The sequence below is a fragment of the Adiantum capillus-veneris genome, chromosome 28 (genome assembly GCF_014529385.1).
Source record: "Adiantum capillus-veneris isolate H3 chromosome 28, ASM1452938v2, whole genome shotgun sequence".
Lineage (NCBI taxonomy): Eukaryota > Viridiplantae > Streptophyta > Polypodiopsida > Polypodiales > Pteridaceae > Adiantum > Adiantum capillus-veneris.
Genome location: NC_140958.1, coordinates 110041898 through 110113986, shown reverse-complemented (window position 1 = coordinate 110113986; position 72089 = coordinate 110041898). Strand labels below are relative to the sequence as shown.

At 44.4% G+C, this 72089-nt stretch overlaps 1 protein-coding gene across 1 annotated transcript; it reads left to right on the top strand.

Moving 5' to 3' along the window:
* Positions 1–18691: 18691 nt before the first annotated feature.
* On the top strand, positions 18692–55389 carry LOC147421088 (uncharacterized; the record flags this gene model as incomplete). The annotated part of the gene is made up of 17 exons (XM_086503855.1): positions 18692–18893; positions 18967–19041; positions 19191–19253; positions 41927–42036; positions 42539–42658; positions 42779–42871; positions 42953–42995; positions 43987–44096; positions 44733–44866; positions 53278–53350; positions 53439–53516; positions 54021–54122; positions 54202–54275; positions 54350–54482; positions 54585–54794; positions 54885–55049; positions 55207–55389. Coding segments are annotated over 17 exons (1947 nt in total), but the record flags the coding sequence as incomplete, so codon positions are not given.
* Positions 55390–72089: the final 16700 nt, after the last annotated feature.

Genomic DNA, 72089 nt, shown 5'->3' with positions numbered 1-72089 from the left:
TAAGCCAAGCTTATCTCTCCTACTGAGAGCCTCTCCCTGACATAGTGGTAATGCACCTCAATGTGCCTTGTGCGAGCATGAAAAATTCGGTTCCTCGCAACTGCCAGTGCGCTCTGATTGTCAGTGTAGATAGTGTTGGCAGTGTCCTGTCCAACACCCAAATCAGCCATAAGGCGTCTGAGCCCTGTACTCAGCCTCACAACTCGAAGTGGCCACAGTAGGTTGCTTCTTGCTCAACCATGATATACATGAACTGCCAAGCATGAAACAAAAACCACTTGTGGACACTCGCGTGTCAAAACAACCAGCCCAATCTGAGTCCGTAAAAGCATGTAAGTCTGGCGGCAATGATCCCCCCTTGGGATAAAACAAGCCAAGATGTAAAGTGCCACTAAGGTAGCGAAAAATCCTCTTGAAAACCTACCAATGCTTAGACCCTGGGCTATGCATAAATCTGCTGACCCATGAGACTGCAAACTGAATATCCGGCCTCGTGTTGCATACATAAATGAGGCATCCAACAGCAGTTTGGTAAAGAGTGACATTAGCAGGATCGCCAGCATCATGTAGACTCAATTTAAAACCTGTTTCCATGAGAGTGGCCATAGGTTTGCAATCCTCAAGTCCAAACTTACATAGCAATGTCTCTATGTAACTTTTCTGACACAAGGCAATACCACCATCACACTGCTTAAATTGTATACCCAAGTAATGATGCAACAGCCCCAAATCTTTCATCTTGAAAGTAGCATTCAAATCAGCCTTAAATTCAGCAATATGTCTCTCATTTGGTCCAGTGATCAGCAAATCATCAACATAAAGAACCACAATGAGAAGTACATCACCCTCACGCTTTACATACAATGTGCTTTCTGTTGGACTGTTACGAAAGCCTTGTTTGACCAAATGAGTGTCAGCTTTCTCATACCAAGCACGAGGAGATTGCTTCAACCCATACAAAGCCTTCTTACATTTGCACACTTTGTCCTCTTGTCCTTTTATGACAAAACCGCGAGGATGCGTTACATAAACTTCCTCAAATATGTCACCATTCAAGAAAGTAGTAACAATGTCTGATTGATGTACATCCCAACCAAAATGAGCTGCCAATGCACATAGAAAACACACAGTAGTCATACGACAAGTGGGAGCAAAAGTCTCTTCATAATCTATGCCTTTTTGTTGTGCATAACCCTTTGCAACAAGTCGAACATTATGGCGATCGATCTCACCATCCAACTTGCGTTTCAACTTGTAACCCCACTTCATACCAACGGCCTTTTTGCCAGGAGGCAAATCACATAAAGTCCATGTGTCATTCTCTATCAGTGCATCATATTCTGATTGCATGGCAGCCATCCAATTTTTTGAATTATGTGCTTCATCAAAAGACAGAGGCTCCTCAACATCATGTAAACTAGACACAACCAAAGCATAACAATCTGAAGCATAAGATGCATGGCAAGAGCCTGAACGAGTATGACTAGACAAAGGTGCATCCAATTTACTGTCACGCAAAGTGTGCACCAGCCATTTTGGCATACCTCTATCCTCCTCATTTTCAGCCCTTTCCTCATCAAGTACATCATGTACATCTGCATCAGTAATAGGCTGATCTGTAACATTTTGAGAAACCCCCATAGGCTGTACATTTGCCTCATTGGAACTTAGATTCGTATTTCCACCACTGAAAAGAGGCAACAAAGTGTCATAAATGTCATGTGAGCTTACATTAGTGTCTCTAGTACATGACAGCAAGGGCTGAACAGAATCTTCCACAAACACTACATCCCGTGAAACTAGAATACGTTTTGTTTGCACATGATACAACCTGTAACCTTTGCTTTTAGCACTATATTCAACAAAAATACATTGAGAGACTTATCATCCAATTTTCTGCGCTGCACTTGTGGCCCCAAAGCATATGCCAAACAACCAAAAACACGCATGTGCTCAATAGAAGGCTTTCTATCATGCCATGCTTCATATGGAGTAATAGACTGCAAAGCTTTCGTAGGACACCTGTTAAGTACATAAGTGGCACACATGATGGCCTCAAGCCAAAAAGAATGCGGTAAAGCTTGACTTTTGACCATACATCGTGCCATTTCTGTCAGTCACCTGTTTTTCCTCTCAGCAACACCATTTTGCTAAGGTGTATAAGGCACTGTACATTGGTGTTTTATCCCACGACTAGCCAGAAATGCATTAAATTCATGAGACATATACTCCCCCCCTCGATCGCAACAGAGGGTGCCCATAGTACATTTCGAGACATTTTCAGCCATGGCCAGAAATTGTTTGAAGCACATAAAAACTTCGGACTTCGCTTTAAGCGGAAATACCCATGCATGCCTGGAGTAATCATCAATGAAAGTCACGAAGTACAGGTAATTGCCTAAGGACGGAGTTTGCATGGGCCCACAAACATCACTATGCACAAGCTACAACCTGCATGTGGCCCGAACTGACGCATCCTTTTGAAACTTAGAACGCTGCATCTTACCCAAAATACAGCCTTCACTAACGTGTTTGACAGGTGCTTCAAGAGGCGGCAAAGAAGCAACCATATCAGATTTCTCCAAACGCAGCAAACTGGCAAAATTCATATGACCAAAACGTGCATGCCAAAGTTTTGCATCTGAAATAGCCCTTGAATTTGCAACAGTATTTGCAAAATTTTGTCCACACTTGTCATACAAAGTGAGCTGATACAACCCACGGTACAAAAGCCCAGATGCAACAATTTCATCACCAAAACTGAGATCATGAACTATACATCTGTCATCCACAAATTTGACTACAAGTCCAAGTCTAGCAAGTGTGGATACAGACAAGAGATTCTTCTTGATCCCAGGTACATAAAGTGCATCAACAAGTGTGAAGGAACTGCCATTAGCAGCAATGAGCACAATCTTTCCAACTCCCTGAACTGGATAAGAGGCATTGTTGGCACAAGTGACTGAATTCCCATGAGGGACAGACTCGAGAGAGGTAAACAATTCACGATGTGAGGTAATGTGCTTTGTAGCACCATTGTCGAAATACCACACATGTGAATCTGCAGCAACAACTGACAAGCATGCATCATGGACAGCAGGATTGTAAGTGCACTTTGCGCTAAACGCCCATTCTGCATCAACATCAGCATTACAGTCTCCTTTCACAAAAGACTCAACAATGGCTGCATTTGTAGTGGAACCAGCATTTGCAGTGGAACCACCCTCTTTCTTCTTAGCCTCTTTGGCCTTCAACTTAGGACACGACTTGATCAAGTGACCATTGGCTTTACAATAATGGCAACGCATCTTCTTTTTGCCCTTATCACCAGAATTGCCAGACGAAGCATTAGGAATATAATTTTTGCCACTCGCAGCAGAACCATAAGAAGTGGTTGCATTACTGTTACCACCCTTTCTTTGAGAAGCAATAAAAGCATGTTCAACTACACGTTGCCTGGTTCTGTTTTTTCTGGAAAGTGACTCTTGCAACAACAATGTGCATAATGCATCAAACTTGACAACTTCAGGATTTCCTTGGGTCATCAGTCTCCAAGTACTAGCAAAAGTCTGGTAGGAATCTGGTAAGGCATCAAGAACAGTTTGCACAAGGAAACTGTCTGAAATGACTTCACCTGCAGAAATAAGTTGCTTATTGATATCCTTGACACTAGCAAGGAAAGTGTCCATATCATCTTCCTCATGCATAATCTTCGACTCCAGCTCTTTACGTAGCAAAGAAATTTTAGCCTCATTGTGGCTTGCATAAAGACCTGCAAGCCTGTTTTGGAGATTTTGCTGAACGGATGTGAGGAACAATGGTGCGCTTCACAGACAACGCAATCAATGCATGAGCCTACGCATCCTTAACATCCCAACGAGCTTGTTCTACCGTAGGCAAAACAACTCTAACAGCTGCAATCCTTGCAGCAAGACCTGCAACATCCTCAACATCGCCTACATCCTCAGAACCAGGACGTACATGCCCTGCACAATGTTCCAGACACCCTTTGACACAAGAACATGTTGCATCATATAAGCCCACATAGGGTAGTTGGCCCCATCCAACCTGTCCTCAGTAGCAAACATCTTGAACACATCTGTGTTGTTGTTGTCAGCCATGGCAAATGCTGCACCTGATGTGAAAACTGCCCGAAAATAGGAGAAACAGAGCAGGAACAACCTGTGCTATATAGCACAAACCATAGAAGACTATAAGGCACCTGTTATGTAGAAAACGGCACTGACAAAAATTCTGCACAAAATGACAAAATTGCCTGTGCAGTACTGCCTGTATTGGAAACGGAGGCCGAAATGAGCCCAAATCAAAAATCTGAGCATTTGTCGACCTGCGAACGCTTAAAATATTTGTCGACTTGCGAACGCTCACTTTCCTCATCGATCCCAAACTATTTGTCGACCTACGAACGCTCACCAAAGCTCACTGAAATCGGAGAAAGTGAGCAGGCGTGTGCTAGAGCAGATGGTGACTAAGCCTGGGAGGACGTGAACTGCTCTGATACCAATTGTTGGAATTAGGGTTGCAGAGAAACGCACACAGCTTGGAGAAGACGAAGGAAGCGCAAGGCACACAATAGAGAGTGTGTCACTTAGTGTGCAATGGCAAGCCGTAGGTCAAACGGACAGAAGAAACGTCAAATACACAAGCCGTAGGTCAAATTCGGTTGCGTTTTTCTACGAAAAAATGCAAACGGACTTCAAAAATGGCTTCTCTGCCTACTGAAACCATCCATAGACGATTAGGTAGTCTTTAAGCAATGTCAAGAACGCGTATGGCAAGCCGTAGGTCAAACGGATAGAAGAAACGCCAAATACACAAGTCGTAGGTCAAATCCGGTTGTGTTTTTCTACGGAAAAACGCAAACAGACTTCGGAAATGGCTTCTATGCCTACTGAAACCATCCATAGTTCATTAAGTAGTCTTAAAGCAATGTCAAGAGTGTGTATGGCAAGCCGTAGGTTAAACGGACAGAAGAAACGTCAAATACACAAGCCGTAGGTCAAATCCGGTTGCGTTTTTCTACGAAAAAACACAAACGGACTTCGGAAATGGCTTCTCTGCCTACTGAAACCATCCGTAGACGATTAGGTAGTCTTTAGGCAATGTCAAGAGCGCGTATGGCAAGCCGTAGGTCAAACGGATAGAAGAAACGCCAAATACACAAGCCGTAGGTCAAATCCGATTGCGTTTTTCTACGGAAAAACGCAAACGGACTTCGGAAATGGCTTCTATGCCTACCGAAACCATCCGTAGTTCATTAAGTAGTCTTAAATCAATGTCAAGAGCATGTATGGCAAGCCGTAGGTCAATGGGTTTGAATTAACGCCAAATACACAAGCCGTAGGTCAAATCCGATTGCGTTTTTCTACGGAAAAACGTAAACGGATTTCGGAAATGACTTCTATGCCTATTGAAACCATCCGTAGTCCATAGTAGTCTTAAAGCAATGTCAAGAGTGCGTATGGCAAGCCAAAGGTCAAACGAATAGAAGAAAAGCCAAATACACAAGCCGTAGGTCAAATCCGGTTGCGTTTTTCTATGGAAAAACGCAAACGGACTTCGAAAATGGCTTCTATGCTTATCGAAACTATCCGTAGTCCATTAGGTAGTCTTAAGGCAATGTCAAGAGCGTGTATGGCAAGCCGTAGGTCAAAAAGACAGAAGAAACTATGGAACTAAAAGAGGCAAAGGGGTTTTGCATGCTACATGCATTGCCATGTACACCTGGGAGTGCACGTATGTGTCTACCCATATAGGATTTGACCGATAAAGACGATATTTTGACCCGGTGGTCCTGATCTCCGTACACCTTTGAACCTAGGTGTACGGAGATTGGGCAAGACTAGAGAATGCGAGGTAGTTTACATTGTGAGGAGTATATATATTAAAACAACATTCATAATCATTGTAGATGGCAACGTCATCAACTAACATGCAGGAAGAGATTGCATGCTCGTGCACGCTCTGCAAGTATCAAATCCTGTGTAAGCGTAGGATATGTAATGAGCATGTGCACAAGTACGGAGAGTTTGCTAAAGAAACCGTACAGAATCTACAATACGACTCCTACGAAACGGGCATTGATTTTTGTGACATATTTGAAGGGCAAGATCTCCTGGAGGAAAGTCAGTCAGATGACGTCCATACTACTGTGATATTAGATGAGATGGACGAAGGTATGGCAGAGGAAGTTGAAAGATATACAAGGGATGACGCAGACGAGCTAGAATTGACACTTGTAGATGAAGATGCAATGGATGAAGACAATCTGCCAGAACGAGTTGGGGCAGAGTTATGTTTGCAATTAGAGATAGACGATGAAACGGTGCAAGATCTTATCGATGATGCCTCACTCGTCGAGGCCAAAGCCTGTAAGTAAAGGAGTACGAGCGGAAGTGCGACGCGAGAGAGAGTGCGAGAAGAAGAGCACGACGATATGGTGAACTCGCTCTACTGTAATGTGTAGAGCATAGTGAGTTCTTATTAGGTTTTACAAAAGAATATGTGTACATACCTGGCGGCCCGCCCACTTACCTGGGCGACCACATTGGGCTTTATACCCCAACAACCTCCCACTTAAAGTCCAATGTGGTACTTTAAGTGTGAGAGAAGCTACTATACAAGCTAATATACAAGAGATGTAGAGAAGTGATGTACTACTCTACACCTAACTGCTTGCGAAAATGCGCAAAGCTCTCTGAGGGAAGTCCTTTTGTAAGTAGATCTGCAGGATTTTCTTTGGTGTGAACTTTGACAAGCTGAAGTTGCTTATCCTCGAGCATTTCCCTGATGAAATGATACTTCACATCCACATGCTTTGTCTTTGAGTGATAAACTGGATTGCGAGCCAATTGTATAGCACTTTGACTATCACAATATAACACAGGCATCTCTTCTTTGATTCCCAAATCTGTTACTAGTCGATTAAGCCAAGTTGATTCTTTGCATGCCTCTGATGCTGCAACATGTTCAGCCTCTGTAGTAGACTGAGTAACACAATCTTGTAATCTAGAACGCCATGATACTGCTCCACCAGCCAATGTAAAGACATACCCTGACGTAGACCTTCGGTTGTCTAAGTCACCTGCATAATCTGAGTCTGTAAAACCCTTTACACTTAGCTCCTGACTCCCATAGCATATACGCATGCTCTTTGTAGCTTTCAGGTATCTCAATATTCCTTTCAAGGCCTCCCAATGTTTCTTGCCTGGGTTTGACATGTATCGACTTACTACTCCCACTGCAAATGCAATGTCTGGGCGAGTAGCAATCATTGCATACATCAAACTACCCACTGCAGACGCATATGGAATCTTATCCATTTCAGCCTGTTCTTCCTCAGACACAGGACAATCTTGTTTGCTAAGTTTCACATATGGTGGCAATGGAACACTCAGTGCCTTTCCCTTCTCCATATTGAAACGTTGCAAAACCTCGTCAATATACTCTGTTTGAGATAACCAAATCAACTTCTTTGATCTGTCTCTCTCAATGAGCATACCAAGTATATGACTTGCCTCACCCATGTCTTTCATGTCAAACGATTTTGCCATCTTTGACTTCAAAGCTGAAATTTCTTCCAAGTGCTTGCCAGCAATCAACATGTCATCCACATACAAAATAAGGATCAGCCAACTACCATCCTTAGCCTTCTTTGTATATAGACAGTGATCGAACTCACTACGTTTGTAGCCTTGAGAAAGCATAAACTTGTGGAATTTATGGTACCATGCTCTCGGTGATTGTTTTAAGCCATAAAGACTCTTTAACAACTGGCATACCCAATCTTCCTTGCCTTTCTCAACAAACCCTTCTGGCTGCTGCATGTAAATTTCCACATCTAAATCACCATGCAAGAACGCTGTCTTGACATCCATTTGGTGCAACACCAAATCTAATATGGCAACCAATGCAAGAAAGCATCTCAATGTAGTCATCTTGACCACCGGAGAGAAGACTTCATCAAAGTCAATGCCTTGTTCTTGCTTAAAGCCCTTGGCAACAAGCCTTGCTTTGTACTTTGGCTGACTATCATGAGCGGTGATCTTATACCTGTAAACCCATTTACAGGGTAGAGCCTTTTTGCCCCGTGGTAATTTAACTAGCTTCCATGTCTGGTTTTTATGGAGAGCTGTCATCTCTGACTGCATGGCCAATTGCCAATTCCCGGAGTCCTTCATTTGCACTGCTTCCTTGTAACATGAAGGCTCATTGCAATCAGTCAACATGACATAGTTCATAGATGGAACAAACCTATCAGGAGGTCGCGTGACACGTCCAGATCTATGCACAATAGGTGGCTCAGGCTCAGCCACAACCTGTGGTTCCACTCTATCCTGTCCTTGCTCCTCTTGAGCCCTGACATTTTGTCTTGCACGTGCAGGTCCATCTTCTTGGAAGACAACTCTTCTAATCTCCTCAACCCTCTCTGGTTTAGAATGATATTTGGATTCATTAAAGTGAACATCATTGTTGCGGACAACCTTTCTGGATTCGGGATCCCAAAGTCTGTACCCCATCTCACCAGAATTACCATAGCCTAGAAAGATGCACTTTCTACTCTTTGGCTCAAGTTTGTTCCTAAATTCCTTTGGAACGTGAGTATATGCCTCACAGCCAAAGACTCTGAGATGCTTGTATGAGGGCATTTTGCCTGACCATACCATCTCTGGCACTGAACCCTTCTGCAAAACCTTGCTAGGAGATCTATTTACAAGATGAACAGATGTTGATACAGCTTCAGCCCAAAACCCATTTGGCAGCTGTGCATTAGACAACATACTTCTGACCTTCTCTTGTATGGTACTATTCATCCTCTCAGCAACACCATTTTGAGGAGGATTGTAAGGAGCAGTAAGTTCACGTTTTATACCTTTTGACTCGCAAAAGTCCTGAAAGGCCTTTGAAACATACTCTCCACCATTGTCAGTGCGTAAGCATTTAAGCTTCTTGCCACTCTGATTCTCCACAAGTGTCACAAACGTTTTGAAAACACTAAACGCTTCATCCTTGTGCTTGAGAAAATAAACCCATACTTTCCTCGAGTAATCATCTATAAATGTCATAAAGTAAGAAGCTCCCCCTAGAGTAGGTTAGGCATAGGTCCACACAAATCACTATGAACAAGTGCCAATTGTGTATCTCTTCTATTGCTTCTATGCTTATGTGGCTGCTGTGTTTGCTTACCATACAGACAATGTTCACAGAATTCAAAATCATTAAATGAAAATCCAGGCAAATAACCAGAACGAGACAAGATTTCCATTCCCTTCTTAGATATATGCCCTAACCGGCTATGCCACAAAGAAACGTTCGGCTGCTCGGTTACATTGATTACATTTTTAGAGACATTTGATACATAAATCATGTAAAGTCCTCCAGACTTTACTCCATGTGCTACTGTCATAGAACCCTTGGATATCTTCCACATGTTCTGTCCAAAAGTGGTGACGTAGCCAGCATCATCAAGTAAACCTGTGCTGATCAAGCTCTTTGTAATTGCGGGAACATGTCTCACATTCTTCAGCGTGAAAGAAGAGCCATTCCGAAACTTCAATTGAACATCTCCAACACCTAAGATCTCACATGTCTGCCCATTGCCTAGCCGAACATGATCTTTAGTGGTCACATAAGAAGTAAACCACTCCTTCTTTGGAGACACATGAAGTGATGCCCCTGAGTCTATAATCCAGTCACTCGGTGCATTTCCATCAGATGCTGTAAGAAGAGCCGAGTCCATTGTATTCTTCAAGAAGTAGATGTCTCCTGACACTAGATTGTCATCCTCTGCAACAGTGTTTGTCACATTTAGTTCTTGAATCTTCACTGAGGACTTGTCCTTCTCACCATGGTCTTCAGCTTTCTCTTTGCCTTTTTCTGCTTTCCATTCTCTGCAGTCTCTTTTCATGTGACCCTTCTTGCCACAATGGTAGCATTCTATGTCACTCTTGCCTTTAGCACTGCGGGACTTGGTACGAGACTGATTCCTCTTTCCACCTTGATAAGCCGACATCTCGTCTGCTACATTGAAGTAAACGCTTTATGCCAAAGTCAGCATAATGGTAGAAAGTGCTAATTCATCCATTTCGCTCCATTCATCTTCGTCCATATCTTCTGGTTTTATCCCCTTGAGCTTTATAGGCTTTATCTGCTTCTTTTGTACCAAGACGTGCCAAATCTGCTTCTTCCACAATGGGAAATTGGTTCCATCTAGCTTCTTGATATTGTAAAGAGCAGTGTCCTGTGATCTAGCCATAGCTACGCTTCACAGTAGTTTACTTTCCTGGGGAAAATTCGGCAGAGTTTCCCCTGTAAACTGACCTCTGAACCAATATCAACTTGTCAAATGAACCTAGAAAGCTTCAGATTCTGCTGAAATTTTGGCAGAGTCGCCTTTGTAAAATGGATCTGGTGTACTAAAAACAGACCAAAAACAGCTCAAGAAACATTGTCTCTCTGACACTGTAAGCTGCGGGTAAACCTGTCATGCACCTGTACTGTTTCTCATTGTCCTGTCACTATCTTGTAAGCATAGACTGTGACAATGCCTCAACGGCAGTAAAGCAAAGATGCAATCCCAACTGTCTAACTCACAGTCAATACATCCTAGCTGCCTATCTAAGGGTGCTTGAGGGATCGCTCCAAGACCTGTATCACCGAAAGTATCTCAACATTCGAGAATCCCCCAGCTCAATAAAACCTCACTCAACCCTCAACAAAGGCTGCAGTAAATGTGACAGTACATAGACTTCCCACAAAGTCATACATCCACAAATTTTCCACTATATGCTGTAACCGTTGCGGCGGTTGTTTGCTGCGTGACTCACAGCCAGCAAACCCTCAACAAACATACATCATCTCTGACAATACATCCCATGTGGAAGTACCTGCAATTTCAGGATGAAATCTGGAATATCAAGCAGCAAACACAAGCTACCTGATGAACTAGTGGATGTCGCCTACAGTATGTGTGTAGATGCACCCGTGTCGTATGTGACACGCCTCCAAGAATCGTGAGCCGTCCTTCGATGTGTAGACAGCCACAAATCAACACTCTGGGAGTGTCGATCTCCTCAGCACCTGCAGTCGTAGGCTGAAAACCCCAAATTTGCAGAGTCGGATCTGCACCCGCCGAGACCACGTAGTCGAAAATGGCCTGCGCAGACCTTTGTCGAAGCCGAACGGTGGTCGAGATGACCTCAGAATGAAATTATGAGAACACCAAGCCCTTTGGGCTTACCCACGAGATTTGGGGCCGTGTCTTCGCCTGTCGAATTTCACTCCAATTTGAGTTGGTGACTCTAGCCTCCTGCACTGCTGCCCCGAGCCTCGATCTGAGCTTTGATACCAGTTGAAGGAGTACGAGCGGAAGTGCGACGCGAGAGAGAGTGCGAGAAGAAGAGCACGACGATATGGTGAACTCGCTCTACTGTAATGTGTAGAGCATAGTGAGTTCTTATTAGGTTTTTACAAAAGAATATGTGTACATACCTGGCGGCCCGCCCACTTACCTGGGCGACCACATTGGGCTTTATACCCCAACAGTACGTATTTGTGTGAAGACGTTGATTTAAAATTAAGCTTAAAGTTAATTTAAACAACTGTGTTCTGACGCTTTATTTTACTTTCTTTGTGCAGGACTTTAGTATGGCAGACCAGTTTCCAGATCCCGCTTCTATGAGTGCAGATGCATTCATGGGCTTCGTTACACGGATGACGCCTGCTCAAATGGCAGAGGCTTCTCAGTACTGGGTAGCCAGAGGCACGGGTACTACGCCTCCTTGCTTCACACCCGAGGGTCCGACACCTATGGGAGGGGGGGACGCCTATCGGTACGACGCCTCCGGGCTTCACACCCGAGTGTCTGACGCCTAGGGGGGGACACCTATGGGGGGGGGGGGGGGGGGGGGGGGGGGGGGACGCCTATGGGTACGACTCCTGCTTCTCCCATCACGGCCGCTTCAACACCTAGGGGTGGGGCAGAGGTGGGTACGTCCTCATCTCCGCAGCACATGCGCACTCGCCGATCTCGGCGATCGTCAGGTGGAGGTGGTGGTTGCTGTGGAGGAGGGTCCAGAGATGCTTCGACCCCTCCTCGCTCACGACCCCCATCCTACCCAGGCACACCTCTCGACACACCTCTTGGCACACCTCGAACACCTTGGGGGGCACACGATCCTAGTGCCTCCAAGCTCTATATTGTACGGCCAGATGGTTCTGTTGACATGGATAAAGTCGGGACTGAGATGAGATAGCAGATTCACCAGCTCGCGGAGCTACAGTTTTCGACCAACATTTTGACGTGTTGGGATCAGCAGGAAAAGGACAAAGTCACTTACATAGTGGAGACCATCCAGAGAGAGTACTAGCCTGCTCCGGGTTCTGACATTGTTGCGAGGAGGTGGATCAAGGGTGTTGCACGAGACACCGTGAAACATCGAGGAGATGCAGCTCAGAAGGCTTTTAGGACCGGCTCGCCGAAGCCTTCGGGCATCCCACACGAGACGTGGCTGCAGATCAGGGAGGATGAGCGGACAGCGGCCACGCGGTTCAGACAGCAGCGTGAGGCGGCGCAGATACGACAGATGACCAGGGGGACATCTCATCTTGGCAACGGAGGCTTCGACACCTTTCGCTATGAGTTTGTGAGTTTCTAATCCAATCTTAACTATGTCGTTTTTTAAAATGCGATGAATCATGTATTCTTATTACTCTGATTTTTGTATAAACGCAGAATCTTGCGATGCATCGAGCCTCGACATGTCAGGAGGAGTCAAATGGATATCGCAGAGGTATCTATGAAGTATTGAATGATCTTGATGCTTCAGGAGAGCCTGTAGACTGGGCGGCCTTACAGTCTCGCTGATCGCTTGAGGTGAGACGTTAATATGGGTGAGTTGATTTAATTAAGTAAGTATATGTGAAGTAATATCAATACTAATTTTGTGAGTTGTCCTATGTGCATGTTGTGACGCCTAGTCATCAGTGGACCGGATTTCATATATATGCTTTGTGAGACACAGACATGCTTATGTGTCTCCTTTTGTATAGACATATATATATGGTTATGATTATTGTTCAGACAGTTATTGTTTTCCTTATGGTTATGGTTATTGTCATTGTCATTGAATAGACATGGTTATTTCTTCTATTCTTGTATAGACATAGTTATGGTTCAGGTTTTGTTTATGGTTATGTTTAACTTTCTGGTTATGCTTATGGTTATTGTTAATTTTGTTTCTGGTTATGATCAAAGTGGTTATATTGATCGGTTATGGTTTTAAGTTATGGTTATGGTTCGTTATGGTCATTGGCCTTAAATCTCATGTGAGATCCTACATGGATAGCATGTAGGAGGCGTATACATGATTTTTTTTTTTGAAAAGTTTATGTAAAAACGAAGGGAACTCTGCCGAAATTTCTACACGAGCACTGTTGATTTTGGTGCTGCTCGCTTTCTTGGGCAGAGGGCAGGAAGTCTGGCTGTGGTGGCTGTGTCCATCTTTTCACTAGACACAGGCCAGGCTACCTCCCCTCTGCCCAAGAAATTTTTTTCTGTTATGGTCGTCGATATATGCGTCTATATATCCGTCCATATCTATGTCGCTATTTGCATCTATAACTGCGTCCATATCTGCGTCGCTATCTGCGTCCATATTTGCGTCGCAAATAAAGCCTTTCCACGTAGATATTGACGCAAATAGTGACAGTTTCATAGGGACGCAGATATTGACGCAGATATCGACGCGGGGCGTCGATATCTGTGTCGATGACACCTTTTTTTGTTGTAGTGTTTGATGCCATGTTAGCACTATTTTATGGTTTATGCATTGATTTTCTTATTTTGCATTGAGATTTTGATCTTTGTACAAACAAAACTTTGCCAACATTTTTGCAAAAAATTCACCACTCACTCTCTTGCATTTGCTCTTGTCAGTGATGACTGGATTTTTGAGAAAGAAGAGTATTATGTCAAAAAGTTTGATGGCACAAAATTCACAATATGGAAGCACTGTATGCTTGATGTCTTGGTCAGTTAGGGCCTTGTAGTGCCATTGAAAGAGTGCAAAGAGGGTGTTTACACTGATGATTAGTGGGAGGCGTGGGCTATACTATGGTTTTTGGCAATGATTCTTGAATGATTCAAAAGCAAATTTTGAATATTTTGAAAGGCCAAAAGTCTAGCTCATTGTACTTTTTGTATGTCTCTTCCAAAGCTTAGCAAGAATGATGCTCCCACATCTGATGGTGAGAAAGAAAAAATAAAAAATGTGCCATAGTCTTCAGTAGTAGGTAGTCTTATGTGGCCCATGGTAGCCACTAGACCAGACATTGCATTTGCAGTGGGAGTGGTTAGTAGATTTATGGAAAATCTCGACAAGAAGCATTGGGAAGCAGTGAATCACATTCTAAAATACCTAAGGGTACAACAAGCAGGTGCTTACACTTTGGGAATAGTGATGCATCTATAGTGGATTACACAGATGCGAACTATTCGGGTTGTGTGGATAGTTGAAGATCCACATCTAGCTATGTATTCCTATTTGCTGGAGTAGCCATGTCATGGAGATGATGTCTCCAAGAATTCACTTCTTCTTCCACCATAGAGGCAGAGTATGTTTTAGTTTCTGGTGCTAGTAAGGAAGTTGTATAGCTAGCTTGTGTAGTGGGAGACCTTGACATTTATCAGACTCCAGTGCTGCATTGTGATATTTGGAGTGCTATTGTATTGGCAAAGAACCCCATGTCATGGAGATCATGTCTCCAAGATTGCACTTCTTCTTCCACCATAGAGGTAGAGTATGCTTTAGTTTCTGGTCCTAGTAAGGAAGTTGTATGGTTATCTTGTGTAGTAAGAGACCTTGGCATTTATCAGACTCCAATATTGCATTGTGATAGTTGGAGTGCTATTGTGTTGGCAAAGAACCCCATGTTTCACTCCAATTCAGTACACACAGAGGTCATGTATCATGTGATATGGGACATATTGGTTAGCAAGTGCAATGAGATAATCAAGCTTCATACGGATGACAACCCTCCAACTGCTCTTATGAAGAGTCTAGCCGTAGAGTGGTTTTCACATTGCTTGATATGATGGGTGTAGGGTGAAGCCACTGTCATGATTCATGGTTGTACATGTTGTACATACATAGACCACTTGGTCCATGTTGGCCTTCAAGTGGGAGATGGTTGGGATTCAGGCCAAATGGCCGGATGCCCGTTACTAACCCATCATTATTAAGCTACTTATTCTTTACTTGAATACAGACTTAGGACCATGAGAGGATTAGTCTTTCTTTGTGCTTCACCCACTCAATGCTCTCCATCCTCACACAACACTGCACTCATGCATCCATGCTCAACTATGGGGCCCCTTATATTCAGAATGTGACCTATCCACTTTTTTTGGTATGAGTATTTTACTACCATTGGGTATGTTTTTTTATTGAATTTGGACCAAGATTTCTCCCAAACTCAACTGTTCTACATCTTTGGACTAAGTTTTCCACTTAATAGCCACTTTTTTTTCATAGGCTACTTTTCAATAGTACATCAATGGCTAGATCTATGAGATGGTAAAGTTTCAATTTCATCTATGGGGGTTGATGAATTTATCGATCCTCCCTTGATTTTTGAACTACCATCTTAGCTATGCTCTTGCATTTCCTCTCTACAATGATGTCCCAAAGACTTGGAATGGTTTGCCCCTTCAAATGTCAGTTTCAATGTCCACTTTTGCTAATTTGCATTATCTAAAAGGTCTTAAGCTTGGTTTTATCTTGACTTTTGACTCAATGTAGCTCCAAATTAGAAATTCAATCCAAGAGTTCTTTCATGTTCTACTCATTTCTTACCTCTAGTTCTAAAACTAATTTATGCTTCTGCCTATCTACTTCTCTATGTCTTGGGACATCTTTGAAGTAGTTGCCTCTTTTAAGATGTTGTAAGAGAACTCTTGAGTATTTTCATTTCGATTGGCAAAACAAATTCTTTCATTGTTGGGTCCATGTGTCAAGAGTCCTTCTCCAAGATGCATTGTAGTGGGACTCTTTATACCCAATCCTCTCCTAAAACTCAAATACCGAAGTTGCAAGAATCACCATGTTGTCTATGTTTGAAGCTTTACCCAATCAAGTCCATGACATCTTCCCTTGCAATTCACAAGACTTCTCGACCCTCAAAAAAACTATACATTGTGCATGTTTCAAGCTTATTGCTACATTAAATGCAACCAACACCCACAATTTCTAAAGGTATCTCACAAGATTCTCGTCTATTTAGGCCTTTTAAGAAAACATACGGCCTTCTGAAGGCATCATGCAAACATACTATCTGGTCTTTTAAAATAAAGAATAGTAAAAAGATTCCCCTTTCACCAAACCCCTCACCCAACCCACCTTCTCCATCTTCTCCTCCTCTAGCTCCTAATGGCTCCAACCGAAAAAAAAGTCCCATAGTTTGCCTCTATGTACATTGTTTCTCTTTCAGTAGTTGGATGATTTCATGATCACATGACAACACACCGATGATGGTTAGACACATAGTCTTTCGGCTCTAGAAGGAGCAAGACTCTCCCCATAACTTGTGCGGCCATGGAATGAGCACGTTGCGGGCCACCACGCTCCTTGCTACCCCTGTTCTTTTGCAACCATTTCCTCCAAGCCAAAAGGGAGAAGACTGCCAAAGGTGTATAAGCCTTGATGACTTGAGAGAGAGAGAGAGAGAGAGAGAGAGAGAGAGAGAGAGAGAGAGAGAGAGAGAGAGAGAGAGAGAGAGAGAGAGAACCACCATGCACAAACTGAGAGTAGCCATGCCTACCAAAGATAAAAGGGAAAGAAAGAGAGAAAGAGGAATCTCACAAAATTCTATATAAATGGTCAATTTAGGAAATCATGCAAACATATATAGCTCATAGTAGCATATTGGCTCGTTCCTAGTTTAGGTGGAATCTCCACCTGATTGCATCTCTACATGGAGTCTGCTTGCATTAAATATAAGCCCAACATTCGATTCGAATGTTGTCCCCCTGGCAATGGACTCAATCAACTAACCATCTCGCGAAGCAGGTTGTTGACGCTACCCAACCAAACATATAATAAAAAAAGTCTCTCGCCACCCTTGTGTGCCACCTGGTCCCGCAGCTTGTGCCACAGTTAGGAAGGCCAACAGAAACGAGCACATGGACTTGCTTTGCTCCTTCATCATGCCTCGTGCGGCCACCTATGCCTTCCACCTCGTCTTGCATCCCATCCGACATGTCCCTGCTTTTCTATTCCTTTTCTTTTCTTGCATGGCATCTCCTGAGATTTGCAACAAAAAAACCCATCCAAAATTGTACCCCACACACATTCATTGATCCTACTCGGTCTACTCTTCAAAAAGCCCATTAATTACCCGAGGAGATGCCACGGAATCTGCCGAAGGTCAAAGAAAAAAGCTTGGACCTCCTTGCAGCCTCAGCGCCAGCCCTGTCTCCGGCTCATCTTAACACCTGGCATCTCTCTCTCTCTCTCTCTCTCTCTCTCTCTCTCTCTTTCTCTCTCTCTGTGCGTCTTTCCTCCAGGTGCCATATCTCCCACTTTTCTTCTCAAACCTGCATAGGCATCTACGCAGGAAAGGTCCTCTTATCCCCCTCCTAGTCCCGTCGACGCCTAGCAGGCTGTACCCTCCGAGAAAACCAGAGAGAGAGAGAGAAAGATTCTGTTACTCCTGATGAGCACAACAGACACACAAACCTGGAGCTCCCAGACAAGGGTGATAGAGGGAGGCTGGTCTCGAGATCAGCGTCCTGCTTCTCAGAAAAAGAGAGAGAGAGAGAGAGAGAGAGAGAGAGAGAGAGAGAGAGAGAGAGAGAGAGAGAGAGAGAGAGAGAGAGAGAGAGAGAGAGAGAGATCCCTCTTACTGCGTTGGCAGCTGCCCCAATTTGGCTTCAACACTGCCCCTCGCCTGAGAGAGAGAGAGAGAGAGAGAGAGAGAGAGAGAGAGAGAGAGAGAGAGAGCATCATGTGGTTGCAGCCAAGGGATCCCCTCCAGTCAACAAAGGCGCCGCGTCCCTCCCAATGGGTCCAAAATCTGCACCGCAGGCTTGTCAGATACCATCACGACGAAGGATCAAAAAATCCCACCCTTGCACCAAGTCACGTTAGTCTCTTCATCCTCCACGCGCCAATCTCCTAACTCGAGTGGAAATTCCAAACTACCCCCAATATTTTGTGATAAATTCCCAAAATGCCCTTCAAATTTCTCTAAATTCCAAAAATACCCCTAGCTGCTCTCCTAGGAGGTTAAATTTCTCCAAAGATGATAAGAAAATTTGTAGCTTTTCATAAGAAGAGTGGTGATTGTTTATCAATACAATCAGTCCTTTTTCCCAAGTAATTTGCTACAAATTACATGGTAAGCTCCCCAAAATGGATCTCAACTGTAAAAACAGAATAAAGATTAGAAAATATTGAACAATCCAACCAAATAGACACAACGATATTTTGGTAATTTTCCTTTTAAAAAAACATCTCCCCCTCTTTTTCTCTCTATATCTTTGCCCTCCCACCTGTCATCTCTCTCTCTCTCTCTCTCTCTCTCTCTCTCCCCCCCCCCCCCCCCCCCCCCCCCCAATCCACGCGTGAGATCCTTGCCTTAATCTTCATGTATCTTTAAAGATACCCTCTAATTCAACCCAAAAGTAAAATTGGTTGGACCTACTGGCTGGCACATATGTTCGGGAAGTCTTGCTCGACCTGTGGGGGTTGGAACTCCTCCACACGATGTAACACTGCTTACAACAGCAGCACAGCTACGCACCTCTGCTCGTCTACGAGCTCACCCACCATACGATGAGTACTTCCAATGCGAGCAGCTGAGAGCAGAACATGGTCCCGCTCTTCTCCTCCTCCCGCTATTCTCTGACGCCATCGCCATTTCTATCTTCATTGTTTTCATGGACAGACTTTCGTGCCCTCCACTCTGGCAAGTCCCCTCCAAGGACCTCCATGACAGCAATGGCAGAATTGCCTTCTGCCCGTGCGTTCCCTCTTCTTTGTTTTGGGCACAGAGAGAGAGAGAGAGAGAGAGAGAGAGAGAGAGAGAGAGAGAGAGAGAGAGAGAGAGAGAGAGAGAGAGCGCCTGACCTCCTTCATGATGATAATCACAATGTACAACATATGTTACAGAAGTCATTCAAACGCGCATTGCAACTGCAGCCAACACAGGACGGCTGGACCTCAGCAACTGTGGTAAGAAAACATTTGCTATTGTTACTCTCAATTTGTAAGTGCAAATGTAGTATGTGCAAAGCCGCCAGAGGGAGACCCGTGTAATTGCCAGTGAAGATATACTTTGAGGCGTCCAATGTGAAGGTGCATTCCAGAATGAGAGTGAAAGAGATGCATTCTTGAGTGTCCAATCATGCCAATAGCCCCAACAACTCAAAGGGGAGGACAACAAGCATTTGTTAGAAAGGAGAAACTGCCAATTTGGGCTTCCCAAAAATCCCACGGGTGCATGATCATTGATACCGCCTGTAAAATTCACTGTCAATCTTAAGAAAGCAGAGATCATGCTTTTGGGCCGAAAAACAAAAGCTGTGTATGCACGTTCCTGGAAGGTAGTGCAAAATAACGGGAATGGCTGGATATGTTATGCAAAAAGGTGGTACCTACCGGGAGACAACCTACTAACATCCCCGCCAAACAAAGACCTTATACTTGAAGTGAGAAGCCTTAACCCATCCCATCATGTCCACCACGCTCTCCTTTTTCTGATTTCCCATAAGGAGTTACTCTTTTCCACGGGCCATGCATGATTCCTAATAAGTGATATATCTCCTTGGTTGAAACATACTTCTGATATATAATTTTCCAATCCTGTCACAATGCAACCGAGTTCAACTCATGAAAAGGATATCAAGGACACAAGGAATCCAAGTGCGACCCCGCAAATTGCAAAAGCCATGCAACTGTCCCGCCACGCCACTCTACTTAACAAACAACAAACTACTCTCCACACTGGCATGCATATGGACATACCTAGAAACAGTTAAGGACTCAGGCTCGAAAGTATATCTCTGACAAGTTGGATCATGACCAGTGAGTGCAGCCCAAGTGCCAACCCATGAAAAAACATATCTTGTGGCTGGTTTTGAAGGTCCAGATGCATAATCAACACTGTCGCTGGAAAGCTCGAAGGATGTGCTGATCCTGCCATACCTTTGATTGGCGCAGACGATGAGGTGGGTGCCGTATTTGCAAAAGTAGCCTCCTTTCAAGGGATACAACTCAGAAATGGATAGAAGGGCTCCATCATCGCACAACGAAGGCCAGTGCCACCCACCAAGATCCGAGTCCAACTAAAACATGCGCTTTCTGTGCCAAATCAACAATCTCCAAGGTGGTGCCTCCTCAGTAGTGAAAACAGGGTCAACACATCATTTCCTCTGAAAAGAGCCTACCACTCTAACAAGCTGCCATGCCAAAGGTGCCATCGAAAGATGCAATGAAGACAAGAACTGGCCTGTGATCCGGTGAACTAGCTCCTTCACAGGTCACCCTGGCTCCTCAGTGCACATGCGTCTGTAGATCCCATCTATGTAGACAGAGTCCGTCTTCCTTGTCAAGGTGTAGCGAGTAGGGGCTGATACCCGTGGCATGTGTGCTATACTAAAGTGGAAAGAGATGGTCATCGACACAAGGGCATGATTTAATGCCACACCAACAAGTCTGGGTCCAACTGTGAGGTCTTGGATACTAGAGATTTGCCATGACATAATCCATTGTGCTGGCTGTCACAAACTGGTGACGTGGCTGAGCCACCCGGACACAAACACACACTCTGTAGGTTGGCGGACAGGCTGCTCGGAAAATGCATTGACAGGTTGACATGGCATTCTACGTTCGATCGCTTTTCCGTTGACTTGCTGACGTGGGAGGGCATACGGATTTCCGCGAATGCCGTTGACTGTACGGATCTCCGCAAATCGCATTGACTGCTTTTGGGGCCTCCTGCTTTTGAGTTTGAAGTTTTTGGGGCTCTGCTTTTGGTATTCCATGTAATGTTTATAAGTCGCCTCAGGGGCTCACTCTCAAAGCATCTGGACGCAGAGTGTGAGCGAGCACCCGCGGGCTCAGTTGTACTTTTCTCACATGTTAAAATAAAAATAAATACCTAAAGGGGCGCAAGTCTCTGGAGCCAATATCTCTTGGCACGGAACTACGTCGGGCGTGTCGACTCTCTTTTGTTTGTGAGTTAATTTGAAGTGAATCTTTGCCGTGTCGTGGTAGAATCTTGACTTGGGGTGTCCAAGTTTGTTATAGTGGTATCAGAGCACGATCAATTTCTCTTCTACTGGAAAATCCGATCCCTTATTTCGTGACACTTATGGATTCCGAAAAGAATCAGTTGACTTCTTTTGCATCTGCTAATGCGGGACGAGACCACGTAGAAGATTTTAATGAATTAACAGAGGAAGAGTACGGGCCACCTCGGCCTACTCAGTATGAACTTCAAGAGATGCAGTGTCGAAGCAGGTTGACGACTGCACAAAGTAGATGATTAAATTTGAAAATGACCCTTAGTTTGCAAAATTTTTGACTCAGCAATCCATCGCTAAAGTGCACACTTTGTGGCAGAAAGCCACCGAACGACTGATCAAAACGGCAATTAAGAAACCTCCTTCTCCGAGGATGCTTACAGAACAAGAGAGGTGGTTCAGAATCAGATCAGTCAGCTTTTGGACACGAAAAATCAATCCAATAAGCAATTGAAAAAGCCCAAGAAGGGGATTGACTACCCTGGTTATTTGGGCCGTCAATCTTCTTTTGCATCTGCAAGAAAGCAGAAGAAGTGTGTACGCTTTGAAGGACTACCTAGTTCTTCTTCTTCCTCTTCTTTTGCGAGTACTTCTAGCTCTTCTGACTCGAGCGAGGAGGACAGAAAGGGCAAAAAGCGAAGCAAAAAGTAAAGCTTCGGAAAGGGCAAGAAAAAGGCAAAGAAACTCAGGTTCCGCCAGTTTCTGATAGCTCTACGGAGGAGTCATCCTCTGACAGTTCAGACTTCGATGACCATATGTTTTATGCAAAGAAGAAGCACTTTTATAGAGCCAACCAATATGACTTCCTCGAAGACGAGAGCAAAAAAGCAAAAGAATTTTAAGGTGGACAATCAATAAAATTTGAATCCTTTTCTGGATTCCGAGATGCTCCGAGGGCTTTGGCCTTCATTTAACAGTTTGACATAGCCTTCTCTGGAGGGCATTACTCAGAGCACTCCAAGATTAGGAGGGCTGCATCTTTTCTCAAAGGAAATGCTCCGCACGGTGGTCTACTCTTCTTCTGAGGAAAGAAGCTCTAGTCAAGTGGTTGAAATTCAGAAGGCTCTTTATTTCCTCTTGGCTGACCTGGGAGTACGAACGAGATATAAGAACCGCTTGGAACCATCTTTGGATGCCCAAGGGAGATTCTTTGGACGCTTATTGCGAGAGGTTTTGGGACTCTTTTCTACGAGCCTCTTCGTTTAAGAAGGTCACCTCTAAGGAACAGATTGAGCAGTTTTGCTGCGGACTCCCTACAGAGATCCGAAATTATTGCCTTAAACAAAAGTCAAATTCTATTCAAGAATTAATGGGTCATGCGAAACGGGGTTCTTGATACATTTGGGGAATTTGACTTACCTCTTGATGAGATCTTGACTCAGAGAAACAAACAGACCTCCGACAATGAAAGTAGAAAGAAAAAGAGTCTCCAAGAAAAGAAGGATACATGACCTCGACTGACTCTTCGAGAAAGGGCTAACTATATCAAAGAGGGGAAGTGTTTTGGTTGCAGGGAACAAGGGCACATCTCCGTAAAGTGCCCCCAAAAGGCACAGCAAGGACAGACTGAAGTAGGCCAGAGAGTTGTAGAGCAGCAGAAGAACGTGGCAGAAAAGGCAAGATAAAGCAGGATTGGTACCAGATTGATGGGTACTGACCCAAGCCAGATGGATGAAAGTACAGAACTTTGCCGAGCTTGGGGCAAAGTGAAAGATCAAGAAGCCCTGATTTTCTTTGATGGAGGAGCCAAGGCCAACTTCATTTCACCTGAATTGGCGGCGCGGCTCGAGCTTACACCCGATAGGATGGGACCACCAGCAGAGGCAGTTCTAGCGGTGCCCGGACGGGACATAGCCATTACACCTGTCATTGGCAAACTTCGGTTGCATTGTCATGGGTATTTAGGGCACGAGGACTTCTACATCATGCCTTTGGAAGGGTGTGAAGTCCTCCTAGGAGTCCCTTGGTACCATAAGAACAATCAATCAAAGAAAGCAACTTTGACTAATGAAAAGGGCCGAAAAATTGTATTTGATGTAAAACTGTAGGGCGAGTCCGTCCCTATTGTATTGTCTTTGGCCATTTCCAAATTAATGAAATCCAGTCTCTTTGTTTGCTCGATCTATTTGAAAGAGTTAAATGATGAACACAGAACGAACATTTCTGAGCTTGACAAAGAATGCCAAGATTTTCTCCACACATGCTGATTGTTTCTTTGAGGGCCTTCCAGGGGAGTTACCCCCATCTCATCCTGAGGATCACACTATTGATCTGATCCCTGGAAGCACACCACCGAGCCGGCTACGTTATCGTGTTAGCCGAGCCCAGAATGAAGAGATCATGAACCAAGTGAAAGACCTTCTTGAAAAGGGTCTTATCCAACCGAGTACTTCACCCCACTGCTCTCCGGTGTTGTTGGTATTAAAGAAAGACGAATTTTGGAGAATGTGCGTTGATTACAAAGCTCTCAACAAAATCACTATCAAAATTAGATTTCCGATTCCAAGGATCAATGATATTCTTGACCGACTTCAAGGATCCTCTTGTTTCAGCAGGATTGATTTGAAAAGCGGCTATCATCAGATCAAGATCGCTCGGGGAGATGTCTACAAGATAGCCTTTCGGACAAGTTTCGGTTTGTATGAATTTTTGGTGATGCCTTTTGGCCTTACCAATACTTCAGCGATTTTCAACCGAATGATGGATAGGATTTTCCGAGAGTATCGATCTTTTGTCAGCACTTTCTTTGATGACATTATAGTCTTCTCCAAGGATGAAGCAGAACATCGACACCATCTGCTATAGGTCTTTCGGGCATTGCGAGATCATAAATTAGTAGTCAATGCCAAGAAGAGTGAATTTTTCTTGCCGGAGATATAGTTTTTATTACACATCGTCTCAACAGCAGGAGTACAGATGAACCCGGCCAATATTAACACTATACGTGACTAACCAGATTTGAAGAATGTTCATAAAGTTAGAAGCTTCTTGGGCTTGTATTCTTACTACCGGCAGTTCATTCGAAAGTTTGCAGAGGTAACTTCCCCTTTGCGACTCAAAAAGGAGTCCCTTTCTCGTGGGGAGCAACAAAGGTGACTGGCTTTCAAACACTCAAAGAAAAACTGACTACTGGACCAGTGTTGACTTTGCTGGACTTGCAAAAGTCATTTGAAGTATATTGTGATGCTTGCGGTCGTAGCCGGGAGCGGTCTTAATGCAAGAAGGCCATGTGATTGCCTATGAAAGCCGATTGTTTTCAAGGCTAGAATTGACAACACAGATTTATGGAAAGAGCTTTTGGCAGTGATCCATGCTCTTACTCAGTGACGACATTACCTACTCGGAGCCGACTTCACGGTCTTTACTGATCATCAGAGTTTACGCTACTTCTTGTCACAGAAGCAGCTCAGATGGTGGGCTAACGTCTTGTCATAGTTTCACTTCTAGATTGTCTATGTTTAGGGACATAAAAACTAGGGGGCAAATGCATTGTCTCGAAAGCCCCTAGTCTTGGCTATTTCCGCGATTCATTATAGAAGCTTCTAGGACGTGGTCGATCAGTACGCCACATATCCGGATTTTTCCGATGCATTGTCACGTGACACATCCAGCCCTATGTGTCCGTGGACAAGCTACAACATGATCAGGGTTCAGTCAGTCTAGATTTAGAAGTGATCTGACACTTTTGTGAGTCTATTCGTAGACCGTGCATGCCCGGTCACTTAGCATCGATGCATATCCTCTGGTTGCACACAGCATGATCATCAGAATTCCCATCAGAATCCATCAGATTCAGTTAGGGGAATTTTCCAGTGCATGTAGCCTATTTTCCCTATTTTTGGTATTTTTCACTTATTATTTTTAAGCGACTTTCCAACAAAAGTAGGTAGGGCAATTTTGCTAAGTTTGTATATAAGCAAACCCAAGTTAGCACTAAATGGCAGAAGAGGCAGCAGGAGCACATGCTCAACAGGCACCTTCTCAGCAGAACCCCTACAGAACCCCCAAGTGACCTAGCGTTTTTGCTCCCAAGCAACAGCCTAGCGTTTTTGGATCAGACCACCGCAGTTCAGCCAGCGTTTTGCATTTGCAGAGCCACGGCGACAAGACCCCACCCCAGCAGATCAGCGTAGCGTTTTTGCATCTGCAGAATCCCGGCGACAGAAACACAAGAATTCAGCCCTAGCGTTTTTGGTTGCAGATCAGCCCCGGCGTTTTTCACCATCATCGCGACCGAAACTCCAGAACCATCAGCGTTTTCAGTTTTCAGCAGTTAGACTTCGCAGATTAAGTCCCGAACCTCGCAGATCTCACCTTCCTGCAGCAGTTCCTCGCCGCACGGTCAGTTTCCGCAAGGTTTACGGTTTCAGCCCGGAAAACGCAGATTTCAGCATCTGCGTTTTCAGCGCGTCGTCGTCGCATCGTCGTCATCAACATCGTCACCGGCATAGAGTCAAAATTCAGCAGATAGAAGATTTGCAGATTTCAGCCCATAGTGTTTTTGGACAGCAGTAGAAAGATTGCAGATTTCAGCCATTAGGTCGACTTCGTCATCACCGTCGTCATCGTCGACATAGCCTAGACTTGCATCAGTCTTATGCATACCATTTGTACCAGATTGTGCAATCATAAGTAGACCACTCTCGCCGACGAGAGTGGGGCCTTCGGAGGAGGGTTTTACAAACGTCTCTGGTGTCATATCTCTCTTCTCTCTCTATCTCTCAGTCTCATACACTTGCAGGCACAGTGTCCATTCACTTTGTTTGTGATCATAGCACTTTCCATTAAGAACGATAGGCTCTCCTTTCCATAAGAACTAAAAGGAACCTTGAGCACAGTTCGGAGCACTCATCTTGAGCAAAGCGCAAACAATCATTCCGCTGCACCTAACATTGGTATCAGAGCTTTGGTAGTGTTCTGTATCACTCAAGGAAAGAACCACAAGGAATTTTTTTGCTTGTTGAGGTTGCACGAACCCAAGTTTGCTTGGGCGTGTCGATTCCTAATTGTGTTTTGTTGACGAGTGAGTGACAGGAATCCCAAGAAAGAAGGGCTTGTCCAACCTCCCCTTGTGTCTCTTTCCACTCATTGAGAGCGGACCGTGCACTTAGCGGCTGGCCAATCGACGCGAGGTGGGAAAAAGCAACCTTGGTGTGAGCGCAAGGCCACCAAGGGGTGCGCCCGCGGAAAAGAGCAGAACTCGGGTGAAGAGAATATCCTTCTCAAACACAGGTTTGCAAGCGAAAAGAAAACGTCAAGATCCTCAAGAACCCAAGATCTTCAAGAACCCAAGTTCCTTGTGAACTTAAGAACCCAAGACCCACAAGAACCCCCAAGAACCCACAAGAACCCACGATTGCAGAATGATCATCACTCGAAGCGGAATGGATACTTCGCTTGGAGGTGATGAGCATGAGAGAGGCGAAGAAGAATTTTCCCCACCAGGAGGATTTTCCGACCCTCCCCCTTTTCCATCTACGACATGGATTGCACTAACTCCTATGGAGGAGTTGGACCATATGTTTATGGAAAGGAAGTTAGAAAGCGAAGAAAGAATCGCAGCCATAGAGCGTAAGTACCAAGAAAGAATGGCAGTCATAGCCCGAGCGAGCGAGCAAGCCCGCTTGGAAGCCAAAGTAAGAAAAGCAGAAATGGATCGCAGACACGCAGAAGACAAAGCAGAAAGAAAAGCAATACAAGAACAGAGCGACCGACAAAAGGAAGAGTTCTGGCGACTCTATTCTCAAGTTCAGGCACAGATGCAAGAGATTTGGGGAAAGGAGACTCTCAGTCTCTTTTTCTCCAAAGCATGACCCACAGGATTTGCATGATTATGAGAAGCATGATGAATTGAATGACAATGATTTGCATGATGATTTAAATGACAAGCATGATGATTTGGATGATATTGCTAAGCATGATGATTTGAATGATATTGCTAAGCATGATGATTTGGATGATAATGATGAGCATGATGATTTGCATGATCAAGAGGTGATTTCTCACAAGCATGATGAGTTGCATGAAGATGATGTGATTGTTCACAAAGATGATGTGTTAGTGGATGCTTTTTCTAGCGAAGCTAACCTCGTTGTAGATTCGATCAATCACGACGAATTGATCTTAGCTTTCGAGTCGAGGTCCAAAGAACCCCCACAGGACGATTCGATCATTCAGGAAGAACCGATCTTGGCTCTCGAGCCTAGGTCCAAAGAACCCTCACAGGAAGTATTATGTGTTCGCATGATTGATACGCACGCATTGTTCGAGTGTTTCATTCGTGATCGTTTCTTGTATTTTAGTCATCGTCTTTATGTGATCCCTTTTCCTAGGCATGACATATTGTATGTTGAGCACGTTTCTCTCATGGATGAGCACAATTGTATGCGGATTTTTCATGAAAAGTATGCATGCAAGGAAGTCACATTCCATGTCGCTTCCTTGGCATGACACAGTTTCCGAACAAGCACATGAAAGTCTGAGCACCAAGCATGGGCATTTCCATTGTGTTTTGCCACAGTTGATTGATTTAGATCAAAAGAATGATAAGATTGGATCTCATTGTTTGCGTGTGTGTGATGAACGGTTTAGCACTCCGTCTATTGGTTCATCTACATTGCATGCAGAGTCTTTCAGGAAGCCAAGATTTTTTCCACACACTTTACATGGAATGGGTATGTTTATGTTTTTGTGTTGGAAATGGTTTCAGGAATTTTCAGCGATGGAGATTCTTGAAGACGAAAGAAGCAGGACTCTCAACGAAGTTGAAGCATCGAAGGAGCCACAGAAGACCGTGTCGCTTTCGGCACGGCCCAAAGAAGCAAGCGTTGCAGACCTTTATGAAGTTCAAGTACCGCACGACCCACACATCAGAGTGGGCTGGTGAAGAGTCCCTTCCAAGATTTCGCATGCTATTGGCGATCTCCTTGGACGCCATACATTTTGGTACCAATATCTCACTTTGAAAAGGAGGGGATGTCACCTGACACATCTAGCCCTATGTGTCCGTGGACAAGCTACAACATGATCAGGGTTCAGTCAGTCCAGTCAGTCTAGATTTAGAAGTGATCTGTCACTTTTGTGAGTCTATTCGTAGACCGTGCATGCCCAGTCACTTAGCATCGATGCATATCGTCTGGTTGCACACAGCATGATCATCAGAATTCCCATCAGAATCCATCAGATTCAGTTAGGGGAATTTTCCAGTGCATTTAGCCTATTTTTCCTATTTTTGGTATTTTTCACTTATTATTTTTAAGCGACTTTCCAACAAAGTAGGTAGGGCAATTTTGCTAAGTTTGTATATAAGCAAACCCAAGTTAGCACTAAATGGCAGAAGAGGCAGCAAGAGCACATGCTCAACATGCACCTTCTCAGCAGAACCCCCGCAGAACCCCCAAGTGACCTAGCGTTTTTGCTCCCAAGCAACAGCCTAGCGTTTTTGGATCAGACCACCGCAGATCAGCCAGCGTTTTGCATTTGCAGAGCCACGGCGACAAGACCCCACCCCAGCAGATCAGCCTAGCGTTTTTGCATCTGCAGAATCCCGGCGACAGAAACACCAAAATTCAGCCCTAGCGTTTTTGGTTGCAGATCAGCCCCGGCGTTTTTCACCATCATCGTGACGGAAACTCCAAAACCATCAGCGTTTCCAGTTTTCAGCAGTTAGACTTCGCAGATCAAGTCCCGAACCTCGCAGATCTCACCTTCCCGCAGCAGTTCCTCGCTGCACGGTCAGTTTCCGCAAGGTTTACGGTTTCAGCCCGGAAAATGCAGATTTCAGCATCTGCGTTTTCAGCGCGTCGTCGTCGCATCGTCGTCATCGACATCGTCGACATAGAGTCATAATTCAGCAGATAGAAGATTTGCAGATTTCAGCCCATAGCGTTTTTGGACAGCAGTAGAAAGATTGCAGATTTCAGCCATTAGGTCGACTTCGTCATCACCGTCGTCATCGTCGACATAGCCTAGACTTGCATCAGTCTCATGCATACCATTTGTACCAGATTGTGCAATCATAAGTAGACCACTCTCGCCGACGAGAGTGGGGCCTTCGAAGGAGGGTTTTACAAACGTCTCTGGTGTCGTATCTCTCTTCTCTCTCTATCTCTCAGTCTCATACACTTGCACGCACAGTGTCCATTCACTTTGTTTGTGATCATAGCACTTTCCATTAAGAATGGAAGGCTCTCCTTTCCATAAGAATTAAAAGGAACCTTGAGCACAGTTCGGAGCACTCATCTTGAGCAAAGCACAAACAATCATTCCGCTGCACCTAACATGCATTCACTCGAATACAGAATGGGGAGGTAGTAGCGGGATATTCCATATGGGATGGCTACTTAATGAAGAAAACGATGTTGTGCATCACACAGCCGTTGAGGGAAAAGGTTTTGACTGAGTGCCATTGTCCCCCTTTTAAGGGTTAGCGTGGCATCGACACCACCTTGAAAGGTGTGGAGCGTTATGTCACGTGCACATCTAACCCTATGTGTACGTGGACAAGCTACTTCATGTCTAGGGTTCAGTCAGCCTAGCTTAGGAAGTGTTCTGTCACTTTTGTGAGTCTGTTCGCAGACCGTGCATGTCCAGACACTTAGAGTAGATGCATATCCTCTGGTTGCACACAACATGATCATCAGATTACCGTCAAAACCCATCAGGAGCATTTTTACAGTGCATAGACCTATTTTCCCTATTTTAGCCATTTTTCACTTATTATTAATAAGTGACTTTGCTGGGAAACTGGGTAGGGCAAATTGAGTAAGTCAGTCTATAAGAAAACCTAGCGCTAGCACTTTCTGGCAGAAGAGGCAACAGTCCACAAACAATCCACAATTGAAGTGCACCTTCTTAGCAAGATGGCAAGAGGACCTAGCGTTTTCAAGCCACCAAGACCAGCCAGCGTTTTACATCAAGTGCATATCAGCCCTAGCGTTTTGCCACTTGCAGATCAGCCTGGCGACAACAGATCCACTAGCGTTTTTGCAGCAGGAACTCCGCACAGTCCTAGCGTTTTGCATCAGAAATTCAGCCTAGCGTTTTGCAGATGCCCGGCGACAAACCCACTTTCTGCATCAACGTTTTCAGTATTCAGGGTATAGACTCCGCACCGCAGTCCCCCAAACCTCGCAGATCTCACCTTCCCGCAACAGATCTTCGCTGCACGGTTAGATCAGCCAGCGTTTGCAGATTCAGCCCGGAAAACGCAGATTTCAGCATCTGCGTTTTTAGCGCGTCGTCATCATCGCCGTCTTCACCGACATAGAGTCAGAATTCAGGAGATACAAGATTTGCAGATTTCAGCCCTTAGCGTTTTCAGATTTCAGCCCGTCTCGTCGTCGTCCTCATCGTCGTCGACATCGTCGGCAAGTCCATAGCATTGTAGAGATTTGTGCAATCAATAGTAGACCGCTCTTGCCTTAGAGAGTGGGGCCTTCGGAGGAGGGTTTGACAACATTCTGGTGTCGTATTCTTCTGTTTCTATCTCTCAGTCTCAACACCTTCATTCACAAGGTTTACCTCTTTGTTGTGATCATTTGCACTATCTCACTAAAGGAACGGAAGGCTCTCCCTTACGTAAGTGAAAGGAACCCTCGAGCACAGTTCGGAGCACTCATCTTGAGCAAAATTCAACATTCACATCTGCTGCACCTTACATTGGTATCATAGCTTTGGCAGTGTTCTGTATCACTCAAGGAAAGAACCACATAATTTTTTTTTGCTTGTTGCGGTCGCACGTAACCCAAGTCCCACTTGGGCGTGTCAATTCCTAATCGTGTTTTTGAAGAGTGACAGGAAACCCAAGAAAGAAGGGCTTGTCCAGTCTCCCCTTGTTTCTCTTTTCACTCATTGAAGTGGACCGTGCACTTAGCGGCCGCCCAATAGCCGTGAGGTGGGAAAAAGCAACCTTGGTGTGAGCGCAAGGCCGCCAAGCGGTATGCCCGCGGGAAAGAGAAGAGCTCGGGTAAGAGAAGATCCTTCTCTAACACAGATTGCAAGCGAAAGAAGAACCTCAAGAACTCAAGAACCCAAGAACCACAAGAATCCAAGCTCCTCGTGAACTTAAGAACCCACGACTTCAGTGTATGGTCATTACCCGAAGCGGAATGGATACTTCGCATGGAGGTGATGAGCATGGAAGTGGCGAAGAAGAATTTCCCCACCAGGAGGTTTTTTTGACCCTCCCCCTTCCCAATCTACGCCAAGGATTGCACCAAATCCTATGGAGGCTTTGGTCAAGATGATGATGGACAGGAAGATACAACGAGAAGCGCAACGCGCGGCCTTGGAGCGCGAGCACAAAGAAAGAAAGGCAGCATTTGATCGTGAACACAGAAAGAATGGTAGCCTTAGAGCGTGAGCGCGAGCGAGAACGCTTGGCGGCCGAAGAAAGAAAAGCAGAATTGGGTCGCGAGTGCAAAGAAAGAAAAGCCAAATTGGATCGTGAGCGCGAAGAGAGACGGCTAGCCTTGGAGCGCGAGTGTGAGCAAGCGCGCTTGGCGGCCGAAGACAGAAGGGTAGCCTTGGAGTTACGCGTAAAGCGCAGAGAGACCAAAACATACAAGAGTTGATCCTATTATTTTCTAGTGTGCAGGCGCAGATTGAAAAGAATCGGGAGAAGGAGACTCTCTCAGTCTTGTCTTCTCCAAAGCACGACAACATGAATTGCACGATAATGATAAGCATGATGATTTGCATGATCAAGATGTGATTATGAACGAGCATGATGATTTGTAGGATATGGATGTGATTGTTCACAAGGATAATGGTTTAGTTGATACTTTTTCTAGTGAAGCTAACCTCGTTGCAGATTCGATCAATCAAGAAGAACCGATCTTGGCTCTCGAGTCGAGGTCTCAAGAACCCCACAGGAAGTATTATGTGTACGCATGATTAGTTGGCACGCATTGTTCGAGTGTTTTATTCGTGATGCATTCCTGTATTTTAGTCACTGTCCTTATGTGATCCCTTTTCATAGGCATGCCATATTGTACGATGAACACGATTCACTGATGAATGAGCACGGATGTATGCAGATTACTCGTGAAAAGATGAATTGTTTGCACCCAAGGAATTCACATGCCATGTCTCTAACTTGGCATGACACAACATCCGAAAGAGCACAAGAAGGATTGAGCATCAAGCATCGGCATTTCCAGTGTGATTTGCCAGAGTTCATAGATTTAGATCAGTAAGACAAGTTTCGATTTCATTTTTTGCGCGTGTTTGATGAACGGTTTGACACTTCGTCTCTATGTTCATCTGCATTGCATGCACAGTCAAGTTGGATTTTAAATGATTCAGTAGGTGTTATTCCTGTTATAAAGTTTTTGAACTCTTCAAGAAGCCTTAAGGAGATATCTTCTCCTTCATGTCTCCAAACTTTTGACTTTACAACGCTATACATGAAGCTAAATTTGGAGGACCTTAAATTTAGAGTCAAGTCCCTTATTTCTAAAGTTTTTGCATACAAGCTTGAGAAGAATAGGTACAAGGCATTGGTAGTAGAAAAGTCAGCCTTGAACTTTGACTTCTTATGGCTGAAAAGTAAGAATGTAGATGTAGAGAAAGGAAGAAAGAGGTTCACCATGATTGTAGATGACATTGACATCATATCTTGGTTAGATTTTCTTTCGGACAATTTATATAACCATCTGCGACTCTCTTTTCAAGCAAACAATTGGTATCGCTATGGGCACCAATTGTGCTATTTTTCTTGCTAATTTCTATCTTTTTACTTATGAGTTTGATTTTATGGAGCGTTTTGTTCTTGCTAACACTTGCCCAATATTTTTGCACAAGGTATGCAAAGTAAGACGCTTTGTAGATGATCTTTTTGTTCCTGACGTTCCTTCTTTTCAAGATTTTATGTACTTGAATTCGAGTTCTGTAGGTGGAGGAATTTATCCTAAGGAGTTTTGTGAACTTAACTGTACCACAAATAGTGATTGTTGTGCCTTTTTATACCTTAAGATTTTTCGGACTCCCTTGGGATTAGAAGTAGATATCTATGGTAAGCGCCTCAAACCAAAATATGCCAATCTAAATATCATCCGTATGCCTCACATTTCTTCAAACATTTAGAATTTCTCGTCTTTGTTCTAGTACATCTACTTTTGTTGTTCAGTCTTGCCATCTTATTTCTTTTCTAGTTGAAAAAGGATACTCATTCAAAAGAATCATGAAAAATGTTCGTTCATTTTTGCATCGTAGTAAGTTTATTTTTAATGTTTCTTCCTTTGGAATGTTCAAGATAATTAGTAGTAAATTAAATTGAAGTGGGGAGCTAAAAAGCCCACTTATTGTTTGACTTTTGTTTGACTTAATAACACCTTATGTTGTTGTTTTGAGCGCTTCTAGTATTTTTTCTATAGCTTGACAAATGCTAGCCTTTATCATGGTTGAGTATGTCCATCACCTCCGGAGGGTGATAGAAACTCAGCTCGTTGGTTTTGTAGAGTACGTTCAAAGCATGAATGACCTCTATATAAACCTGCACCTACTCTTGGGCACTGACGACGTGAGTAGGGATGTCATAGCTGTTGTCCAAGCTATGCATGATAAAGGTAATAATCTTACTCTTCCTGTTTGGACAAGCAACGAAGTTGAGGTCACATATTGTCAAGTTTAGATCTTTGCTCTTCGTAGGTTTGTAGTAGTATTCATTTTTCGATTTTGTATTTAGCTTGCCTGAGGACTGTTTCTTTAGAAGTAGTTGTGTGAAGTTTGATTTCTAGGATTAAGTTTTTAAGATGTCTTATCCTTTTTTGCTTAAAGTTGAGTACTTATTTTAAGCCAAGCAAGTTGCGTCAACTTATTTTATGCATGCCTTTTCTAAAAACTTTTTTAAGTTAATAATGTTTTGTTTTATCTAGTTTTGTTTCGTAGCAAACAAAGTGATTTAGTTTGTTTTGTTTGTTTGTTTTTGTTTTTTCTTTTCTTTTCTTGTGTCCCTTGCTTTTGTAGTTTTATGAGTGCTTTATTCCCTCTTATAATTCGTGAGTTCAGACTACTCTGAACTTATGAAGGTATATTTTTCAATCACTTACATGGAATGGGTACGTTTATGTTTTTGTGTTGGAAGTGGTTTCAGGAATTTTCCTGCTCGGAGATTCTTGAAGAAGGTGGACCTACGTCCATAGACGCAGTTGGACCATTGAAGCAGCCGCAAATAACTTTGTGTCGCTTTCGGCGCGGCTCAAAGAAGCAAGCATTAGAGACCTTTATGAAGTTCAAGTATCGCACGACCCACGCATCAGAGTGGGCCGACGAAGAGTCCTTCCCAGGTTTCCAGACGCTGTTGGCGATCTCCCTCGACGCCATACAATTCGGTACCAGTACCTCACTATGAAAAGGAGGGGATGTAACGTGCACATCTAATCCCATGTGTACGAGGACAAGCTACTTCATGTTTAGGGTTCAATCAGCCTAGCTTAGGAAGTGTTCTGACACTTTTGTGAGTCTGTTCGCAGACTGTGCATGTCCAGACACTTAAGAGTAGATGCATATCCTCTGGTTGCACATAGCATGATCACCAGATTACCGTCAGAACCCATCAAGAGCATTTTTACAGTGCATAGACCTATTTTCCCTATTTTAGCCATTTTTTACTTATTATTAATAAGTGACTTTGTTGGGAAACTGGGTAGGGCAAATTGAGTAAGCGAGTATATAAGAAAACCTAGCGCTAGAACTTTCTCGCAGAAGAGGTAGCGGTCCACAACTGAAGTGCACCGAGGACCTAGCATTTTCAAGCCACCAAGACCAGCCAACGTTTTGCATCAAGTGCAGCCCCAACGTTTTGCCACTTGCAGATCAGCTTGGCGACAACAGATCCACTAGCGTTTTCGCAGCAAGACCTCAACACAGTCCTAGCGTTTTGCATCAAAAATTCAGCCTAGCGTTTTGCAGCTTCCCGATGACAAACCCACTTCCTGCATCAGCGTTTTCAGTATTCAGCGTATAGACTCTGCACTGCAGCCTCCAAACCTTGCAGATCTCACCTTCCCGCAGCAGATCCTCGCGGCACGGTTAGATCAGCTAGCGTTTGCAGATTCAGCCCGGAAAATGCAGATTTTAGCATTTGCGTTTTTAGCGTGTCGTCGTCGCATCGTCGTCATTGTCGTCTTCACCGAATAGAGTCAGAATGTCACAAGGCGGGCACCACGTGCCGATAGAAAAGAACAGACTGAATAGACTTTTAACACTTCAATAACAATTGGATTGAAAGAGAGAGACGACACACGACACGGAGTGGTAGAATTCCACCCCAGAGAGTATTGGCCCCAAACCTTGGTGTCCCTTTCGGTATTTCTTTATATTGCATCAACACAGTACAAGCCGGTACTCCAGACTCTGCACCTTCTCCAGGAAGCATGCCAGAGAATGAGCCCTAACCTCATATTTAGAGGCCCTTGGCCTAAAAAGCAGTTTACAGTAAAAAGCCTTCAAACTTAAAAGCATTTGGTCCAAAAGCAAAGCCAAAAAGCTGCCAGCGTAAATCACGGAAATCCGTATGCCTGCCACGTCATCAGCCAACACAAAACGCTGAAATCCGTACAGCCTGCCACATCATCATGTCAGTGCAATTTTCGCAATTCTACCACGTCATCAGTTTCTGTGTGTGTGCGGAGGTCCTGCTTTATTTTAATCCTTTGTCACTTGGGGGACCCATCGAATGGGGTCCCCATAAGTTGGTAGGACTTCTTCTTCTGTTGCTTTTTCTTCTTAGGGTTTAGGCCCCTCGGCCGACATCTGCAAGTTGACTCCATTCTTCAGGGATTTCACACGTCAGTAGTTTGTTACATCTCCCCTTCTTGAAAGAGAGTAATCGTCTGCGATTACAACATATCTGCAAAACAACTCAAGTTAGCTAAAAATTTTTTCCGAGGGACAATCAGTTTGCTCTTTTTATTAAGGAGTTAGCTTCTCCTTTCTGTTGTTTTGATCAAGGAGTTAGCTTCTCCTTTCGGCTGTTTTGATCAAGGAGTTAGCTTCTCCTTTCTGCTCTTTTGATCAGGGAGTTAGCTTCTCCTTTCGTCCAGATCGGAACTCTTGATATTCTGGCGTAGTAAAATTAGCCATCACACCCAGACCGTACTGATCTTCCACGGGTGTCTTGATGCACTAAAAAATTACATACCCAGGCAATCTCATCCAATTAGGAATATTCAATAATTGGCACATCACAATGCAACACAAATGCTCACATATGCATGTTACAAGACAGAGAAACGTTACAAGACAGAGAAACATAAAGCTGCTGATGAACACTCCCCCCGCAAATAACCATCCAGGTCCGGGCCATGAGCTGTTCAACGATTCCCTCATCACTCCTCCCGCATAACCTAAAAAGGTCCGGGCCAGGAGATATAGAGGCCTTTTACAACCAAACACCCCCCAGACTGCAGCTTGCGTCGTTTGGAGGTGCTGAGAGTAACCACTGCTCAGACTTCTTAACACTCCTCCCGCATAACCATCCAGGTCCGGGGCGGGAGTCACAACAACAATACTCCCCCCGTAAATAACCACAAGGGTCCGGGCCATGAGTAAATAAAACATCACTTTTCAATCATTCAATACTCCCCCCGCAAATAACCACAAGGGTCTGGGCCATGAGTATGAACAAGCATTCTCCAACATCATTTCTCACTACTCCACCCGGGAGTAAAATCACCAATTATTGAAACCAGTATTAAAACCAGAGTCAAGCAATTCAAATCGGCACCAAGACAGGTTCAAAACAGATACCATCCATTTCAAACAAATTCCAAACAGGATCACCAAACAAGTTCTCAAACAGATTTTAAACTTAAAAAGCAATCTCGACACCAGTCGAGCTCGAAAAGTCGATTGACTTTCCACCCTGAAACTTGCACCAAAAATTAGGGTTAGGTTCATTCCATAAGGTCGTAGCCGAGCACAGCATGGTCCATCAACTCTTGGACAAACAATGTTTCTTTGACGGTGATGGTAGTCCCAAGAAAGATAGCAATCGCACTGGACCTCCAAGGTCATCTGCTCGCGAAGAGACATCTACTGGGAGATGTCGAGAAACTTCAAGTTATAATATGCTAGGGTTTCCATGGCAAGCATTTCAGGATACCCCACTCTGCCAGAATTTGCACTCCGAAGGAAGATGCCAGAATACCATATAGCTTCGGGCAATTTTTTTTTTTTGAAAGCTTGCCAAGTACTTTGGAGTATGCTGCTTGGTAGCTGTAGACATCAATATCTGCATGGCACTGCTTCTGAGAAAAACAGTGACTTGAAACAAATCTGGATCCTTCTCTTGCAAGTGATCTTAATTGGCTTATGCCCTGTAAGACATGAGCGGTGAAGATGAGAGCGCGCTCGATGCGCGATGAAGTAAGGGTGGGAGTGGCTAATAAGTCCGGGTTGGAGGGCGAAGATCTCTCCAATAAAATTCCAATAGCTCTGTTTGCTCTTTTGTAGGACCGGTATGCTTGCAGAAAAGCACACGACTGATGCTCTGATACCACTGTCACAAGGCGGCACCACGTGCCAATAGAAAAGAACAAACTGAACAGACTTTTAACACTTCAATAACAACTGAATTGAAAGAGAGAGACGACACGCGACACGGAGTGGTGGAATTCCACCCCAGAGAGTATTGGCCCCAAACCTTGGCGCCCCTTTCCGTATTTCTTTATATTACATCAACACAGTACAAGCCGGTACTCCAAACTCTGCATCTTCTCCAGGAAGCATGCCAGAGAATGAGCCCTAACCTCATATTTAAAGGCCCGTGGCCTAAAGAGCAGTTTACAGTAAAAAGCCTTCAAACTTAAAAGCATCTGGTCCAAAAGCAAAGCCAAAAAGCTGCCAGCATAAATCACGGAAATGCGTACAGCCTGCCACGTCATCAGCCAGTGCAAAACGCGGAAATCCGTACAGCCTGACACGTCATCATGTCAGCGCAATTTTCGGAATTCTGCCACGTCATCAGTTTCTGTGTGTGTGCGGAGGTCCTACTTTATTTTAATCCTTTGTCACTTGGGGCCCCATCGAACGGGGTCCCCATAAGTTGGTAGGGCTTCTTCTTCTGTTACTTGTTCTTCTTAGGGTTTAGGCCCCTCGGTCGACATCTGCAAGTTGACTCCATTCTTTAGGGCTTTGACATGTCAGCAGTTTGTTACACAGAATTCAGCAGAGACAAGATTTGCAGATTTCAGCCCTTAGCATTTTCAGATTTCAGCCCGTCTCGTCCTCATCGTCGTCAACATCATCGGCAAGTCCATAGCATTGTAGAGATTTGTGCAATCAATAGTAGACCACTCTCGCCATAGAGAGTGGGGCCTTCGGAGGAGGGTTTGACAACATTCTGGTGTCATATTCTTCTCTCTCCATTCACAGTGTTTACCACTTTGTTGTGATCATTTGCACTATCTCACTAAAGGAATGGAAGGTTCTCCCTTCCGTAAGTAAAAGGAACCCTTGAGCACAGTTCGAAGCACTCATCTTGAGCAAAGTTCAACATTCACTTCCGCTGCATTACACATTACTTCTTTTGGCCGAGACTCAAGAAGGATGTGGACGACTTTGTTCGCAGTTGTTTAGTATGCCAGAAGGTCAAGTTTGACATGCATAAGGCACAGGGATTACTACAGCCTTTATCCATTCCTACCCGCCCCTGGGAAAGTGTTGCAATGGATTTCATTTTTGATCTCCCGAAGATACAGAGTGGGCATGATGGCATTTGGACTGTCATCGACAGATTTAGCAAACAAGTTCACTTCAATTCAGTGAAAAAAATAGTCAAGCCGTACCATTTAGCGAGACTGTTCATTGCACATATTTTCCGAATACATGGAATGCCTGAGACAATAGTCTCTGATAGAGATCACCGATTCACGAGTTTGTTTTGGAGGGCTATTTGGGAGAACATTTTTACATCTCCGATCAAAAGACTCAATGGAAAAAATATTTGCCTTTGGTGGAATTTGCCTACAATAACACGGTTCACTCTTCGATGGGGAAGGCGCCATTTGAGATCATTGAAAGTGCTTCGACGATTCCACCCTTCCTAATGGAAAAAATATTTGCCTTTGGTGGAATTTGCCTACAATAACACGGTTCACTCTTCGATGGGGAAGGCGCCATTTGAGATCATTGAAAGTGCTCCGACGATTCCACCGTTCCTTAGCACTAAAGGTAAGATTTTCGAAGCTGACTAGTACACGAAGGACTTGGACATTGCTTTTGCCAAGGTCCGGGAGGCTTTAGCGAAACCTCAAGAACGACATAAGAAGGCACTAGATCGACATCGACGAGATTTGAAATTGAAGGAAGACGATTGGGTGCTCTTACGTTTTGAGAAGGCACGCCTAATAAAATGAAAAGGAAAGGAGCGGCTTTTCCCAAAGCTCAGCATGAGGTATTATGGCCCTTTCCAAATAAAAGAAAAGATAAATGACGTCTTCTTTAGACTCAAGCTGCTTGATACTCCGAAGATTCACAATGCATTTCATGTGAGTCTATTGAAGCCTTTTAAAGGCGACGTGCCAGTTGATGGGGAGCCTGATGAGCAACCCGAAGTGGAGGAAAGCGAGGAGATACTCGTTTAGAACATATTTTGGCACACAAGGACAAATAGATAAAAGGTAAAGCGATTAGGCGGTTCTTGGTTAAATTCAAGAACTATCCTGCATTGGATGCGAAGTGGATGGAGGAGGAGGACCTAGCAGATACTTCTCAGATTTTGGAACTTTACCTTGAAGCATTCGGTTTAGCATAGTCTACTCCGATAGAATCCCGAATTCAGTGAGGTGAATCTAGTGCAACGGTTTACACAAGAGGGGAGTCACCCCGCTCCTTTGTCAATGGTTTACCCCGATTTTGAATAAAGTCACTGATGTCCCCTTTGGGTTTCAGGGATACTAATAGGTTGACTAGTATTCTGTTGTATGACTTTATGACAAGAATTCCCAAACATAAATATGATTGATTTGTACTTGACTTGTTTGAGTGCAGGAGCTGAAAGACGAAATGACTGTAGCATTTCGGTCTCATAAATCTCTATAGACATGATTGCAATAAGGATTAGTAAATCAGACATCAGTGAGGTCCGGAATGGATCTAGATGCGATTACTAAATACGTTGCCGATGGTCATGGTCTGAGATTTGGAATGAATTTTTGTGTGATTTGTCATGTGATGTTCTGTGATGTCCTGTGATGTGATTGTCGTTTTGTACGAGTGCTAGATGTGTCGTGTCTAGTGCGTCGGTACTAACAGTCAGTGTCTACTAAGACAGTTTATGGCCTTTGTTTGTTTTGCAGGCGTAATAGAGGGCAATTACAATTCTTTCAAGAGGGGGGTATGTCACAAACTGGTGACGTGGCAGAGCCACCCGGACACAAACACACACACCCTGCAGGTTGACCGACAGGCTGCCCGGAAAATGCGCCGATAGGCTGATGTGGCACTGTACGGACGACCGCTTTTCGCACTGACTTGTTGACGTGACAAGGCGTATGGATCCCGCTGACTGTACGGATCTCCGCGAATCCCGTTGACTGTACGGATCTCTTCAAATCGTGCTGACCATATATATTTCCGCAAATCGTGCTGGTTGCTTTTGGGGCCTCTTGGAAGTTTTTGGGGCTTTGCTTTTGGCATCCCATGTAATGTTTATAAGTGGCCTTAGGGGCTCACTTCTTAGAGTACCTGGTCGCAGAGTTTGAGAGCGAGTACCCGCGGGCTCACTTGTACTTTGCTCACAGATTAATACAAAAATAAATGCCGAAAGGGGCGCCAGTCTTTGGGGCCAATATCTCTTGGCACGGAACTACGCCGGGCCATGTCGACTCTCTTCTGTTTGTGAGTTAATTTGAAGTGAATCTCTGCTGTGTTGCGGCAGAATCTTGACTGGGGGTGTCCAAGTTTGTTACACTGGCTCAAGGGGCTGATGGATACACGAGATGGGCTTCAAATTGTAGGAGAGAAGAGCACAGTGGACTCAACAAAAAGGCTAGCAAACTTGCTCAAATCTGAGGAAGAAGCGGGCTGCTTTTCTCGTTATTTTTGGACCTATAAGACTACAAGTTACCACCAGGTTTGTGTGTGAGTGTCAGACCTCAAATTCTGTAGGTTAGGGAGTGCAAGTTACCACCAGCTTTTTGGACCTATAAGACTGCAAGTCTGCCAATCTATCCGTAGTAGGTATCTCAACGCTCACTGCATCACCACTAGAATTAGTCATGCAAGGACGCGTCAATCCTGACTCGAGGGTATTTGTCACTCCCTCATCGTCCGTAGGGACTGTATCCAAATGTCCAACATCACCATATCAGCCTCTAGCATCAGCATGATAGACAAACCTTGGTTGCGACGACGTAGTAGTAACATGTCTACGTGGCACATAGAGCCATGTGGATGTGACAACATATGATTGATTTAAACGCTTTTATAGGTGTTTGCGCTCATAATAATTGCTAATTCAAATGCAGAGAGTCAGTCATTGTCTAAGTTCTCTATCATCATTATAAAGTCCCAACTTCTTTTGTGTCTAATGTTCATTTGTCTTATCCACATACTAGGTGTATTTAAGGTTCACTTGTCTTATTTTCATACTAGGTCTTGAAGAAGTGCCACCGCAAGTCTTTGCTCTGAAAGACTTGGAGCATCTATCATTGGCATGGAACAATATTTCTCACATCCCAGATAGCATCGAGAATCTGAAGAATGTAAGGCTATTTGTTTCTAGAAAGACACAGAGATTGGTGCATCCATCAGTTGTGTGGGGTTTTAACTCTCGTTCATGGAAATTGTGAGTTTCATGTATTGTATGTTGTGGTCTGTGAGATGCCTATATGGGTCTGGATCGGGTTGTTTTTGAATATTATGCAGCTAAGATGCCGCGTCAAGTCCTCAGTTATAAGGTCTGTCAACCTTCACTATAGTTATACTTTTTGACCTTTCAGGAACGTGTTATTCATGATGTCTTTCGCTGTAGCCTGTGAATATTGTCATTTCAGCTCTATCCAGTAGAATATCGGGAAAACGCTTTTTAGATTGTGGTTTTAGGGTTACCTTCATTTGTCTGGATTTGCAAACACAAGCTGCGGTGTTTACAATGTTAAGGGAAATAGAGCAGGGGGACATATGAATCTTTTCATCACGTATATAAAAAAAGTATTTCTTTGGTGCTTCTTGAAAGAGAACATCCATCTTTTTGTGTTAGAGCAGTTACGCAACCTTGGAATCTCAGGCAATTGGCTGGTGGGATTGCCTCCAAACATCAGCAAGCTTGTTCAGCTTGAGAGCTTGTGGATACAAGGAAACTTGCTCCAACAGTTACCAGTTGAGGTTTGTTAATTTCAGTAAAAAGTACTTAAATGGGTAGAATTGGGTGAGAATTACAATTGTGTGGACGTACATCTTTCCAAGTTTGTGAAGTTGGAAGGGGTGTGTTGCTTGTTGAAACAGATTGGAACTCTTAAGAATCTAAGTATCCTTAATCTGACGGGAAACATGCTGGAAAATATCCCGGAGACGGTTGGTTCTCTTGTAAACCTTAACGTAAGTTGTGTGCTTACTCACCTACTTTATATTGAATTGAGTTTTAAAAAATGTGCACTTATGGGTGTTTCTATTCTCCAGCTCTTGTCATTGTCTGCAAATCAGCTCAAGCAGCTTCCAGAAGGTTAGTATTTTCTTTGAAGCATGGTTATGGCTGTTTGAGTTGTTGTATGGAAGCATTTAGGATGAGAGTGTTAACCTTGTGGAGTTGAGGCCTTACACCCCGATGAACCATTAACTCTTTTTCCTTCTTATAGTGCTTCTTCTGTTGTTCTTCATTCTACAGCGTCAGTTAACCGATTGGGAGTATTTCACTCGTGGCTTATGTATTTACTATTGACCAACTGAGAGTATTTAAAATCTCCTTGATTGAATGAGAATGTAGAATGTGCGTAGGGCCACACAAAATCTCACGCTCAAACTAGTATTCAAGTTAAAGAAACTTTGTACTGTGGATAGACCGTAGCATCGTATGTTTTTGGTTGCATGGCATGGCCAAGGGTTTTGGTGGTGATGAAATTTGCAAGGAAACTTGCAATGTCTGTTAGAAACATGGTGGGCAGGGGCAGCTTTTCAGCATTTTATGAGGAATTTCTTATCTGTCAGTATTCAGAGACTTGTTAGTTGCTGAAAGGAGTAACTTAGCTCCTTTTTTAATAATGGGTGTTATCATTCAAGTCGGATCACCAAAGCACCTTCTGGATGTTTTCCTTGAATTTTAACCTGAATTTTTTTGCTCAGAAACTCTATGAGTATTACAGCGTTTGCCAGTATTCTGAAATGTTGTCTAGATTTGTTGGTTGCATTCCTTTATAAAATGTGAAAGGTCAATTTGCAGCTTGTGCATGACCAAGGGCATAAAAACTAATCACGCTGAACAGTTTTTGTAATGGCAATGGCAAGCTTTTTGGAGCTTGCAATCTCAATTGAGCCATGGGCTGCTCAGTTAGTTTCTTTCTTAGTCATGGTTTGAGCAACAGGAATTTGGGAACACATTTTTTGTGCAAGTATACACATAAGATGATTTTACTTGCTCTTGTTTCTGTTCAAGGCATATTTGATCAGGGTCAATAGAGCAAGCAGCTCTCGTTAGAATTGTGTTGGGATTGTTGCAGGGCTTGGAAACTTGGCAGCTCTTAAAATTTTGACATTGAATGGAAATTATCTTCAATCGCTACCCATGAGCTTGGAAAGGCTCTCATTGCTGGAAAAGCTCTCAATACAGGCACGAGATAATTTTACCCTTTTACAGAACCTTAAGTGATGATTTCTCATACTCTCTTATCTGGCTTGTGTGTGCTGGGGTTGTGCTCTTACATGGTCATGCACAATAGAGTTAATGTTCCTTTTGCAATTGGTGAATTCTGAGTTCTATCGAGGAATTTGATTCCTTTGAAGTTGCTCTAAAGAGATTTATGCTGCATTGTGTAAGCTGTATTTTGTCGGAGTTTTTTAATAGAGAGATTGCTGTAGACATTGTTCATAACACACACGCACACTTTTTTTTTTGTTGTAAATCTTGATTTAGAACACACGCACGCACGCATAGACTTCTTCTTGGTGATAATCACAACATGTACAAGACAAAAACCAACCAAAATGGATGGAGTCGCAAGAAGGCTAGAAACAACATGAAAGACTTCAAACTGCTGAAGTGAAGTATCTCCCAAATGGAAACTATCACAAAGCTACTTAAGAGAGGTGAGTACAAAAGTATGGGTTGGGTAAACCGTAAAACTGAAGATCTGCTGCCACGATGAAAAGCCTGCTGAAGTTGATTGTGTGTGTGATAAATAGCCCAAGGGCCAAGACACTTTTCACCTTTGAGGGACTAATTGCATTGAACTTGAATGTTATTAAGGGAAACAGGCTTGAGAACCTTCCAACAAACTTAACTGGACTGAGCTCGCTCAAGGAGTTAACTGCCGCTGACAATGAGCTCTTGGACCTTCCAGACTCAATTGGAGGAACAAAATGTTTACAGACACTTTCTTTGTGAGTTGTTATGTGTATTTGTGTCTGTTCTTTTTTTTTGTGCGTGTGCGTGTGCGTGTGTGTGTGTGTGTGTGTGTGAGAGAGAGAGAGAGAGAGAGAGAGAGAGAGAGAGAGAGAGAGAGAGAGAGAGAGAGAGAGAGAGAGAGAGAGAGAGAGAGAGAGAGAGAGAGAGAGCTTTTTTTTTTTTCGAGAAAAAGATCCTTCTTTTAGTTAATGAAAACTGCCCATAGGGCTACAACCACTTCTGCAGGGCTACAACCACTTCTGCAAGAGAGGGCTACAACAAACATGATGGGGAGACTCTCCCAATGAAAAAACAGCATATATACAATGAGGCTAAATCAAGAGATGGGAGGAGGGAAGAGCCACACAGGTGGACGGTAGTGCCATCTGAGCACACCCTGGACTATGGTGTAGAAAGGCCCAGGGCGCCATAGTCGAAGGAAAGCCTCGCGGCCCTCCCGCATGCGATCGGAGCTGCCCTGTAGTCCCTCAAGCTGTCCTCTGAGAGTATGGATCAGCTCTAGCGAAAAGTCACGAACAGTCTTTACTGGTGGCACAGGGCGAGCCTCAAAGATGCGGAAACAACGGGCCCGCCAGATGAACCAAAGTGTCAGGCCACTGATGAGCTCCCAACACTCCTCTCTCTCACTGCACCACTCCTGTGGAGTAAGCTCTGTGGCAGGCTGGAGTGTAGGTCGCCCCTCCTGCATCACTATCATCCTGCTGGTGGAAGATAGCTCAAACTGAAGTGCCGGGCCCATGAGGGTGGACCAAGCCGCTGCCCCCCAAGTGTACTGTCGAGCCATGGAGAGAGCAGGCATTAGCCGAAGAACTCGTAGCCACACCTGCTGGGCCGAGGGACAGTCCCAAAGACAGTGACGCTGACTCTCCACCAAATGGTCACAAGCTGCACATGCGGCCGAGAGACCACTATGCACTAGCCAGCTCCCTGCTGCTGTAGCTCTGTGTGCGACCAGTCACTGAAACAAGGTGACTCGCCTCGGCTGTCTGGAGTCCCACAACCTCTCCCAAAAGGCTACCAAGAACTCGATTGTGAGACCCTCCTCCTGCCAATGACGTGTTGCAGCGGGGCGGGCCTCTCTCTCTGCTGCTAGTATATGACGCCCCAGTTGAACAGTGTACTGAAAGAACGGGACTCTTGGGTGGTCTGCAGAAGAGAAGGGGTCCCTCCATAGCCACTCACCAGGATCCCACTGTACTCGTGCCAGTGACTGGCTCGAGAGGCGTGAGCCACTCAACTGGAATTGACTCTGAGATGTCCTGACACATGCTCTGCACCCCTCTCATGCCCTGCAACTGGAGCCCCGGCACCTCCTCTGACAAACCTGTGAACTCTAGCTAGTCACCTAGAGAGCGCGCTGGACCTCCTGCCATGGGACCCCAGGAAACATGAGGCCGACTACCAACCAAGTGGCCTCTCTGAGTGCTAACCATGGGGTTCCAGACGAGGGGCTGCCGTAGGCGCTCCTCCGTGCACGTCGGCTGTCTCTGCTCCAAGCCACGCCGTAAGAGCTCCCAAGATCGAAGCGAACTCACAGCGAAGCAGTCCTCCAGTCTCCTGCTCAAGCCAACTCTGCTCATCTCTGTAAAGATCCATCTGGTCGAAGGTTGCCAAGGGCCTCCTGACTGAGCCACCCTGGCATGAAGTCGCTGGAGCAAGAACTCCTTCCAGGGCTCCTCACCTGGAAGAAGTCCTCCGACGATGAACTTCCCAAGAAGGGCTCTGCTGTGCTGTGCTGGATCAATGATCCCAAGCCCTCCCTGAGAACAAGGAAGCGTGATGACCTGCCAAGCCACCTTGGCTCGGGCTGTCTGAGTGTCACGTCTTGACCAAAGGATGTTCCTAATCAGCCTCTCTACCTGGCTGATACAAGAACTCGAGAAGATCCAGTAGGAAGTGATGTACCACATAGTCGCCAACAACACCTGGTTGGCAACTACTACTCTGCCAGCGAGAGAAAGTCGTGCTGAGCTCCAATGTAACAACTTTCTCTTGATAGACGGGAGAAGGGGAGCAATTTGCTGCTCGGGAGACAAGTCCAAACCAACCTTGCAACCCAAGTACCGAACTGCAGTCCCTGGGGGAATCCACCTGAAACCCTCTCCTGGCATCCAATCTGGCACAGGAGCACTACCAACTGAGAAAGCCACTGTCTTTCTCTAGTTGATCATTGTGCCCGATGCACAATAGAAGGTCTTCAAAGCCTGCTCACATCTGTGAAGGTTGGCCTCCTGGCCATCTAAGTACAAGTTGAGTCGTCGGCAAACTCAGTGTCCAGTAGCTCATCTCCCCGAATATGGAGTGCTAAGCCCCGTAGACCAACCTGCTGTGACACCAAAAACCTACTCATCGCCTCCGCATAGAACAGAAAGAGAAAGGGGGCAAGAGGACAGCCCTGTCTGACCGAGCGTGTAAGCATGAAGCTATCACCTCTACCTCCTGCCAAAAGTACCTGACTGTGAGCCTGTCTGTACAAGGCTGACACCCCTCTGATCCAAGCATCTGAGAAGCCCATCTTGCGTAGAGTGCCCTCTAGAAAGTTCCAGTCAACTCTGTCGTATGCCTTCTCAAAATCGAGAAGAAGAATCACGAAGTCCTCACCACGGAGCCGTGCCAGGGCAGAAGCCTCCCAAAAAGTAAAGATGTTGTCAAGGATACTGTGTTCCTTGACAAAACCTGTCTGGGTCCCATGTATAAGGCTCTCTAAAAGTGGCTGAATCCTCAAACTCAGAGCCTTGGCAAGAATTTTGTAGGCTGAGTTGAGGATGGTGATGGGGCGCCACTATCGAATCTCATCCAAGGAGCCACCCTCCTTGGGAATGAGGTAGATCAGGCCCTCACTCATGTTGTCAGGCATCACTCCTGTGTGCAAAATGTACTGAAAAGCACTACAAAGATCTGGGCCAAGCAGGTCCGAGTACTCCAAGAAAAAGCTGGGAGTCAACCCATCCTCACCTGGACAACTACCACGGGGGAGGGCCCTAAGAGCCGTGTGCAGCTCCTCAAGCTGAAGTGGCATCTCTAGCCTCTGACGCATCTTCTCAGTCACAAGACAAGGCATCTGTGCCCAAACCTGCTCCCTGCATGCATCCTGCCGCTCTGACTGGGGCTCTGTTGACAGTAACTCACGGTAGAAGTCAGTAGCAACTGCACGCATATCCTCGGGCTCACAAGCAACTGACCTGTCGGGCCTCCTTAACTGACTGACCTTGTCATGCGAGTGCCGAGGTCCCACTGTCTCAAAGAAAGCACCAGTCACTCTGTCGCCCATCTGAGTCCACTGAGATGCCTGTCGATGGAAAGGAAACTCATGTCGCCTCTCGTCTGTGCTAGTAAGCTCCTGTCAAGCCTGCTGTAACTGCTCCTCCAACCAAGGACTGTCTAGATCTCGTCGGAGACGCTGCTCCGCCTCTCTTGCTGCAGCCCGGCGAACCAGAGACTCTTGAAAAAAGAAATGGTTAATCTGAGCTAGGCCTGAGGCCACTCTGTCAGCAGGAGAATCCTGCCTGTCCATGCCCTCTATCCAGAGAGCCTTTACCCTCTCTCCCAGTGCTGAGTCCAACAAGACCCTCTCTGGGATGCAAAGCATCGTGCTCCCACTCCTCTGCTTGTCTGCCACTGTGAGGATCACTGGTGCGTGGTCCGAGAAGGAGGTCCCTGCCAGGATGCCCACTCAAGTCACTGAAGTGGTCACTAGTGTAGAAGCGATCTATCCGCGATAGATTCACTCTTCCCACTCTGCGGTCTGATCCAGAGAAGGCAAGACTGTCTGGGGGCCTCACAAAACCAGAGTGCTGCCATGTATCCAAGACCCTCAGAGTCATACAAAACCTCTCCCAAGCTGCCAACGCGACTCCATGCACAGTAGCATGGCTGCCACCAATCCTGTCAGAAGGGTCCTCAAACATGTTGAAGTCCCCTCCTATGCACCAATGATCTGCCTGCGGCAGAGACTCAACAATTTGTGACCAAAACTCTGCACGAGCACTCGCCACATTGGGCGCATAGATGTCTGCCTGGCACAATGATCCCTCTGCCCAGAATGGCCTGCTGCAATCAGTCCGCAATAGTCATACATACCCCACCCTGGATGCCTCCAGGTCCAAAAGCAGCCGACCAAAAAGTATCATATCGTCCACGCAAAAGCTGACCACATTGCTGAATGCGGCTCTCACACAGATGGTGCTCTTGAAGCATAAGGAGATCAATCTCTCCTCCCACAAGGCAACGCTGAAGCTCTTGACGCAATCGGCCCCGCTGACGCTGAAACTGGGGCCCAACTAGTCCCTACACGTTCCATGAGACGATCCTCATGGGGAGCGAGAGAGAACAGATGCTGCCGCAGCAGCTAGACGGGCTATCTTCGAGGCTGGCTTGGATGGGGAGTAATCCGCATCCGAGCGTCCTCTAGATAGGCGTGGCTGCAATGAGTGCCTAGCCCAAGCCAAAGCAGAGCGAGCTGTGCGTAAAGCAACCTCCTCTGTCCAGGAGTCCTCATGAATGTATACATAGCATGGCAAACACTGTGTATCAGCAAAGAAGTAAACCACAATGTGCCTACATCCTGCTGAGTTTGGGGGTGTCACCGCAAACTTGGCCAATGGCCACAAAGTCTGTAGCATGTCTGTAACTCCTAGTTCTCCCATGTGGTGAGAGAAGTCTAGGACATGTGTATGCAAGCATCCCAACACTGAGTCGAGAGTCCACTCTGTCTGGGCCCTGCCGCAAAGGGGGAAGGAGAAACCAACTGCCGAGTCCAAGGCCTCTGTCCCCCTAGCGGCAAGGAACAGAGCATGGACCCTGAAGCAGGCTGCCTCATGGTCTGTTGAGGGATCGCTGAGAAAACGAGTGAAGCCGTAGTCGAAGAAGTCCCAGCGGCGCCGTATGTCAATGCTCGTTAGACCACGAGGGATAGTTGCAAGGGAAGATATCTGTACCTGCAGAGGGGGCTGTAAGAAAAGGCTGACCCTCTCTCGCTAGGTGACTCGTGGCAAAGGCGCTGCCAAGAGATCTCCTAGCCGCTGGAGAAGGCCCTGCCCCTTGGGTCGACTGTGGAACTGGAGTAGGAGGGGGGGGGAGAAGGAGCTGGGGAAAGCGCTGGAGAAGAGGGGCGGGAGGGGGCGATAGAGGTAGAGGGGCGAGGTGAAGAGGCGGCGGGGGGGAGGATGAGGAAGAGGGGGGGAACTCTAGGGGGCGGAGAGGCTGTCGAAGGTGAAGCTGGGGTGGGGACTGTAGCAGGGACCTCCTCCATCTCAAGAGGACCAAAGCGGTTCCCCGTGGGAACCCACTGCTGCTGAGTAGGCGTGTGAGAACCACTCTGAGTGCCAGGCTGACGCTGTGGCCCCTGTCGTCGTCTACCACGGGCCTGCTGCTATCCCTCCTCCGCTGGAGCCCCAGGCTCGGAGGGTGGCTCTGCACGTGTGCACTGTGTCTTTGTCTGTGGCTGCGGGCCAGCCCTGGCAGGCTGGGGCTGAGGCTGTGGTGTAGGTCGAGGCCTCCTCCGTGGACAGGCCTTCGCTAGATGGCCCATCTCTCGACAAATGAAGCACTCGTTCGGGAGGCCCAAATACTCTACACTCTGTCTAAACCAACCCCCACTCACCCGGGGCAAAAGAATAACCTTCGAGGCAATGGCGCAGCGAGGGGGGAACAGCAGCAGCGAGCTCAAGATCTGCAGAGAGAGAGCTTTTTATCGTCTATGTGAGGCCGAAGTCGGCCTATGAGACAGATCAAGTATACATGTGTGTATGTCCTCTGTCTATCGGAAAAGACAAAAAAGGTCAAACCGGTACAAAATAAAAGAAAAGGGCTTCTGGTGGATGATGGGATCCATGGGGATGGGTGGAGCTCTAGAACTAGGGGTATGTGCATGTCTATATGCTCAAGGTGGTACAACCATGCAAATGCATCAATCTAGATTCTAGCTATCTCCATCCTGTGCTAATGGGAGGATGTAAAATGTGGTACATGGGATGATCGGGAGCAAGGGCTGCTCTAATGAACGCAGCTGGGCGAGCCATCATCTGGGCTTGTCTCTCCTCAGCAGCTCGATGTGCTCGGGTCCGGATCTCCTCGATCTGTCTACGGTGGAGTAGTGGGGCCTGGCATATGGTAGCACGCGGGCGTCGACTGGCTCGGCTTGTCTCAGCCTGCTGAAGGGTCACTCCCTTCGGTGGGTCAGGGAGTGGATGGGGTGTGGCTATCTGTAAGCTCTGAATTTCTCCCCTCCACGTGGGTCTTTGTAGGTGGCTGCAGAAGTGTATCACTGTGCCTCTGTATCAAGGTAGGATCAACAAGTACATATGGAACGTATGCGTACCGTTGGACGTTCTGTATGGATCCATACCGTATGGAACGATTTGGTTTAAAAAAAAAAATAAAATTCCGGCTCTATTGCGTGGCTGAGGGTTTTGCCTAAACTATGCGAGCAGTTTTTAGGCCACAATTGTAGACGTGTATTGAAGGTACAGAGACTGTTCACTGCAGAGAAATAGCAGGTTGCAAAGAGCTCTGCGCAAATAAACACACTCACTCTCTCTCTCTCTCTCTCTCTCTCTCTCTCTCTCTCTCTCTTACTCGTGTTTGAATTGCTGCTTGCAACAGAATCATCTTGCCTAAGCCATGCAACCCGTACTGGAAGGAGCGATCTCCGGTTTAGGGTCTAGAGCGTGCCTTCTCTCTTGTTTTTTATTGGAAATGTCCTAGAAAATTTAGTACTTTGCGGTTTTTTTACAAGATTACGTATTTTACGTACATAAAAATTTCCCCCGTACAAAACAACGTACAATGCGTACATATACGCCACGTACAATATGTTCTGAACCACCTTGCTCTGTATCTCTAGCAAGTAGCACCTCAGTTGTCTCTGATCTCGAGAGTGCATGAGCTCTCGGAGGGTAGGTTGCCACTCTGAATAGTGGCTCGTATTGACCTCTAATATCACCATACGCTCTGCATCTGCAAACAAAATGCTCTTCACTCTCCACTTCCTCTCTCCATACTCGACAGACTCTCTCCTCCCTAGGAATGTCACGAGCTCGTCCCACCTCGATATCCAGTCTATGTGGTCACACTATGAGCTAACCAATCGCCACCCGTGAGCTGTTGCATGAGGTGTCCATATAGCGTGGTCGCTGCAAGTGCCGTCCATACTCAGTATGCTCCCCATCCTGTGATAGTTTGGATAGGCCCGTCTCTGCAACATCCAGCTCTCTCAGCATCTCCTCTGAAGTATCATAAAATATTGTCTGATGATGGGCAGTCCTAGCATTGAAATCCCCTAGAATGACAATGTCACCATCTCTAGAGAACTCCCATATGTCATCATCCAAAATAGAGAAGGGAGACTGTCCTCTGTACTCGGGGGAAGGCCGGCAATGTTTATGCCCTCCTGAAATCTGATGCGTGGATTGTGCGTCATTGTTATCAGCTGTGGTCTCTCTCCTAGTCATCCTTATGGTGGAAATGAACATTATCTAGCATTTGGCAGAGTCATCTCCCTTTGAAAGAAGGTATTTTTTTGTGGCGTTGCTTGGTGGGAGCTCTACCTGTTGGCAGCCTATTGCATGCACGGCATATTGCACCTTCTCGCTCTGTCAGATGCCATGGAGCTGTACCACACTTATTGTGGGGTTGTCAATAAGTGTGGTTGTCGCTACTCCAGATCCTTCATTCGGTCGATAGGTGCCGGCGGCTCTTCGGCTCCGTTTTCCTTCCAACACTTTTCACAAACGGTTTTAACCTTTTGGGGTGCTTCAGTCTCTACAGTCTCCCCTTCGGCTTTCTTTTTGGTTGGGTCAGCATGGGGGGCCATTTGGCACCATCGCAACTTCTTAATGTTTCAAGGCACTGATGTTGACCCATTCCCCTATTTCAAATTGTCGCTTGGTCAAGCTCTGTATTTTGCTTATGATGCCGGGGACATTACTCTTGATGCCTGTAGGATTCACTTTGGCTGTTTCTAGCCCTGGGAGCCTTATGGTGCTCCACTTTTTGTATCTCTTTTTTTTTTTGTGTTTTCCTCGCTTTGAGGTTTCCCACTTGTAAATTATATCAGCAAGATTTACAAACAAAACAAAAAAGTAGTAAAGTATGTGTTTACCCAAACACCTTGATCACTAAGTTCAAACTCTTGTGGCCAGACAGTCTAGAGATTTATCAAGTTAAAGATATGTCAATGTTCTGCTGCAATTTCAAACTCTGTATGTATGCTCACATAAGACGCATCTTTTTAATGTGTGTGCATGCCCCATTGCAAATCTTCAAAATTGCTCATGCCAATCTATCTTCCTCTTGTCAGCTGTTTAAAGTTGTTGATAAGTTTTTCCTTTTTCTCTTGCTTGGTGTTTAAAATTTAAGGTCATTGCTATTGTCGTGCCATTTATAGGTATGGCAACAGGCTTGCTCGACTCCCAAAGAGCATTTGTAGCCTAAAGCAGCTGCGAAGTTTATGGTTAGAGGTTCTAGTTTTGTCCTGGATTCTGAATGAATCATGAAATCTGCCAGTGCTTTGAAATGCACCAATCTGACTTCTGTTGTTTGCATCAGTGTAATCCTCTAGAGGGGCTACCGGAGTCATTGTTATCGGCATCCAGTCTGAAAGCTCTTGGTGTGGATTCCAATCTGGTGAAGTGAGGAGGGTTGAGGTTGCATTAATTGTTCATATGTAACATGTAGATGTAGTGTCATTTCTTCTATGTGTTGTTTGTGCTATGAGGTGCTGTCTATGATGGTTCGTTGGCCATATTCAAGGGAAATGATGGTGCTTGCGCGCATGTGCGTGTTTCATAGTTACAAAGAAACTCTGTTTCCAAAGTCGCTTGTTTCTCATTACCTTTGATTGTTTCTTAATAAAATTTTGACAGTTACAAACAAAATATAACCGTAACAAGCCGTTTGTAATCTGTTCCATTGCAAACAGCAAGCTGTTTCCATCTTAGATGGCCTTGCCGGTCTCATTTCTGTTTCCCATTCCATGTGACTATGGCATGTGCGTTGGCATTTGCGCATGCATGCATTCTGTCTTAGATGGCATTGCTGGTCTCGTTACCGCTTTCTGTTCCATGTGACTACGGCGTGTGCATTGGCATTTGCGCATCCATGCATTTATCAGAGGTTTTCTTCTTCCAGGCACTCCCTACTACAAGATCTCATGGTCAATACTATAGTCCGCTTCAGATTTGCAGATTGGCTGGGACTGGCCTTGTTGCGTCACAAGGGGGTTATTTCAAGGTAAACTGTCCTTGTTTTCTCAATAATATTAATAGGTGTAGGGAATCAAATGTGACAGATTTGTCGTTTCGTGAGGCAGCTCCAGTCATCCTTCAAAACACGGGTGAAGGTTCTGGTTGTTGCTTTTGGGAGCGCACCGGGGGTGCCTAACTGGTCAGTGCCTACTAAAATCCTAAGTATATTTTTGATTCTACATTGCAGAAACTAAGGGAGATTTGAAATTTCAGGGGTGGAGTACTCGGGCGGATGAAAGGAGCAATGTTGGCTGATAAGAAGACACCTGCTTTTGATGTGTTGTTTGTCGTTGATACCAGGCGATCATGGTTCACGGAGACCAAGTCCGGCAAGGAATGGCAGCCTGTACGAAAAAGATGAGCAGTTTTCTTTTCAATCCATATCATGAAAATCACCTCGAAAGTGCAAATCTCAAGAAAACCATGGATTATTTGGACTTTTTCACAGGCATCGTCACTTGGTGCGAGCCCTAATTGCCTTTCAAGTGCTGATTCTAAAGTGAAGGAATGTAGGAAAGTTGGCGCTTACTACCAACAGGAGCTGCATGAAGCAATTAAAGGCTACGAGCGGGTAGTTATGATTGGTGACTCTATGGGTGCATCGGCAGGGCTGTTATTCTCACCATTGGCCACATCTGTCATTGCCTTCTGTCCGCAAGTACGTAAAATTGCAGGAGCTTCCTCGGAAGACTCATGGCTTTATGCAATTCTGACAGAGAAGGTTTGTTTGTGTGTGTGTGTGTTTCAGGTAGATATGGCAGAGTCCGCTATACGGCCTGGGAGAGGAAGAGACTGGTTTGATGCCTACAAGGAGGAGCTAATAAATGCTGTAATAGCCTCTTCAGCCCATATAACAGTTCACTGTGGAAGTTGGGATCATGACCTCTATCAAGCAAAGCTACTTCCTGAGAAGGTATGTATACTGAGGGTATCTAGAGTGATCTTTAAAGGCAAGTGGCTCCTTTGATTTTGTAGTTCATGTTTTATAGGCTAGGTTTAAGGTGCATCTCTCTTTGGTGATGGGTTTTTGCAATTTACTAACTTATGCTGGTATAATTGACCTTTGTCAGGTGAAGTTGGTGGTTCATAATAGCGACAGCCATCGGCTTTCAAAGGAGCTTGATATACAAGGGACCCTTTTAAACATAGTAAGAAAAACAGTTGAAGAGGAGATCCGTGCTGCTGATAGTGTGCCCATGTCTGCTATTGTAGCACCCATTTCAAACATTTGAAAGCAAGGTTGAGTCCCCCCCCCCCCCCCCCCCCCCCCCCCCCCCCCCCAAAAAAAAGAAAAGAAAAAAGAAAGGCGAGAAAGGACCTGACAAGTCTAATTTTCTAGCTTGACATTTATCAATCCAATTAAATTACCACTGAGATTTTTCATTTTCAACCAGAAATTCACTCTAGAGATCAGGATTTGTGAGCATTGCCCCCAACTCCTCTCCCTGAAAATAAAAAACCTAGTGTCTCAGCAATAGTCATAATATTTCTTTCACAAACTAAGGATGACTCCTTTCTTTTCATTTTGTCTCTTTTGGTCAATATATGGTCAAGTTAAGTTTAGGGATGCCATATCATGTCTAATTGGGAAAAATCCTTGTTGTATTCCTTGTGACTATTGTGGTCCTGACTCTTCCCCACTTTATCTTTGAAGCTGCTCAATAAAAGTGTGTAACATGAGAAAAAACTTTAAATGACAGGCCTATGCACTTAATGAGCTAAGGAAAAGATCAGCCTATAGATCTTTCAATAGGCAGATGTTCATTGATGATGTTTTTTGAGAAAACCTTTCCGAGCCGAATCTTGGTAGATACCGTGAAGGAAGACGGGGAGGGGATAGTGCATTGGGTATTTCAATATCAAATAAGGGGTACATAGCAGGCGTTGAAACCCACTAGGTGAGTTGGTTATCTCAGCGGCAGTAGAGTCAAAGACAGCTCCATGCCACTTCGATACTTGCCTAGAGACTTTGTGATTGAAATGCACCTACAAGAGTAGAATGATATGTGCAAAGTATAATAAAGATAGACCCAGTATATGCAATGAAAACATTGACATCAGTTAGAGGCCTTTACTAGATGGCAATGTGATGACAATGTTCATAGCCAGCATTCCTGAGTAGTCCCTTGAGCTCTCATTGGAACATGAGTTGAGACGCTGGAAAATCACCACCCAGCTTGCCTATAGATTGACCACAAGCTTATATATAAAGAAGGATTAAGAAATGCCCAACTGAAAGGTTTGTATGTGTACCAAAATGTTGGGTACGTCAAAAAGTTTAGGAGATGTCAAAAGGTTTCCTTAATTCAAAATTTTGGGCGTCCATTTTCTGTGGGAAGAGGATAAGCTACTAGCTTTTTTGAAGGGCCATCATCTCTTTATTAAAGTATGTGTGAAGAGGGTTTACATGGGGCCATTGGATGCTATTTGAATCAAAGGTTGTGGCCCAAGATCCTCAATCCAAGAGTGAAAACCCCCCTCCCCCCCCCCCCCCCCCCCAAAAACCCCCCTCGAAGGTTTGAGTCTTGACCCTTTGATCTCGCCCAAATCACACGCTCTCATACACAAGCGCCTCTTCACATGTCCCCACGTGCCCATTGACTCTTCCAATGACCAAAAACTTTCAAAAATACCATCATGGCTTGTCCTTTTCATCCTCACCTTTCAGGGCAATCATTGTTCACCACTCTCCACGTTCCAAATTGTTGGGTTCAAGCCCCTGACCGTAGGATACAACCCCTATTTTACATTTGATAAGAGCCACTCCTTTTTGGAGTTTACATGGCGTCTTGGCATGGCAATAAAGAAAAAACTCTCTCTCTCTCTCTCTCTCTCTCTCTCTCTCTCTCTCTGCTCGTTCATGGCTGCACGCCATCACCCTCCATAGCTCTCGAGCTTATCATTGGTATCAGAGCATGGCTTTGCTTGGTGGCCTCGGCTCGACCTAGCTTGCGGGAACCGTCGCCTGTAGAGGAGAGAACACGTTCATCAGTCTGCAGCAATTCATCCATAACCAGCATCAACGAGTTCGCCTTGGCATGCTGAGGATTTTTCGTCACTATATCTCCTTCTATTTCGCCCTCTACTGCCCGTTGCGAGTTGATTTCCCATTGCGCCACTGTCGTCTGCGCTACTGCTGCTTCATTACAGAGTTTTGATTTCACACTCCAATCAATTGTGCAACCTTGTTAACCCCTTCAAGAGGCCATTTCCACCCTATCACACTTTCGATGCTCGGTGCTCATAGTACATAAGCAAGTGATTTTGGAGTCTTACTTTCAAGCTCAACAAACTGTGAATTCCAGATTTGCAGAAAATCGGCAAGCCTTGGCTCAGAATTTAAAAGCCACAATTCGAACGGCATCACATCTCAAATAAAACAAATTAAATAAATAAAAAAAAAACGACTGCATATTTTTTGCTAACGGTGGTGTAGAAAATCCAATCGTATTCTACAGTAGTCTTCAACATCAATTCTTTTGCAGATTCAATATGGCGTCGAAAGTCGACAAGTTCAATGAAACATGCTTCTACACTTGGCAAATTAAAGTAAAAGGCTACCTTATGCGCAAAAAATTATGGAGTGTCGTGAAGCCGTTATCAACCGACGAAGCAAGTACATCGGTTGCAGTTACCAGAGCATTATCTGATGAGCAACAATGCAAGGACGAGCAAGCATCAGGTATTATTATGACATCTCTTCAGGATGATTTTATTCATTATCTGGATGACATGCAATCTGCCAACCTTGTCTGGATACAACCATAGAAGGTTTTTGGTGCTAAAGCTAAGTATTCAATGATGACCCTAAAGATGCAGTTGTACTTTCTTGTTATGCGTGTTGATGAAAACATTACATCTTTAGTTAACTGACTGAAGAGTATTAAAACTCAACTTGTTTATGTCGAAGCCCCAATGCCAGACGATCTCATAGTTGTTTTGTTAAAAAAATTCCATGATAAATTCCATCAGATTGTTACCGTTTTAAAGAAGAAAGATCCGCTGCCCTCCTTGGATAATTTCATCAATTCATTGCAGGAAGAAGAACGAAGGGTATCCCGTACCAATTCTCATATTATTCCTAATGCATATACAATCTCCAATGCAGTATTTCCCATTAGTTCTTCTTATACTTCCAGTGCTTATGCAGACACGAATTGTGTTTCTTCGACCGACCATCCATTGTACCAGATCTTGTGCCATTTGTGGGCACAACAATCATCAGACAAAAGATTGTTTCAAGAAGAATCCTTGTGTTCATTGTGGTAAAACAAATCATCCTTCAAATAGATGCTTTCAAAAGGATAACAATCAAATTCATGTGATTGAGGGAGACACCGAATCTCCAATATTTTTTGTTGACAATGAAGCTTTTTAGATCAACTCTTTTCATGTTTTTCTTAGTCAAAATAATTGTACGGGCTATAGACACTGCCACACATGAGTGGTAAGAGATCCCAAAATATCAGTTTTTTGTTCAAGTCCTATTTTGTTCTGCTTCTCATGAGGTTATTGGGTACACCTTAAACCCAAAGTTTGGCAGTGATCCAAAACCTCCATTTATTGGTAGCTTATTTTTTGACCTACACTCTATCTGTTCAAGGAGAGGGGGGGGGGGTTTACTATCATAGCAACAGGTTATGGATACGCCAATAATCCTTGGTTGTGAGAGAACCTAAAACTCACGGTTGACGAGTACACCAAAAACTCAAGGTATCATTAGAGGGTCTGTTTAGTTTGGGGTTGAGGGGGGGATTGTTGGGTTCAAGCCCCTGACAATATGTTGATAGGTCAACCTTTCAACAACGCTTCCACAAAGATTCCATTAAGATTCTTCAAAGATTCTCTAAAGATTCAAATAAAGATGCTGATGAAGTGATGAAAACGAAGATGGATGCTGTAATGTGAAGATACAAGCTCATGGACATCATCGAATATCCCGTTATTATTATTTTGAGCCATTACGGCCATTTTTGTAATGTTTACGGGAACTTCATATTTTAAGTCGGCAATTGTATTTTGGCCACAGATGCTTGTTGGATGAGCAAAGCCAGCTCAGAGTGTTGTAATTAAACTCTATAGAAGCCTAGAGACAAATCAGGTCATTTTGGTCGGACATTAGGTTTTCTAAGGCTTAGTATATAAGCCAAAACCTAAAGCTTTGTAAGAGGACTTCGAATAATCTAATCTTCTGTGTCGTTGGGAGACTGCGAGAGAGTGAGAGTGTGTGTGTGTGTGCTACAGGAGCTACGGTGATCGGAATCGCAAACGGAGAGCAGCATTGTGTTGCCCACGAGGAGAGCTACGCGTTGATGCTTACATCACGCGCGTTCGTCTGTGTTTTGGCAGATTCACCTGCGAGCTACTTTTGGAGTTTCGGTGAGTAAATATTGTCCGTTTTTGCATTTCAGCATATCCACGCGATCAGAGCGAGTAGAGCTACACATTAGGCACTTTAGTTTTCGGAAATGATGACCTGCAAATTTTGACCAGACATCCTACGCGATTTGCACCAGGTGTTTAGGGTTTGGATTTTGGTTCATGGACCTTAGGGAGAGCGACCTATTGGTGTTAGTAGGGTCTCCTTCAAGTTCTGTGGCGTTTCGAGAACGTCTAATGGGCTTTTGGCTTGCGGTAGCATCATAGGAGACTCTCACATTCACAGAACTGATGGCATGTAGATTTGATATCTCTGTAGGAAGTAGTCATTAGTCGGTCGAGTAGAGGTTGATACCCTTTGCTTGCTTCCACGCGCCTGCGGGTCGAGCTCCGTCCTCAGCTGACATTATATGTTCGGTGAGTTCTCGCTATGCTGACGTCCGTCGCGGTGTAGCTATCCAACATTGGCGCCGTCGCCGGGGACGAGGGCCCTAAGTAGGTGACCGAGACTAGTCCTTGAGGATAGAGGTCCCTTTGGCTTGCCAGAATACTATTTTACATTTAGATAGGATCAGAGGGTGGTGGACTCTCTAGGGAGTCTATGGAGCGTGTGTCTAGCCTGGATCTTCCGTTTTAGGTAGTATTAGGTAGTAGTAGGTTGTGGTGTAGAGAGTAGGAGTTGGAGTGGTAGATGTGGTGGTAGGTTGACTTGGGAGTCCATGTGAGGCTAGGAAGCAACCAAGACATTAAAATCACCATCTCACATGACGAGTAGAAGTAGGGTAAGTAGGATATCTTGATTGCTGATCTAGAGTACTTTATGCATGTCTTATTTGCTGTTAGGCTTATCAGAGAAGTGGAAAATGTTGAGTAGGAAAGACGGTAAATTGTGTTTGGAAGCTGATTTGAGGTCAAAAGTTTTTGTGATTATTGCTGAGAGCTCTACGGAGCATAGGGAATACTACTACCAGAAAAAAATTGTATTTTAAGACAATAGACATCCTACGCGTAGGATGTCTCCAGGGCACTTTTGGCAGGGAATTTGAGGAAACTGAGGTTACCAATGTGTTCAGAGGGTAGGTTTTACCCTAGTAACATATTGACTTGAGTGTTTTTTCCTATTTTTGTTGTCCAAAAGCCAAAAGGCGGAGTCAAAAAACGTAAAAGTTCAGAAAAGGCTTAAATTGAGTGATTTTTGCATGTTTTTGCAATTGTGAAGCATACTTGCACTTACTAAGAGCATAAGGAAGCATCAGAGACACTTCAGTCTGAAAAAATAAGCAGTAGACATCCTACGCGTAGGATGTCTACAGGGTGATATGGGCACTTTTTGGAAAAACTGAGGTTACCAGTATGTTTAGAAGGTAGGTTCTACCCTATTTTCACCTGGAAAGTGGAAATTTGACCAAATTTTGACAGATTTAAGCCAAAAGACGAGAATTGCCAGACATCCTACCCAAATTGTGTCCAAGGCCTAATTTTGAGACCAAACCATAGGATGACTCCATAGGCATGTTCTAAATGTTGTATTGAGTGCATGTGATAAATTTCATCTCATTTGGGTCAGTGAAAGTGAAGATTGAACAGACTTTAGCGTTTTTGGATGGACAAAAGGCAAGAATAGCTAGTTTTGGGGTCTTTTGACATCCAAACTCAAATCTAAGCATACCAATGGGTTGCTGAAGACTAGGGGAATCTTTGGTCCAAGTTTGGATTCATTCTGAGCAAAAAGACATCCTACGCGTAGGATGTCTATTGCATGATTCTGAGACCAAAATTCTAATGTGACCATACCATGCTGTCATATAGCCTTAGATAAGCCTCGTAGGCAAATTTGGTCCAACTTGGAGTTGATTTGACTTGGGAATTCATCAGAACAGATATCAGGCTTTGGAACAGATTCTTGATCATTTGACCAACCTATAGGTGTCAGAATCAAAAAGTAAAAATAGCTGTGAGTTTAGCACATCAAGGGGAAGCTACAATGCAAGTTTGAGCTGAAACTGAGCAAAAAGACATCCTACGCGTAGAATGTCTCCAGGGTCATAAAGTGGTCAAAATTCTACTGTAGCCATATAGGGAGGTTCTAAGTGTCTCAAGGATTCCAGAACTTTTTTCAAAAGTGAATTTGGACCTTGTTTGGCCTATTTACCAAGCAAAGACAAGAATTGTTAGACATCCTACTCTTGGAGTGCACTAGAAGCTTATGCAGCCCAAATCTTGACCTATTGGCATCCAAATTCAATTTTGAGCATACCATTGGGTTGTTGAGCACTAGGAGAATCTTGGGATCAAGTTTGGACAAAATCTGAGCAGTTAGACATAGTACGCGTAGTATGTCTCCAGCTTGATTTAGGACTCCAAACCAACCTATGAGCACACCACTGTGATCAGCACATCAAGGAGAAGCTGGGGTGAAAATTTCAAGTCATTCTGAGCAAAAAGACATCCTACGCGTAGGATGTCTCAAGGCCATTTTAGGTCCAAATGAAATTCTGAGTAAACCATTGTGTTGTTGGACTTAAGGGGAGTCTCTGGACCAAATTTTGTTAAATTTTGAGCATGTAGCATCCTACGCGTAGGATGTCTCTAGGCCAGTTTTAGGGTCCAACTGTAATTCTGACGATATAGGAGTGTTCACAGTGTCCGACAGAGATCCAAATCTTCTTTTAAAATTGAATTTGGACTCATTTTGACCATTCTAAACTGCATTTCACTATTTTGGCCATTACTTTCACAAACGGTATTGGATCGGAAAAGTTTTTATATCAAAACATAGCCTGAGAGCAACTCTACAGATCTTAGAGCAAAACTTGAACTAAATGTGCCTACGGCAACCATTTAGTTCAACTTTGAAAAAAACATCGTTTAAGGCCTCAAAATGCATCCGGAAGTTAGGAGTGTCTAAAACCGATAGTTCGAAAGAATTGTGAGAAAACGGTCACGGTTTTGAAGACAGCTAAGTTAGCAGATTGAAATTATCTTTTGGGAAAACCATTGGTCACCCACGGGAAGGTGTAAAAGTTAACTACGGCCTAGTGTAAAATTTGAGCGTCCATACACAAATCCGGTAGCAGTAAGACCATACACAAGGACTCTTGATTTTGCAACAACAATCGCAAGTTTTGGAGAACTTTAACACAAGCTTTTTGCTAGCAAATCACTGCGACTTGTGCATAATTCTCTTGTGCTAGCTTAAGTTTAGTTCAACTAAAAGCGAACTTGAAAGTCACTTCCGAGTCCATGAAACAGCTGTGGCCGTCAAAGGCACATCAAGAATTTTTGCATTCATTGTGAAAAAGTTTGCCAGCTAAATAGAATTTTGCAGATTGTGTGCTAAAGCGAACACAGGTTAGCTCGAATCAAGAATCGCTACGAAGGGAGCAGTCGTTGCAGTATAGTGGTAAGTTGCATAACTTATCACAGTGCTTCCAATAGATCGAGGCCTGCTAAAAAGCTTTAGGCAAAGCAAGCAGCCAGACAAGACAATATCAGCCTTGGCAAGCAAGGGAGCTAAGAAGTTCAAGCAAAGCCCAGTTCACAAAACTCAGAGATTAAGGCATCCACAAAAGCTGAAGGACCTTAAGCGAAAAAGACCGACACAAGGGTGCTAATAATTTTTATTAGCATTGAGGCAAGCAATTAGAGCTATCATTGAACAGATACAACAAGGGAGTCAAGACAAAAGTGTTACCATATACATGTGGTAGTGATGTGTGTGAACACACTAGGACCGCCGGGGCATTTTTTCCCTCTTTAGGAGGTTTTTCCCCTGTGCATTGTATATAAGCCCATCAATCTAGGGCTATCTATCTTTCCATTGCACACTGAGTAACACACTCTCTATTGTGTGCCTTGAGCTTCCTTCGTCTTTTCCAAGCTGTGTGTGTTTCTCTGCAACCCTAATTCCAACAATTGGTATCAGAGCAGGTCACGTCCTCCCGGGCTTAGTCGCCAGCTGCTCCAGCACACGCGCGTTCACTTTCTCCGATTTCAGTGAGCTTTGGCGAGCGTTCGTAGGTCGACAAAAATTTTGGGAGTGCTCAAAGAGCTTGGTCTGCTCAGAATTTTGATTTGGGCTCATTTCGGCCTCCGTTTCCACTACAGACAGTACTGCACAGGCTATTTCATCATTTTGTGCAGAATTTCTGTCAGTACTATTTTCTGTATAATAGGTGCCTTATAGTCTTCTACAGTTTGTGCTATATAGCACAGGTTGTTCCCGCTCCATTTCTCCTATTTTTGGACAGTTTTCACGTCAGGTGCAACATTTACCATGGCTGACAACAACAACACAGATGTGTTCAAGATGTTTGCTGCTGAGGACAGGTTGGATGGGGACAACTACCCTATGTGGGCTTATATGATGCAACATGTTCTTGTATCAAAGGGTGTCTGGAACATTGTGCAGGGCATTGATGTACGTCCTGGTTCTGAGGATGTAGGCGATGTTGAGGATGTTGCAGGTCTTGCTGCAAGGATTGCAACTGTTAGAGTTGTTTTGCCTACGTCAGAACAAGCTCGTTGGGATGTTAAGGATGCGCAGGCTCATGCATTGATTGCGTTTTTTGTGAAGCGCACCATTGTTCCTCACATCCGTTCAACAAAATCTGCAAAACAGGCTTGGGATATTCTAGCAGGTCTTTATGCAAGCCGCAATGAGGCTAAAATTGCTTTGATGCGTAAAGAGCTGGAGTCGAAGATTATGCATGAGGAAGATGATATGGACACTTTCCCTTCTAGTGTCAAGGATATCAATGAGCAACTTATTTCGGCAGGTGAAGTCATTTCAGACAGTTCCCTTGTGCAGACTGTTCTTCATGCCTTACCAGATTCCTACTAGACTTTTGCTAGTACTTGGAGACTGATGACCCAAGGAAATCCTGAAGTTGTCAAGTTTGATGCATTATGCACATTGCTGTTGCAAGAGTCACTTTCTAGAAAAAACAGGACTAGGGAGCGTGCAATTGAACAGGCTTTTATTGCTTGTCAAAGAAAGGGTGGTAACAGTAATGCAGCCACTTCTTATGGTTCTGCTGCGAGTGGCAAAAATTATGTTCCTAATGCTTCTGCTGGCAGCACTTCGTCTGGAAATTCTGGTGATAAGGGCAAAAAGAAGATGCGTTGCCATTATTGTAAAGCCAATGATCACTTGATCAAGTCGTGTCCTAAGTTGAAGGCCAAAGAGGCTAAGAAGAAAGAGGATGGTTCCATTGCAAATGCTGGTTCCACTACAAATGCAGTCATTGTTGAGTCTTCTGTGAAAGGAGATTGTGTTGCTGATTTTGATGCAGAATGGGCTTTTAGCGCAGAGTGCACTTACAATCCTGCTTTCCATGATGCATGCTTGTCAGTTGCTGCAGATTCACATGTGTGGTATTTCGACAGTGGTGCTACAAAGCACATTTCCTCACATCGTGAATTGTTTACCTCTCTCGAGTCTGTCCCTCATGGGAATTCAGTCACTTGTGCCAACAACGCCTCTTATCCAGTTCAGGGAGTTGGAAAGATTGTGCTCACTGCTGCTATTGGCAGTTTCTTCACACTTGTTGATGCACTTTATGTACCTGGGATCAAGAAGAATCTCTTGTCTGTATCCGCACTTGCTAGACTTCGACTTGTAGTCAAATTTGTGGATGACAGATGTACAGTTCATGATCTCAGTTTTGGTGATGAAATTGTTGCATCCGGGCTTTTGTGCCGTGGGCTGTATAAGCTCACTTTGTATGATAAGTGTGGACAAAATTTTGCAAATGCTGTTGCAGATTCAAGGGCTATTTCAGATGCAAAACTTTGGCATGCACGTTTCGGTCATCTGAATTTTGCCAGTTTGCTGTGTCTGCAGAAATCTGATACAGTTGCTTCTTTGCCACCTCTTGAATCACCTATCAAACATGTTTGTGAAGGCTGTATTTTGGGTAAGATGCAGCGTTCTAAATTTCCAAAGGATGGTTCAGTTTGGGCCACATGTAGGTTGCAGCTTGTGCATAGTGATGTTTGTGGGCCCATGCAAACTCCGTCCTTGGGCAATTACCTGTACTTCATGACTTTCATTGATGATTACTCCAGGCATGCATGGGTATTTCCGCTTAAAGAGAAGTCCGAAGTTTTTATGTGCTTCAAACAATTTCTGGCTATGGCTGAAAATGTCTCGAAATGTACTATGGGCACCCTTCATTCCGATCGAGGGGGGGAGTATATGTCTCATGAATTTAATGCATTTCTGGCTAGTTGTGGGATAAAACACCAATGTACAGTGCCTTATACACCTCAGCAAAATGGTGTTGCCGAGAGGAAAAACAGGTCACTAATGGAAATGGCATGATGTATGGTCAAGAGTCAAGCTTTGCCGCATTCTTTTTGGCTTGAGGCCATCATGTGTGCCACTTATGTACTTAATAGGTGTCCTACGAAAGCTTTGCAGTCTATTACTCCATATGAAGCATGGCATGATAGAAAGCCTTCTATTGAGCACATGCGTGTTTTTGGCTGTTTGGCATATGCTTTGGTGCCACAAGTGCAGCACAGAAAATTGGATGATAAGGCTGTCAAATGTATTTTTGTTGGTTATAGTGCTGAAAGCAAAGGATACAGGTTGTATCATCCGCAAACAAAACGTATTCTGGTTTCACGGGATGTAGTGTTTGTGGAAGATTCTGTTTAGCCCTTGCTTTCATGTACTAGAGATAGTAATGTAAGCTCACAGGACATTTATGACACTTTGTTGCCTCTTTTCAGTGGTGGAAATACGAATGTAAGTTCCAATGAGGTAAATGTACAGCCTATGGGGGTTTCTGATAATGTTTTAGATCAGCCTATTACTGATGCAGATGTACATGATGTAGTTGATGAGGAAAGGCCTGAAAATGAGCAGGCTAGAGGTATGCCAAAATGGCTGGTGCACACTTTGCGTGACAGTAAATTGGATGCACCTTTGTCTAGTCGTACTCGTTCAGGCTCTCGCCATGCATCTTATGCATCAGATTGTTATGCTTTGGCTGTGTCTAGTTTACATGATGTTGAGGAGCCTCTGTCTTTTGATGAAGCACAGAATTCAAAAAATTGGATGGCTGCCATGCAATCAGAATATGATGCACTTATAGAAAATGACACATGGACTTTATGTGATTTGCCTCTTGGTAAAAAGGCCATTGGTACGAAGTGGGTTTACAAGTTGAAACGCAAGCCGGATGGTGAGATCGATCGCCATAAGGTTCGACTTGTTGCAAAGGGTTATGCACAACAAAAAGACATAGATTGTGAAGAGACTTTTGCTCCCACTTGTCGTATGACTACTGTGCGTTTTCTATGTGCATTGGCAGCTCATTTTGGTTGGGATGTACATCAATCAGACATTGTTACTGCTTTCTTGAATGGTGACATATTTGAGGAAGTTTATGTAACGCAGCCTCACGGTTTTGTCATAAAAGGACAAGAGGACAAAGTGTGCAAATGTAAGAAGGTTTTGTATGGGTTGAAGCAATATCCTCGTGCTTGGTATGAGAAAGCTGACACTCATTTGGTTAAATGAGGCTTTTGTAACAGTCCAACAGAAAGCACATTGTATGTAAAGCGTGAGGATGATGTATTTCTCATTCTGTTTCTTTATGTCGATGATTTTCTGATCACTGGACCAAATGAGAGACATATTGCTGAATTTAAGGCTGATTTGAATGCTACTTTCAAGATGAAAGATTTGGGACTGTTGCATCATTACTTGGGTATACAGTTTAAGCAGTGTGATGGTGGTATTGCCTTGTGTTAGAAAAGTTACATAGAGACATTGCTATGTAAGTTTGGACTTGAGGATTGCAAACCTATTGCCACTCCCATGGAAACAAGTTTGAAGTTGAGTCTACATGATGCTGGCGATCCTGCTGATGTCACTCTTTACCAAACTGCTGTTGGCTGCCTCATTTATGTATGCAACACGAGGCCAGATATTCAGTTTGCAGTCTCACAGGTCAGCAAATTTATGCATAGCCCAGGGTCTAAGCATTGGCAAGCTGTCAAGAGGATTTTCCGCTACCTTAGTGGCAGTTTACATCTTGGCTTGTTTTATCCCAAGGGGGGATCATTGCTGCCAGGATTCAGATTGGGCTGGTTGTTTTGATACGCGAGTGTCCACAAGTGGTTTTTGTTTCATGCTTGGCAGTTCATGTATATCATGGTTGAGCAAGAAGCAACCTACTGTGGCCACTTTGAGTTGTGAGGCTGAGTACATGGCAGTCTTCACAGCTACGGTTGAGTGTGCATGGCTCAGACGCCTTATGGCTGATTTGGGTGTTGGATAGGACACTGCCAATACTATCTACACTGACAGTCAGAGCGCATTGGCAGTTGCAAGGAACCCAGTTTTTCATGGTCGCACAAAGCACATTGAGGTGCATTTCCACTATGTCATGGAGAGGCTCTCAGCAGGAGAGATTAGCTTGGCTTATGTGCCAACACAGGACAACCTTGCAGATCTTTTCACAAAGGCATTGTCTCGTGAGAAGCTTGAAGCTTTCCGCAAAGCTTTGGGCTTACTCCCCTTTGTGGACTGATCCTGTCCTCAGGGCATGGCACTTCCCTTTACTCATGTGCCAGCTCTCGTTCACCGCATCACTCCAGGGGAGATTTGTTACCATATACATGTGGTAGTGATGTGTGTGAACACACTAGGACCGCCGGGGCATTTTTTCCCTCTTTAGGAGGTTTTTTCCCCCGTGCATTGTATATACGCCCATCACTGTAGGGCTATCTATCTTTCCATTGCACACCGAGTAACACACTCTCTATTGTGTGCCTTGAGCTTCCTTCGTCTTCTCCAAGCTGTGTGTGTTTCTCTGCAACCCTAATTCCAACAAAAAGCAATGGCGTCTCAAAGGAATCAGACCAGTCGAGACAAAGCTTCAAGTACATCCACAGAAATTACAAGAGAGCAAAGTGGGCTCTATTTAATTGGCCATTACAAAGGATTTCCATGCTATGAGGATATAAATCGGAATTTGTACATCAAGACAAAGAAAGATACAAAGGAAACTCAGACATCTCAATATGTGGAAGTTGAAACAACGAAGAATGTACTACACCCACGTCTAGATTTCATGGAAGACTGTCTAGGATGAATTTACATGAGGCACGGAAAATACATCGACAATGAGATAGAAATGTTGTACAAGGGTCAACTTACATAACTCTACACATATCCTCCAAGTATTTTTCTGTACAAAGCTCAAGATGGGAAATGGCAAATTGGTACCGTCTATGTAGATGAGGACGGTCGCTACTACAAAGCTGCCACAAATCATGAAGTTCCAGCAGAGAGTAACCAATATTTTGCAGTTGAAATATTTGGATCAAGAGGGGAAGACTACAAATCTGAAGGTGGTAATGTTTATCATCTAGTCATGGCTTTACCTCTTGATACGCAGCTAGAAGAATTAAAACTACAGCTGTCACTGCACAAATGGGTGGCACAATACAAGGCCCAACATGGAAACACACGGCACAGGTCTCGTGCACCGCACCAGCACAAGACAACGCACAAACACACCAAATTGCACAAACAGGGAATACGCCGGAAGTACCATCTATGAAGATAGCACAACTTCAAAAAGAACTAGCTCGGTCTCTAGAGCTACTTAACAGAGCACAACAAGTCATATCATCAGGCATTGAAGAGATGCCAATATTAGATATGGAACCCTCTCGGATGGGGGGAGTTCAAACTCAACGAAGAGACCTTATATCTTCAAGAGTGGGATTAAGAAGTCCAGCTTTACAAGAAGCAGTCTCCTTTTCAGGATCCCAAGTGGAATTTCAAGAAGCATTGGAAGATGCCGAGCCGGAGGAGAGACCACTGGAAATTCACAATGCCCAATGTAGAAGGTCAGGTCAAGATGTCATGTGGTCGACAAATATGATAGGCACTATGAAATAGCCGATGTGAAAAATATGGATGAGTTTAGCATTTGTGGGCAACCTGTAAGTCACATACTTGGACCCCGTCCAAAAGCACCATCCAGGGAAACAAAAAACATTGATTCGGTTCGATCTTCACCCTCGGTGCAAACCTTGCCAAAATCAACTCAGAAACATAGCCCTAAGGCTATGCAAAAGCCCCACGACAAAGACCATATATTGATGGAAGAATTAGCATTACAACTACTAGAAAGCATGGATAGTGATTTGATCTTGTATGCAAGCAATAATGGAAGCTATTTTCAGCTTCTCAAGGACAAGACGATGAAGGATAAAGAGACGAAGCCAGTGGATACACTTAAGTCAGTCGTAATCTACAGGTTCATGCATGCAAAGAAGAGGTCATATCTGTATCTAAATACCACAGGAAACCATTATCAGCAGTCATTTAGTGAAGGACTACCCAACAAAGCTCTACATGGAAAAGAAGAAGCAACAAGCCAAAAGCAAAGTTCAGACAGTGACAACAAGGGAACGAAAGCAAGAATCCCCAACGAGATATTCTGAAAAGAAGCAGATCTTGTCGCAGAGCACAAAAGATAGGCTCAAGACACATTTTCTTGAAGTCAAGGGTGTCAACGACATTATCATAGAGAATCAGGCTTTCAAAAAAGATCAATTGAATCAGCTGATTCAAGATCGTTTAAGGAACCTCAGTGAGGACAAGTCAAAGCATCCACAAGGTGATGAAAATGAAGCTCGCAGTTCAAGGTTCGAGAGCAAAAGAAGCCAAGATTCCGACGATAGTGAGCCAACACCAAAAGAGGTGGCAGAGGTAGCAAAAATTCTTAGTGCCACGTCACAAGTGGAAGACATGCAAATAGAATCAATGGATGAAGCTGAACTTCTACCAAATAAATTCTCTACTGTGGACTCTTCATTGGTGATTGAACAAATCAAAGAGTATGAGAAGCTAAAAGAAGATGTAACTGAAGACATAGAATGCACAGAAGAACAGGAAATGACTGAGTCCAAGATTGACTACCAAGGACAAGCAATACAGGATATGAATGAATATTTTCGAGAAGAGACTCTACAAAAACCCATGGAACAATGGAAACCAAAGGCCACAGCGACCATTGCATCAGAAGAAGAGAGTCAACCTCAACATCCTGCTACACAAGCTTCAGAAGATTTCCAAGAAGAAAAGTCACCATTGAATTACCTTCAAGTGCTAGAAGCAGTAAATAGTAATAAAGAGCTTCTGAAATCAAGAATCAAGGCGTCACAGTCAGAAACTAGCAATGAACACCAACAAGCAGCTACAACAATAGATAGTAAGCACTTGGGACATGCTACAACAAGTCAAATGACAAAGAAGTTCAACATACAAGAGGATGACAAAGCTTCCAAAACACAAAAGTCCAAGACATGTACCAAAAGCAAAGATAACATCAGTTACTTGGCAGCCAACAAGAAGATTAAATTCTCGTTGGATGTGCATGAGAAACTGAATTCAAATTTACAGCAGAGATAGATTGCACTGCCACAACTGATGTCATGTCTTATGGGCTATGGTTACTTCTAGATAAACCAGAACTATATAAAATTCAGGTACAGGTTCCTATATCACATGGAATAGCCGTCACAAGTTTAGGGATTGCAAAAGCTACCCTTACACTACGGTCAAAGGTAATCAAAGACAAATTCCTAGTGGTGGACTCTCAAAAAATGAGTACACACTTGATTTTGTCCAAGCAATGTGCGAAAATGTTTGAAGAAGCACCTGAATCTTCAACAGTGGTTAATCCTACGACAACTCAAAGATCTTCGGCCACTATCGACAAAGGAAAAGCTAAAGCAAGTGAAACAGTGTTCTGCAATCCAAATCCTTCACTTCAGTCAGAGTCTTTAGCCCATCCAATTCACGTGCACGAAGAAGCCTCTACATCAAAATCCAAACCCTCGATAACACAATGGAAACCAAAGCGCAAAATCTATCAACCAAAGTTTCCATCGCAACAAAGCCTCTACAAAAGGAAGAAACAGGTCAACCAAGTGTTAGTATCCAAGGAGTACATCAAGGAAAAAGATCCAATTTGGGTACCAGCATCAAAAGAACCACGACAAGCAAAAGTCACAGGTTGGATAGCATCAAACATTTCAATCACTGCTCAAGGCTACCATGACGAGAACATCAAAGTATGGGTCAGAAAACCAAAGTTAACAGCTTGGACATGCCCAACATGTGGTATCTCTTCACAACAAGATCAACAGGGCATCAAGCGCAGGTCTAACTGTTCATACAGGAGTAAGAATAGGTACAGGAAGAAGAAGCAAAGACCTTCCAAGCAACAAGCATTGAAGCAGTTGTGGGTACCAATGTCAGAGATCTGCGGTGAAAATACCCCACAACGTCAAGCTAAGGTCACACAGCAAGCAGTGCAACGAATGATCCCAGTCAAGCTACTGGAAGCACAAGGATACTATACAGGTAACACTCAAATTTGGTTGCCAAAGATTAAAGCTTCCTCTGAGATCATGAAGAAAACTCATGTAGCACAACGTGCCCAACAACGACAACCCAACTACGCAACCATGAGTGCTACAACTCCAAGGTGGATCCCTCGTCATTTACTACAGGAGCAAGGCTTTTACAAAGGTAACA